The sequence below is a fragment of the Pristiophorus japonicus genome, chromosome 19 (genome assembly GCF_044704955.1).
Source record: "Pristiophorus japonicus isolate sPriJap1 chromosome 19, sPriJap1.hap1, whole genome shotgun sequence".
Taxonomy (NCBI): Eukaryota; Metazoa; Chordata; class Chondrichthyes; family Pristiophoridae; genus Pristiophorus; species Pristiophorus japonicus.
This window is the reverse complement of record NC_091995.1, coordinates 40,131,180-40,203,268: the sequence shown is the minus strand read 5'-3', so window position 1 is coordinate 40,203,268 and position 72,089 is coordinate 40,131,180. Positions and strand designations below refer to the sequence as shown.

Below are 72,089 nucleotides of genomic sequence, written 5' to 3'. Positions count from 1 at the left end.
TTCAGGGCCTGAGGGTCGGGCTATAAAAGAACTGGAGTGGTGGGCCTGGAACATCGTGGCCCCGCAACCTGTGAGAGAACACCTCCGCAGGTTGAGGGCATAAAAGAGCTTGCCACTGCAACTTCCAGCGCGAGCCATTCCAAGTGTGCGACAATTTCGAGGTGGGCGAATGGGCGATGTCATCAAAACCCAAATCGCCGTTTGGAGTGTGGGCAGGAACATCGTCGGGGCCAGGTACAGTGGAGGAGATGGAAGCGGATGAGCAGCGAGTGATCATGGTGGAGGTGCGGCGAGTGATTGAGGTGGAGGAACGATGAGAGATGGTGGCTGAGATTTGGCGAGTGATCATGGCAGAGGTTCGGCAAATGTTTGGTGCGGAGGAAGTGATGAGTGATCGTGGCGGATGTGCGGCAAATGTTTTGTGGCGGGAGAGCCGAGAGAGATAGTGGTGGCAGTGCGGCGAATGTTTGTGGCGGAGGAGCAGCAAGAGATCGTGGCGGAGGTGCGGCCAATGAGGGTATGGCACCCAGTAAAGCCAAGGGCCCGGGGCAGCATGGGCCTGCCCACACTGCAATATATGTGCGCACTAGGTCCGTGCAGCAGAACAGGGCTCCAGTCATCTTGATTAACCCTTGCCACTGGACCATGACCTAGCTCTGTCAAGCCCATGTGGTGGCTGATGTGCAACGGTCACCACACATTAAAAAATCCATGCACAGGCATCTTCCAGCCCTGAGTTCAAATTGGAATATCGGGTTCTTCAATGAAACACCTGTTGAACTCACCCCTTTTGGTGTGAAAGCAAGTCATCCTCGTTCGAGGGACTGCCTATGATGATGATGATGAGTGAGTAAGTGCCATTTGATAGCACTGTTGACCACTCCATCAAAATCACATTGCACAAGATTGAGAATCAGTTGATAGGATGGTAATTGGCCAGGCTGGAGTTGCCCTGTTTTCGAATGAAGGGATATGGGGACAGTTTGGGTAAGTGTGATTAGAACTATTAGCTGGTATGGAGGGTAAATGCCGGCACGCTTGGTTAGATTGAATCGACTGTTTACCAGTTGTAAATTGCAATTATTTCTACTTCACCCGGATACGGTGCGGAGTTTAGGAGCAGAGGTTAGCCGCATGGCTCCGCTGCCGTCAGAGGGCAGCAAAGCATTCTCAGTTCCACAGACACTATGGGTAAACGTGTTGACTGCCTATTCTGTAGGGGTCATTTTAACATAATCACCGGGCTAAAATCCAATGCTGAGGAAATAAAATAACAGTGTTCTTTTGCTTAATAACTTCAGAACTTTACACTCCCGGTTAAGTAGCAATGTGCTAAGGTCATCTGAAACTTCTTTCAGAGATGAATCACTTACATTTAGGTGACATGTTTTCCATTTTAACTTTTTCGCAACAATTTCGATGTATCATATACTCTATCATTAATTCCCATTATGTATTATTTAGAGTTTGCCTCACTTTGTTATCCTTTAGCGGGCATATTTCTGATATTGAGTCACATGGATTGAAAATAACGGGATCGATTTTCAACTTGCTGCCATTGTGTAAAACTGTGTTCAGATCTGCCGCCCGCTCAGTTCCATTGAAAGACAACAATAACATAGACCGAGGATGAAATTAATCTTAGGCTGTAGCCCAAAATGGGCGATAGCGATTCAACAGCCAGCTTTGCATTCGGCCAAATTTTCTTTTCCATTAAAGTTAGTTTCACCCCAACTGTGAGTTTATAAAATTAATGGACAAAAAATAGTTTAGGGCTTAAATTGCATCTAGAAAGCACGCACGTGCAGTCACACGCACGAACACAAATAAACACCCACATACAGACACACACACACACACAGGCACATACACACAGAAATCAAACTAACAAACACACGCAGGCAGAACTATACGCTAACAAACACACACACACAGGCATGGGCAGACACTCACACATAGACACGCATAGAAATCAACAAACAAAAACAGACACACAGACACACACCCAGCCACACTCAGACACATGCAGCGACACACACAGACACACGCACAGTTACACATAGATACACACAGACACACGCACAGACACACGAACAGACACAGACACACCCACACACAGAGACACACAGACAGACATAGACACACACACACACACACACACACAAAACATACTAACAAACACAGACACAGACACATACCCACTGCACACAGATACACACAGACACACGCACAGACACACACACAGACAAATATAGATAGACACACACACACACACAGAGAAAACAAACTAACAAACACAGACAGTGACACACACTCACCACACACAGATACGCACAGACACACCACAGACATAAACACACACATGCACACACTGCCACGCACACACAAACACAGACACACAGATACACACAGACACACGCACACACTGCCACACACACGCACACACTGCCACGCACACACAAACACAGACACAAAGACATACTTAGACAAAACGCACACACAAGACACAAACGCATATATATAGGCACACAGATAGATAAACATGTAGTCATGCATGCACACATACCACACACAGACACACAAACACAAAGACATACTTAAACAAAGCGCACACACTGACACACACAAGACATATATGCATATACATAGGCACACAGATAGATAAACATGTAGGCGTGCACGCACACATAGCGCACACAGACACACACACAACGACAGACAGACACATGCAGGAATAAGGGTGAAAAATGCCTGAACATGTTTTACTCTTCATAAAAAAATTTCTTCAGCATCGTGTTCCACAGAATCATCTATCCGCCATGTTTCTATGTTCTCTTTCATGCTGCTGCTTACATTGTGTTGTTCCTTCACTGTGATCGCTCCACACATACCCCAAGGTTCTCCCTCCCCCGCCTCAATACATTCAGTCTGTTCTATTATTCCTAAGATACATTCTTTGAGGACATCAACAACAATGCAGTCCAATACATTTTTTTAAATTCCTCTGTCCTAAACTTAAACCAATATCTTTAGAAACATAAAATCTCCCATTGTACAGCATTTACCAAGCCACGCTATTGTATCGACTCTGCTGTCTCTATCTGCTCAGTTTGTTGCTGCTGTTATTCATGAGATGTTGGGCTAGTTTCCCTGTCTGGTAATGTAGGGGCGCTTGCCCACCCTATATAGAATACGCAAAAATTTCATTCTTTTAATGCAAATTTCCATTAACCATCGTTTGATTAAAACGCACCGTTAGCCCCCAAAGCAACCTAGGATTCATCCGAACCGCACCAGATGTGCTGACGTGGATTGAGAACTGGTTGACAGACAGGAAGCAAAGAGTAGGAGTAAACGGGTACTTTTCAGAATGGCAGGCAGTGACTAGTGGAGTGCCGCAAGGTTCTGTGCTGGGGCCCCAGCTGTTTACATTGTACATTAATGATTTAGACGAGGGGATTAAATGCAGTATCTCCAAATTTGTGGATGATACTAAGTTGGGTGGCAGTGTGAGCTGCGAGGAGGATGCTATTAGGCTGCAGAGTGACTTGGATAGGTTAGGTGAGTGGGCAAATGCATGGCAGATGAAGTATAATGTGGATAAATGTGAGGTTATCCACTTTGGTGGTAAAAACAGAGAGACAGACTATTATCTGAATGGTGACAGATTAGGAAAAGGGAAGGTGCAACGAGACCTGGGTGTCATGGTACATCAGTCATTGAAGGTTAGCATGCAGGTACAGCAGGCGGTTAAGAAAGCAAATGGCATGTTGGCCTTCATAGCGAGGGGATTTGAATACAGGGGCAGGGAGGTGTTGCTACAGTTGTACAGGGCCTTGGTGAGGCCACACCTGGAGTATTGTGTACAGTTTTGGTCTCCTAACTTGAGGAAGGACATTCTTGCTATTGAGGGAGTGCAGCGAAGGTTCACCAGACTGATTCCCGGGATGGCGGGACTGACCTATCAAGAAAGATTGGATCAACTGGGCTTGTATTCACTGGAGTTCAGAAGAATGAGAGGGGACCTCATAGTAACGTTTAAAATTCTGACGGGTTTAGACAGGTTAGATGCAGAAAGAATGTTCCCAATGTTGGGGAAGTCCAGAACCAGGGGTCACAGTCTGAGGATAAGGGGTAAGCCATTTAGGACCGAGATGAGGAGAAACTTCTTCACCCAGAGAGTGGTGAACCTGTGGAATTCTCTACCACAGAAAGTAGTTGAGGCCAATTCACTAAATATATTCAAAAGGGAGTTAAATGAAGTCCTTACTACTCGGGGGATCAAGGGTTATGGCGAGAAAGCAGGAAGGGGGTACTGAAGTTTCATGTTCAGCCATGAACTCATTGAATGGCGGTGCAGGCTAGAAGGGCTGAATGGCCTGCTCCTGCACCTATTTTCTATATCTATGTTTCTATGTTTCTATGACTTTTCTACTTTGAGTGCTACGAAGCTTTGAAGTATCTTTTCTCACTTCGCCGCCAACCAACCAGCCCCCGCCCAGCCCCAGCCGCCGCCGCTCCCACAACCAGGCAACGCCGCCTCCAAAACCTACCCTGCCCACTCCACACCCTGCCCACTGCATACCCTGCCCACTGCACAACCAACACACTCCACACCCTGCCCACTGCACACCCTGCCCACTGCACAACCAACACACTCCACATCCTGCCCACTGCACACCCTGCCCACTGCACAACCAACACACTCCACACCCTGCCCACTGCACACCCTGCCCACTGCACAACCAACACACTCCACACCCTGCCCACTGCATACCCTGCCCACTGCACAACCAACACACTCCACACCCTGCCCACTGCACACCCTGCCCACTGCACAACCAACACACTCCACACCCTGCCCACTGCACACCCTGCCCACTGCACAACCAACACACTCCACACCCTGCCCACTGCATACCCTGCCCACTGCACAACCAACACACTCCACAACCTGTCCACTGCACAACCAACACACTCCACACCCTGCCCACTGCACACCCTGCCCACTGCACAAACAACACACTCCACACCCTGCCCACTGCACAACCAACACACTCCACACCCTGCCCACTCCACACCCTGCCCACTGCACAACCAACACACTCCACACCCTGCCCACTGCATACCCTGCCCACTGCACAACCAACACACTCCACACCCTGCCCACTGCACACCCTGCCCACTGAATACCCTGCCCACTGCACAACCAACACACTCCACACCCTGCCCACTGCATACCCTGCCCACTGCACAACCAATACACTCCACACACTGCCCACTGCATACCCTGCCCACTGCACAACCAACACACTACACACCTTGCCCACTGCACACCCTGCCCACTGCACAACCAGCACAATCCACACCCTGACCACTCCACACCCTGCCCACTCCACACCCTGCCCACTGCACAAACAACACACTCCACACCCTGCCCACTGCATAACCAACACACTCCACACCCTGCCCACTGCACAAACAACACACTCCACACCCTGCCCACTGCACAACCAACACAATCCACACCCTGCCCACTCCACACCCTGCCCACTGCACACCCTGCCCACTGCACAACCAACACACTCCACACCCTGCCCACTGCACAACCAACACACTCCACACCCTGCCCACTGCACGCCCTGCCCACTGCACAACCAACACACTCCACACCCTGCCCACTGCACACCCTGCCCACTGCACAACCAACACACTCCACACCCTGCCCACTGCACACCCTGCCCACTGCACAAACAACACACTCCATACCCTGCCCACTGCACAACCAACACACTCCACACCCTGCCCACTTCACACCCTGCCCACTGCACAGCCAACACACTCCACACCCTGCCCACTCCACACCCTGCCCACTTCACACCCTGCCCACTGCACAACCAACACACTCCACACCCTGCCCACTGCACACCCTGCCCACTGCACAACCAACACACTCCACACCCTGCCCACTGCACACCCTGCCCACTGCACAAACAACACACTCCACACCCTGCCCACTGCACACCCTGCCCACTGCACAAACAACACACTCCACACCCTGCCCACTGCACAACCATCACACTTCACACCCTGCCCACTGCACACCCTGCCCACTGCACAACCAACACACTCCACACCCTGCCCACTGCACAACCAACACACTCCACACCCTGCCCACTGCACGCCCTACTCACTGCACAACCAACACACTCCACACCCTGCCCACTGCACACCCTGCCCACTGCACAACTAACACACTTCACACCCTGCCCACTGCACACCCTGCCCACTGCACAACCAACACACTCCACACCCTGCCCACTGCACATCCTGCCCACTGCACAACCAACACACTCCACACTCTGCCCACTCCACACCCTGCCCACTGCACACCCTTCTCATTCTATACCCTGCCCATTCTATACCAAGCCCATTCTATACCCTGCTCATTCTATACCCTGCCCATTCTATACAGAGCCCATTCTATACCCTGCCCATTCTATGCTCTGACCATTCTATACCCTGCCCATTCTATACCCTGCCCATTCTATACCCTGACCATTCTATACCCTGCTTATTCTATAACCTGCCCTTTTATACCCTGCCCATTCTATACCCTGCCCATTCTATAACCTGCCATTTTATACCCTGCCCATTCTATAACCTGCCCTTTTGTACCCTGCCCAGTCTACAATCTGCCGATTCTATAACTTGTCCATTCTATACCCTGTCCAATCTATACCCTGCCCAATCTGTACCCTGCCAAATCTATACCCTGCCAAATCTATACTCTGTCCAATCTATAGCCAGCCCAATCTATAGCCTGTGCAATCTATATTCTGTCCATTCTATATCCTGCCAGCTTTATACTCTGCCAGTTTTATACCCTGCCCATTATATAATTTGTATGTTTTATACCCTGCCTATTCTATACCGTGCCCATTCTAAATCGTGCCTGTTTTGCACCCTGGCCATTCTATACCCTGCACATTCTATACCCTGCCCATTTAATACCCTTTCAGTTCTATACCCTGCCCATTCTATACCCTATCCGTTTCATAACCTGCCTCAAATTTATTTTTCATTAACTTCAATGAGATAAAATTGTGAGGGGTGTGAATTGGGCAGCAGATTGAATATCGCCAGTTTTATATTATTGCCAAAAGTTAAAATCGGACCTTTCGCCCCATGGGCCCAAAATATGTGGGCATTCCGCCCAAAAGGTTCCCATACAGAAGTCAAAAAAGAAAATCTGCCCAACTGTTTTTGACATCCTGCTTTTTAAACTAAAACCTAAGGGGTAGGATTTGATTTGTGCGATGGTGTAAATCAGGTGAAACGAATCCACTGTCCGTTTTACTCCGTATGTTCATCTCGATTGACCTGAGATGTAAAACAGACCACCGAGTTTTACACTGTTGCACCAAGGTCAAGCTCTAACCCGAGGAAGTCATTTCCACCCTTACTTCTCACAGCAATCTAGGATGCATCCCATCTGGACCGGGTGACTTTTCTACTTTGAGTGCTGCAAATCTGTTAAGTAACTCACCTTTATCCATTTTGTTCCTATTCAGTTTCTGTACTGCCTCTCCTTTGCTGAGGCATTGACAGCATTCTCTTCTTTAGTGAAGACAGATGCAAATTTTCCAATTAGTACCTCAGCCATGTCCTCTGCCACCACAAGAAGATTTCCATTTTGGCCCCTAATTGGCCCCAGTATTGCTTTGAGTAATCTTTTACTTTTTATGTGTTTATAAAAGACTTTGTGGTTCCCTTTTTTGTTACCCACTAATCTATTCTCATACATTCTCTTAAATCCTCTTGTTGTCTTTTTCAGTACTCCCATGTACTTTTTGCATTCAGCTTGGATCTCTGCTGAGTATGAAGTTGGCACTTATCATAATCCTCCTTTTTCTGTTTCATTTTTATCTCGATATCTTTAGTCACCCAGGGACTCTAACTTTGGATGCCCTTCCTTTTCCCTTTGTGGGAACGTGTCTAGGCTGTGCCCGAACAATCTCCACTTTGAAGGGATCCCATTGCTCATTTACTGTTTTACCTGCCAATCTTTGATTCCAATCAATCTGGGCCACATTGATTTTACATAAGAACATTAGAACATAAGAAATAAGAACAGGAGTAGGCCATACGGCCCTTCGAGCCTGCTCTGCCATTCAATAAGATCATGGCTGATCTGATCATGGACACAGCTCCACTTCCCTGCCCACTCCCCATAACCCCTTATCCCCTTATCATTTAAGAAACTGTTTATTTCTGTCTTAAATTTATTCAATGTCCCAGCTTCCACAGCTCTCTGAGGCAGCGAATTCCACAGATTTACAACCCTCTGAGAGAAGAAATTTCTCCTCATCTCAGTTTTAAATGGGCGGCCCCTTATTCTAAGATCATGCCCTCTAGTTCTAGTCTCCCCCGTCAATGGAAACATCCTCTCTGCATCCACCTTGTCAAGCACCCTCATAATCTTATACATTTCGATAAGATCGCCTTTCATTCTTCTCATTGAAATTAGCTCTCCTCCAGTTGAGTATTTTCACATTTGATTTTTCTGTGTCCTTTTGCAGAACTACTCTAAACCTAATGATATTTTAATCATTTTTTCCCCAAATGCTCCCCAACTGAAACATGCTCCACTTACCCGACTTCATGCCCCAGAGCTAGATCCAGAACTGTTTCCTTCTTCGATGGGCTGGAAACATATGATCAAGAAAGGTCTCTTGTAAACATTTCAGGAACTTCTTCCCCTCTTTGGCCTTTACACTGTTATTTTCCCAGTCTATATTTGTATAATTGAATACACTATACATTATCACTACTCTCTAGTTCTCGCATATTTCTGCAATTTACTTGCAAATTTCCTCCTCTATCTCCATTCTACTATTTGGTAGCCGATAGTATACACATAGCAGCGTAATAGTTCTTCCACTGTTCCTAAGATCTCACCAAATAGATACTGTCATTGAACCCTCAAGTACATCATCATTTTCTAGTACTGTAGCAGTACCTTAGATTCATACTGCCATCTGCCTACCTTTTCCTTGCCCAACTTCCCATCTGCCCACCTTTTCTGAATATATTGTTACACAAGTCATATATTCTGGCCACAGTTTGAATGCAGGGCCAGTTCACATAGACGAGCAGTGATATGCTTGAAGGGAAAATACATTTTTTTTGGCCCACAGTCTCATTGACACCCGCTCTGCTCATCATCATCATCATAGGTAGTCACTAGAAATGAGGATGACTTGCTTTCACGCCAAAAAGGGATGAGTTCACAGGTGTTTCAATGAAGGACCTAATATTCCAGATCTCGAACTACATCTTGAAGGATGGAAGATGCCTTTCCGTGGATTTTTTAAACATGTGGTTGACAGAGTTGGTCTTGGTCCAGTGGCAAGGATTAACCAAGACGACTGGAGACCAGCTCTGCTGCATGGACCTAGTGCGCACACATATCACAGTGTGGGCTGGCCTGTGCTGCCCCTGAGCCCTCGCTTCTTCAGGGAACCCGAACGCACACCTCTTCTGGGCCCCGATCACCTCCCTTTACGAACTCTCGCTGCTCCTTTGCCCCGACCTCACTGTTCCAGCTGTACCTGCCCGCATTCCAATCAGCAGGCTGGGGCCATTAGAGGGAGTAGCGTGTGGCAGCACGGCCCGGAAATCGGCCCGTCCCTCACTCAAAGTCTCACCTCTCTCAGTCTAATTGACAGCCCGCCCCTCAGACTGATTGACAGCCCCACCACTCACAGTCTGATTGACATCATGAACTCAGCTTCACTTCCCTACCCACGTCTCATAACCCTTTATTCCTTTATTGCTCAAAAATCTGTCTATCTCCACTTGATATATATTCAATGACCCAGCCTCCACCGCTCTCTGGCGCAGAGAATTCCAGAGATTAATAACCCTCTGAGAGAAGAAATTTTAAATGGGTGAATCCTTATTCTGAAACTATTCCTCATAGTTCTAGATTCCCCTATGAGTGGAAACATTCTCTCTGCATTTAAGTTGATGAGCCCCCTCATTATCTCATTTTTCTGAACTCCAATGAGTGCAGGCCCATCCTGCACAACTTTTCTTTATAAGTCAACTCCTTCATCTCAGGACTCAACCTATTGAACCTTCTCTGAACTGCCTTCAGTGCAGGTATATCCCATGGAGGGAGCAGCGTGAGGCGGCTCGGCCTGGAAATTGGCACGGTCCCGGCCTGCAAGACCATCAGCAGGCCGGGGCTTTGGAGGGAGCAGCATGCGGGTACCACCGCAGGGAGCAGTGCGTGCTGCTGCAGGAGGGCGACGGCTACGAAGCCAGGTCGCTGATTGCAGTGCGGGCAGGCACAGCAGAAGGGGCGAAGGAGCAGCAAGAATCTGTCGAGTAAAGTGACTGGGGCCTAGGAGAGGCGTGAATCTGGGGCCCAGGAGAGACGAGGGCTCAGTGGCAGCACGAGCCAGCCCACACTGCGATATGTGTGCGCGCTCGGTCTGTGCAGCAGAGCTGGTCTCCAGTTAGTCTTGGGTAATCCTTGCCACTGAACCAAGACCTAGCTCTGTCAAGCCCATGTGATGGCTGGTGTGCAACGGCCACTACAAAAAAAAATCCAAGCACAGGCATCTTTCACTCTTCAAGATGTAGTTCAGGATCTGGAATATTAGGTTCTTCATTGAAACACCTGTGAACTCATCACTTTTTGGCATGGAAGCAAGTCATCCTCGCTTCGAGGGACTGCCTATGATGATAATGGTGATCCCTCTTTAAATATATTTTTGTTGAGAGTTTTGAAATATCTCCTTAAAAATCCGCCATTGCTCATCAACCATCTTACACTTTCATCTATTTTCCCAGTCCACTTTAGCCAACTCTGCCTTCATACCTTTGTAGTCTCCTTTATTTAAGCTTGGAACACTGGTTTGAGATCCACCTTTCTCACCCTCCAACTGAATTTGAAATTCAACCATGCTATGATCACTCTTTCTTCGAGAATCCTATACTAGGAGATCATTTATTAATCCTGTCTCTTTACACAGTGCCAGCTCTAAGGTAGCCTTCTCCCTGGTTGGTTCCGCAACGTACTGGTCAAGGAAATTATCCCAGATACACTCTATGAACTCTTCCTCAAGGCTACCTTGGCCAATTTATTTTGTCCAATCAATATGAAGATTAAAATGGCTCATGATTATTGCTGTTCCTTTTTTACAAGCCTCCATTATTTCTTGCTTTCTACTCCATCTAACAGTATAGCTCCTGTTATGGGGCCTATAAACTACACCCACCATGACTTCTTCACCTTATTGTTCCTTATCTCCACCCAATCTGATTCTACATCTTGATCTTCTGAGCCAATATCATTTTTCACGAATGCACTAATCTCATCCTTTATTAACAGAGCTACCCCGCCCCCTTTTCCTTTCTGTCCATCCTTCCAAATTGTCAAATACTCCTGAATATTCAGTTCCCAACCTTGGTCACCTTGCAACCACGTCTCTGTAATGGCTATCAGATCATACCCATTTATATCTATTTGTGCCGTCAACTCAATTATTTTGTTATGAATGCTGCATGCATTCAGATCAAGAGCTTTAAAAACAAGTTACCATTTTTCCCTGCTTTGACTCCACTTTCTGATACACTCTTATGTTTATACATTCTGTCCCTTCCTGTCACGCTCTGGTGAGTGAGTCATTCATACCCTCGAGCCTGTTCCAAATTCAATGGTTGATCTGTTTCTTAACTCCATCCACGCGACCTGGCTACAAAATCATTTATAGCCTTGCTTGGCAAAAATCCATCAATTTCAGATTGAAAATTATTCATTAAGCTAGCATCCAGTGCTTTTTGTGGGAGAGAGTTCCACACTGCTACCACCCTTTGTGTGAAGAAATCTTTTCTACCTTCTCTCCTGCATGGCCTGGCCCTGATTTAAAGGTTATTTCCACTTGTTATTGACTCCCCCACCAGTGGAAAAGGTGTCTCAATATTTGACCTATCAATTCCTTTCAAATCCTAACACCTGAATAAAATCATCTCTTAACTTTCTATATTCCAAAGAATACATGCCTCGTTTATGTAATCTCTGCTCAAAGTCTAACCCTTGAAGCCCTGATAACATTCTGGTGTATCTGAGCTACAATCCTTCCAAGGACAATATATCCTATGTAAAGCGCGGTGCCGACACTCATATTGTATTGTTTAATCGCAATAAATAATGTTACAGAACTTAGACTGGAAGGTGTCACTCGCTGAGCTGATCTAAAGTCTTTACAGTTTTGTTTCGCTCTTTCCTTTTGAGAACAGAGTCTTTGCCATTCTTCCTACGCCGGACTGGGGCAAAATTGAACCCGCGGGGGCACAAAGCTGGTCAATGAAAGGCAATGGAATGGACAATCGGGCGGGGTGTGTAATACTAACGCTCAGTTTGTGCCGTCAACAAAGTAGAATTTTAACACATATATTATTCCTTAGGCTGAACACTGATGGCAAACTTGGCCTTCCCTGTCCTTTTCATGTTGCTAGCTAGTTTTTCTCTTTTGCTCAACTGTCTCACTAACTCACTGAGCAGGAGTGCTCCCTCAAGCATCACATAGACAATTTAGGCCTCTCCTGCCATGACATTCCCTCACAGTGCAAGACCCCTGAATCCCCCTTCTCAGGATAACCTAAGTTTTGGCGACTGCTTTCTGCCCTCAATATTCTGCTCCTGCTTGTAGGCCATCTGCTGCTTCCTGCTGGTTTCAGACAGGCAACCATCCAGAAACATATACAGTAGGCCCGGGTGTTAGAAACATAGAAACATAGAAAATAGGAGCAGTGGTAGGCCATTCGGTCCTTCAAGTCTGCACCGCCATTCAATATGATCATGTCTGATCCTCTATCTCAACACCATATTCCCGCTTTTTCCCCATACCCCTTGATGCCTTTTATTTCTAGAAATCTATCTAACTCCCTCTTAAACATATTCAGTTACTTGGCCTCCACAGCCTTCTGTGGTAGAGAATTCCACAGATTCACCACCCTCTGAGTGAAAACATTTCACCTCATCTCGGTCCTAAATTTCCTACCCCGTATCCTGAGACTGTGACCCCTTGTTCTAGACTTCCCAGCCAGGGGAAACATCCTCCCCGCATCCAGTCTATCCAACCCAATCAGAATTTTATATGTTTCAATGAGATCCCTTCTCATTCTTCTAAACGCGAGTGAATACAGGCCTAGTCGACCCAATCTCTCCTCATACGACAGTCCTGCCATCCCAGGAATCAGTCTGGTGAACCTTCGCTGCACTCCCTCTATGGCAAGTATATCCTTTTTTAGGTAAGGAGACCAAAACTGCACACAATACTCCAGGTGTGGTCTCACCAAAGGCCTGTATAACTGTAGTAAGACATCCTTGCTCCTGTACTCAAATCCTCTTGCAATGAAGGCCAACATACCATTTACATTCCTAACTGCTTGCTGCACCTGCATGTTTGCTTTCAATGACTGTTATACAAGGACACCCAGGTCCCTCTGTACATCGACACTTCCTAAGCCATCACCATTTCAATAATATTTTGTCCATATGTTTTTCCTACAAAAGTGGATAACTTCACATTTATCCACGCTATACTGCATCTGCCATGTGTCAATGTTGCCTAGATCTAATGCTACCGAGGTCAGGGGGCTTGTCACTCGCTTCAGCTCTCATGCACACAATTACAGCCAGGAGTTAAAATGCCTTTGTGTCTTCTTTTTCCACTGAACCAAATAATTCAGTAGGCTCGTACATTTATATCTCTTCATGTCAAAGATATCCATTGAAATATTGGCTCCTTTATATCTTGATACTTCTGCATAAAATAGGCGAGGCCATGTGCTTGTTGAGTACCCACTTTTTATTAATATCACTGATTAAACTTTCAAGAGTTTCACGAGCCAAACCTGAGTGCACCACAGGGCAGTACAACTAGTTTTGTTAGAAAGTTTCATTCAAGTGCCCCCTTGTTTTTTTGAGGGTATCAAAAACCACAAATTAACACTTGAACATAAAAGGGAACCTTTGTCAAATCAAATCAAATTAAAATTCTGCACTGCAGTCCCACCAGTGCCCACCTCTCGCAGAAGGCCATGAGCATACCGGTGGACACCGCGTGCTCCATCACCAGGGACATGCTGGCTCGAATGTAACCGTGGAAGAGAGGCAGGCAATCGGGCTGAACGACCCCCTCTGCCCGCTGCCTGGACCGGCTGATGGCTCCCTTGGTCGTACCCAGGAGCAGTCCGACCTGCCTGCTCCCCTCCGTACAGGATGCCCAAAGATCAGGAGCATGGGACTGAAGTGCAACCAGAATTTGAGGAACAGCGCCTTCAAATATTGAAAGAGGGACTGCAACCTCACACATTGAACATACGCATGGCACATGGACTCCTCCAGACCGATGAAATTCCAGGCGGCCTGGGAGTCCGTGAACCGACTTAAAAACCGATTGCACAGGTCTGCGCCAGGCCAACTCCCCAATAAATAAACGGAGGACTCCCGCTTAGAGAGCACTCCATTGGGGACCCCGCTTCCTCCGGATGGCAAGATAGTGCGCCATGGCTTATCCGGACGGCAGATGAGGATGGTAAAATGGAATGTATGCAAGAGCAGCCTGTACAGGAATCCCCTCCGCGCAGAACTGAAAGGCACGGAAGGGATTTTCTGAAGGAGGCTTGAGTTGTGAGGTGCCAGCTCCCGAGGGAGGTTTCAGGGCTTGGCACTGATGAGGAATTCCGTCCGGATGGGGGTCAGTTCGGACGGGATCATGGGGCGGTACATCAAGAGAACAGTCACATGTGAGTCAGGTGATGGCTACATCACACCAGCCCCGCACAGAACAATGAGCACAAGCCTCACATGATAAGCAGCACGTCACAATTGGAACTGACCAAGGCTTGCTGACGCTTTCCATGAGTCATTGTTGAGCGTCATGGCGCCAGAAGGTCTCAGCCTCAAGAAACACCTCCACATGGTCGGCCAGTCCCGCTGGGCACGTTAATTGTTGCAAAGGTTATCAAAGGCTGTCCTTTGATGAAGACCGTAACATTTTTTCATGGGAAGTGATTCCTGCTTAAGAATCACTTCTCACCTTGACCGAGGAGGCACGTCAATTATTTTTGTTTCCAGATGCCCTTCAGGCCACCAGTCGTCATAACGACAAGAAACACAAATCCGATAGGCTGTGTTCTTATCGTGGCTGCACTCGCTGAGGTTTCATGCAGAATCTCTGGCCACTTCCAGAAGTAAGAATTAAATAACATGGAGTTTCATACGAACAAGAAACGGCCAACTGGGTAAATGCTCATTTTTGCCGCCGGGCTCAAACGGATCTTTTATAGCCACCGAATGTAAGTGGCTGTCAATTGTGTGTTGCCTGTTTGTCGATACCAGCCGAGACTATTTCACCACCAATTAAGTCCTTGGAGATAATTTTAACATTGAGTGATCGTGTAAAATGGAGGATATTCGATTAGCTGTCTATTACACATTATGTACGATTTTCCTTTCCAGCGAATTTAATGAAAGGAAAATCAGATGGGCGCATATTGGGCAGCCAGTTCTGTGTAGCCCATTTTACACAAACACCCAATTTTAACTTACCTTTCATTTCAGCGTAAAGACTGTGTGTGAGCAACGGTTGCTTGTTATTCTCACATTTTCGAGTCACAGTGGACAATAGAAAATTATAGTAAGGCCCAATGGAGTGATTGTACCAGCTGAGCACCTGTTCCCAATAAAAATGGTTAAAAAAATACTTCAATAATTTTAATCCAACCTGCCTGAAGGGGAACTCAGCCATCTTTTTCACACCTGGCGGGTTAGTTTAAAATCTGTTGAATTATATTTTCCCCTGTGAATAACTAATTATTTAAAAAAAAATGAAATCACTTTGGAAAAACTTCTTTGAAGATAATTGCAATTTTTTTGTGGAATAAAGGTAATTCCTGAGCCCTGTGCACCCTGTTTTGCATATATTTGTATAATATATTTTTTACATGAAATTGGTCCATACCATTGCAGTTTCTAATGTATGTTGTATTAATCTTGCTTTGAAATGCATCCTGAGCCACGTCTGCAGCCCAATGTATACATTGTATACAATATACATACCATCAGTATAAGCTAAAACTAAAAGCCAACAAATCCCCTGGATCTGACGGCCTACATATAAGGGTTTGAAAAGAGGTGACTGCTGAGATAGTGGATACATTAGTTGTGATCTTCTGAAATTCCTTAGTCTCTGGAACAGTTCTAGTGGATTGGAAAGTAGCAAATGTAACCCCACTATTCAAGAAAAGAGGGAGAGAGAAAACGGAACAACAGGCCAGTTAGCCAGATATCAGTCATCTGCAAAATGCTCAAGTCCTTTATTAAGGAAGTGGCAACGGGACACTTAGAAAATAATAAAGGGGTTAGTAAGAGTCAACATGGTTTTATATAACGGAAATCGTGTTTGACAAATCTACTAGTGTTTTTCAGCATGTAATTAGTCGGGTAGATAAAGGGGCACCAGGGGATGTAGTATATTTGGATTTCCATAAGGCTTTTGATATAGTGCCACATGGAAGTTTGTTGAACAGGAAAAGGGCTTATGGGGTTGGGATAATATATTGAAAACACGAGTAAATAGTTCATTTTCAGGTTGGCAGGCTGTTACGAGTGGGTAAATGCTAGGGCCTCAGCTATTTACAATCTATATTAATGACTTAGATGAAGGGACTGAGTGTAATGTATCCAACTTTGCTGACGATGCAAAGCTAGGTGGGAAAGTAAGCTGTGAGGAGGACATAAAATGTCTGCAAAGGGATATGGACAGGTTAAGTGAGTGGGCAAGAAGGTGGCAGATGGAGTATAACGTGGAGAAATATGAGGTTCTTCACTTTGGTAGGAAGAAAAGAAAAACAGATTATTTTTTAAATAGTGAGAAACTATTAAATGTTTGTTTTCAGAAGGATTTGGATGTCCTTGTACACGAAACACAGAAAGTTAACATGCAGGTACAGCAAGGAACAGGATGGCAAATGGTATGTTGGCATGAATTGAATGGGGGTTGGAGTACAAGTGTAAGGAAGTGCAATTGTGCTTTGGTAAGACCACATCTGCAGTGCTATGTCATCATCATCATAGGCAGTCCCTCAGAATCGAGGAAGACTTGCTTCCACTCTTAAAATGAGTCCTTAGGTGAGTGAACAGTCCAATACGAGAGCCCAAAGTCCCTGTCACAGGTGGGACAGATAGTCGTTGAGGGTAAGGGAGGGTATGAAAGGTTTGCCGCACACTCTTTCTGCTGCCTGCGCTTGATTTCTGCATGCTCTCGGCGATGAGACTCGAGGTGCTCAGCGCCCTCTTGGATGCACTTCTGCTCTTCTTAGGATGGTCTTTGGCCAGGGACTCCCAGGGTGTCATTGGGGATGTTGCACTTTATCAGGGAGGCTTTGAGGGTGTCCTTTTAATGTTTCTTCTGCCTACCTTTGGCTTGTTTGCTGTGACAGAGTTCTGAGTAGGGCGCTTGCATTGGGAGACTCATGTCTGGCATGAGAACAATGTGGCCTGCCCAGTGGAGCTGATCGAGTGTGGTCAGTGCTTCAAATCTGGGGATGTTGGCCTGGTCGAGGACGCTGATGTTGATACGTTTGTCCTCCCAGGGGATTTGCAGGATCTTGCGGAGACATCTCTTTCATGCACCCGCTCTGTCATACGCCTTCTCACTTATTCGTACTCCCCCTCTTCCCCAAGCGCTCCCTCTCACTCATGCGCCTTCTCACACATGCACCCATTGTCACATACACCCTCGCCCTTGCGTGTCTCTTGTGCACCATTTCCTTCCCTCGCAAGCCATCTCCCTCACACATTTCCCCCACTCCCATGTGCTGACGGCCCATTTTCCAAGCAAAATCTCTCTTTTGAGCGCCTGCCTCCCTCCCTCCCTCAAGCACACGGCCCACGTTCTTTTGCTTGTGCCTCTCGCTTGGCTCATTCACTCTCATCCACACCGCTTTTCGCTCATTCGTGCGTCCCCTCACACTTGCGCATGTGCCCCGACCCTAGCCCTTGAGCGCGTGCCCTTTTTCTTCGTGAATGCCACCTCTCCCTCCCTCTCGCCGTCACCCTTCCTCACCCTCCCAATCCATTTCTCTCTGCTGCTCCATCACCTTTTCCCTCGCATACCCACCCTCCCTCACACGTGCTCTCCCTCCCTTGCCCTGTCCTTCTTGAACCACGTCCCTTGCATGCCTTCTCGATCACGCATTCTCCCTCTTTAATACACTCTTCCTTGCGTGCCATCTCTCTCATTCGAACTCTTCCTCACACTCCCTCTTCAACACTCCCCTTATCCTTTAGCGCACACTCTCTCTCATGCACCTTGTCCCTCGCCGCTCTCTCTCTCGTGTGCCTACACCCTCGCACGCTCTCTCCATTGCGTGCCTTCTCTCTTGCAAGCCCAATAATTTACATGTCCTCTCCCTCGCGTGTCCTGTCTTCCTCACACACCCTATCTCTCATGTACCCTCTCCCTTGTGGACCGCCTCTCTCATGCACCACCTCCCTCACATGCCTTCTCAATGCGCACTCTCCCTTGCTGACCATCTCCCTCATGCACTACTTCCCTCACATGCTTGTCACTCATGTACCCTCTCCCTCACGGACCGCCTCCCTCAAGCTCCACCTCCCTCACACACCTTCTCTATCGCGCACTCTCCCTTGCGGACCATTTCCTTCTGTGCACCCTCTTCATTATGAGTTTCTCCCCCCACTCGCCTATTTCCTTTGACACCCTCTCCCTCATATGCCCGCTCCCTTCCTCTGCCTCTCCCTCGTCTTTACCCAACCGATGCCTTGACCTCCCTCTCTCTCTCCTCACCTGCCACCCCCTTGCCCTCCCCTTTTCCTCGACCACTCCCTCACCCTCACCTTTGCTCTTTCCCTCATCCTCTTCCTTGTCCTCGCCCTCGACCTCCTTCACCCATGACATGCCTCATCCTCGACTCCCTCACCCTTCTTGTCTTTCGCCCTTCCGCCTCTGTGCCCGTAACTCTCTCGCCCTCACCCTCTCTTGCTCACAAGCTCATCCTCCCTCGGTTTCCAATGCCCTTGCCCTTCTTCAAACTCTTTCACCCTCCCTCGAGCTTGCCATCCCTCGCCATCACTCTCACCATCCACCACTCTCCCTGCCTTCTCCCTCTCCAGCTCTATGGTGCTCACTGACCTTCACCCTCATGCTCACTTTCCCTCGCTCTCAATTTCCCTCACTCTTGGTTTACCCTCCCTCAGCTTTGCCCTCCTTCTCCCTCACCTTTGCTCTCCCGCCCACTCCCCCTTCCTCCCCCTCACCTTCTCATTTCCTTACCCTCTCCCTCACCCACACCCTCACTCACTCTCACCTGCTTCCTCGCCCTCATGCAAAACTCTCTTGTGCACTATCTCTCGCTCTCTACATCGTGTGTTCTCTCTCCCTTGCTTGTACTTTCTCCCTCTCTCTCCATCTCTCTCACTCTTTCTCCTTCGCTCTCTAAATCTATCTCCCTCACAATCACTTCCTCCCTTTCTCTTTTTTTCACTCTATTTCTATCATAATCACTGTCTCACCATATCTCCCTCTCACTATTTATGGGGGCGGGGTCTGGGGAGGAGGCCAGTGTGGGGGTTGGATCTGATTGGCTTTGTTGGTTCTGTTTGTGGGTAAAGATGATTGATGGTCTCCAGTGCTGGTGTTTGTGAGAGAATGCTGGGTCAGATGGATTTTGGTGCAGGTGTTTGTGAGGATGTGCTGGGTCTGAACGGTGTTGCAACTGGTTTTTGTGAGGGTTTTACTGCTGATGTTTCTGAGGGTATGCTGGGTCTGATGGTTTTTGCTGCATATGTTTGTGAGGGTGTGCAGGATCTGCTAGTAAAGAGATTAATAAGTAGGACTTCAAAGTTAGTAATCATTGGATTATTCCTCGTGCTAGAAGCTCGTGAGTATAGAAATAGGAGGATAAGGCACGATGGTGCAGGAAGGAGGGAGTTAGATTCCTGAGGCTTTGGGACTGGTTCTGGGGAGATGGTACATGTACATGCTGGACAGTTTGCAACTCAACAGGTATGAAAAGAAACACAACAAATTAGTACCTGAGTTTTAAAAAGCAAAGGAAACAAATGTTAGAAAAATAGACAACAAAGGGGTCTGCAAGTGCTTAAAAGCACATACTTCAATGGAAAACGTCCAGTGAATAAGGCAGATGAGCTCAGATGAGCCGAGGGCACAGATAGTCACGTGGAACTCTGATATCATGGCTATTAATGAAATATGGTTGAAAAATAGGTAGAAATGGCAGCTGAACATTCCTGGTTACACTGTTTTCAGATGTGATAAAAAGAGGGATTTAAAAAAAGGACGGGGTCGCAAAATTGGTTAAAGAAACTATTACAGCTCTCAGGAGGGTTGATATGTTAGAAGGGTCATCAAATGAGGCCATTTGGGTTTCTCTAAAGAACACAACAGGGGCAATAACACTGCTGGAAATATACTATAGATCCCCAAATAGTCAGAGAGAGATAGAAGAACAAATTTCTGACAAGTGTAAAAACAATAGGGCATTAATAGTAGGGGATTTCAACTATCTTAATATTAACTGGTATAGAAGCAGTGTAAATGTATAGAGGATGCAAAATTCTTACAATGCATTCAGGAGAACCTTTTTAGCCAGTATGTAGCAAGCCCAACAAGAGAGGGCACGGTTCAGGACTTGGTTTTAAGGAAAGAAGTTGGGCTGGTAGAAGGCGTACCAGTGGGAGAGCATTTTGGTGGTAGTGATCATAATTCAGTTAGATTTACTGTAGTTATGGAAAAGGACAAAGATAGACCAGGATTAAAAGTTCTCAATTGCGAAAACGCCAATTTTACTAAGCTGAGATTTGATTTAGCAAAAGTTAATTAGAAACAGCCACTTGAAGGTAAATCAGTGACAGAGCAGTGGGAGGCATTCAAGGGGGAGATAGTGAGGATTCAGAGCAAATATGTTGCCTCAAACAAAATGGGTAGGACTCCAAAATCTAGAGCCCCTGGTTGTCAAATGTTATACAGGGAAGGAAAGAGCAAAAAAGGGAAGCTTCTGTCAGATACTGAGAGCTCAATGTGCAGAAAGAAGTATAGAAAATGCTGGGGTGAAATTAAAAAAGCAAATGAGGAAAGCAAAGAGAGGACATACAAATATTGGCGAGCAAAATCAAGAAAAATGCAAAGATGTGTTATAAATACATAAAGAGCAAGAAAATAACTAAAGGAAGAGTATGGTCGATAAAGAGACCAAAAAGGTAACCTGTGTGTTAAGGCGGAAGACGCAGGTGTGGTCTAAATGAATAGTTTGCATTCATGTTAGGATTACATCGTGTCTAACTGAATTGACTGAATATTTTGAGGAGGTAACACGGAGGGTGGATGAGGGTAATAAGTTTGATGTAGTCTACATAGATTTTAGTAAGGCTTTTGGCAACGCCCCACATGGAAGACTGGTCAGAAAAGTAAAAGTTGATGGGATCCAAGGGAAAGTGCAAAGTTCAATCAAAAATTGGCTCAGGAGTGTTTTTGTGATTAGAATGCTTTTTCCAGTGGACTTCCGCAGGGCTCATGACTAGATCTCCTGATTTTTGTGGTACATATCAATATATCAATGATTTAGATTTCAATATAGGGGGCATGATTAAGAAATCTGCAGATGATACAAATATTGGACGTGCGGTTGATAGTGAGGAAAAAGCTGTAGACAGTAGGAATATATCAGTGGACTGGTCAGGTGGGTAGAAAAGTGGAAAATGGAATTCAATCCAGAGAAGTGTGAGGTAATGCATTTGGGAGGGCTAACAAAGTAAGGGAATACAAAATAAATGATAGGATAGTGGGAAGTGTAGAAGAGTAGAGAAATCTTGGACCAGATCCCTGAAGGTAGTAGGAGAGGTAGATCAGGTGGTTAAGAAGACAATTGGGATACTTTCCTTTATTAGCCAAGACCTAGAATATATGATCAGGGAGATTATGTTTGAATTGTATAAAATACAATTATAGTCACAGCTAGAGTACTGCATGCAGTTCTGGTCACCACATTACAGGAAAGATGTGATTGCACGAGAGAGGGCACAGAGGAGATTTACGAGGATGTTGCCTGGACTGCAGAATTTTAGCTGAGAGAAAAGATTGGATAGTCTCTTTGGAACAGAGCAGGCTGTCGGGTGACTTAATTGAGCTGTGTATAATTACAAGAGGCCTTGATAGAGTGGATAGAAAAGACCTATTTCCCTTAGCAAAGAGGTCAATAACCAGGGGCATAAATTTAAAGTAATTGGTCGAAGTATTAGAGGAGAGTTGAGAGTGTTTTTCATCCAGAGGGTGGTGGGGGTCTGAAACTTATTGCCTCAAAGGGTGATAGAGGCAGAAATCCTCATTGCATTTTAAATTACTTCAATATACACTTTAAGTGCTCAATTCTGCAGGGTTACAAAACAAGAGTTGGAAAGTGGAATTAGGCTGGATAGCACCTTTGCAGCCAGCACAGACATGATGGGCAAAAGTGCCTCTTTCTATGCCATAAATTTCTATGATTCTGTGAACCATTCAGTGCGATAAAAAGATCTGATTGTAATATTCTACCGTGTTCTCTTCTGGACCCAGGTGAAAAATCCTACAATTTGTATTTCCCTTGCTTTTCCTCAGCAAATAATCAGCAAAGGAAGATTTATCAGTGATACATTGTTTCATGTGCACATTATAATGAGAAAAATTTCATTATGGATTGTGGCCGAGCTATCTTCAAAAGGGAGTTGGATAAGTATCTGAACGGAAAAAAAGCCGGGCTATGGGGAAGGGGCAGGGGAGTGGGAATGACTGAGACTGCAAACAGGACCAGGATTGGGGTGTGAGGGGGGCACGGACTGGGGTGTGGGGGGGGCACGGACTGGGGTGTGGGGGGGGCACGGGCTGGGGTGTGAGGGGGGAACATGGACTGGGGTGTGAGGGGACAAGGGCTGGGGTGTGAGGGGGACAAGGGCTGGGGTGTGAGGGGGACAAGGGCTGGGGTGTGAGGGGGGCACGGGCTGGGGTGTGAGGGGGGCACGGACTGGGGTGTGAGGGGGGCACGGGCTGGGGTGTGAGGGTGGAACACGGGCTGGGGTGTGAGGGGGGGGGAACATGGACTGGGGTGTGAGGGGGGCACGGACTGGGGTGTGAGGGGGGCACGGACTGGGGTGTGAGGGGGGCACGGACTGGGGTGTGAGGAGGGCATGGACTGGGGTGTGAGGGGGCATGGACTGGGGTGTGAGGGGACACGGACTGGGGTGTGAGGGGGGCACGGGCTGGGGTGTGAGGGGACACGGGCTGGGGTGTGAGGGGGGATTCAGGCTGGGGTGTGAGGGTGGAACACGGGCTGGGGTGTGAGGGGGGGGGAACATGGACTGGGGTGTGAGGGGACACGGACTGGGGTGTGGGGGAGAGACACGGGCCGGGGTGTGAGGGGGGGACACGGGCCGGGGTGTGAGGGGGGGACACGGGCCGGGGTGTGAGGGGGGAACACGGGCCGGGGTGTGAGGGGGGAACACGGGCTGGGGTGTGAGGGGGGCACAGGCTGGGGTGTGAGGGGGGATTCAGGCTGGGGTGTGAGGGTGGAACACGGGCTGGGGTGTGAGGGGGGGGGAACATGGACTGGGGTGTGAGGGGACACGGACTGGGGTGTGGGGGAGAGACACGGGCCGGGGTGTGGGGGGGGGGACACGGACTGGGGTGTGAGGGGCATGGACTTGGGTATGAGGGGACACGGGCTGGAGTGTGAGGGGGAGGACACGGGCTGAGATGTGGGGGGGGCACGGGCTGGGGTGTGAGAGGGGACGCGGGCTCGGGTGTGAGGAGGGCACGGGCTGGGGTGTGTGGGAGATGAATGCAGACCAGGATTGTCTTGGCTGGTAATGCGCGGACCATCCATTATCTGCCCGCTCCTTAGACCAGTTGTCCAGTTCCTTAGACCAATGGAATTCACTATTGAGTGGGGCTTAAGAGATCTTCCGAAGGATTTCTACCCCCAGATATCTGCTGCTGCGTAAGGAGGCCTCCTTAAATAATTTCTCAATATTTTGCCCAGCTGTATTTGAATCTGTTTGAATCGAAGTACAATTTGTCCCCCATACGATGACATAAAAGCGATTCTTTGGTGTCCATTCTGAGAAAAATAACATAAAAACCAATAGCTGTTGTCTCAGATTGAAATCTCTGTCAAGTGTGGAAATTTAAGCTTTGAGAACTGTTGCTTGTACAAACAGCAATGTTTCAGAATCAAGCAATTCAGTTTGCTCTATATGCTCCATTACCGAGCAGTTGCTAGCGATTAATGACCTTGCCTGGCACCAACACAGTGACCACTGGGACCATGTCTTTCCATAGCCAGTAAGAGTGACAACATGTATTGCTGCAGTTGCAACTCTGAAAATTAGTGACCATGCGCACACGTTTTTTCATAGCAAGTAACAGTGATAAAACTCATTGCTGCCGTCCCAGCTCAGAAAATTAGCGACCATGGACGTGAAATTGTTCTTGGGCAGTGGCGTAAATTGGGCGAAAGTGAATTAGCAGCCCATTTTACCCTGATTACATTTCCTGCGTGCCACCCTATGTTCCACCAAAGTGATTCAAAATGACCAAGTGGTAAAGCCCACAATCTACAGAAAGATCTACAGTCTGTAGAAAACTTCAACTTTTACCAAAAATGCAATGCAAGACTATTTCAGATGTAAGGGAGGGTCTTCACCAGAAACATGAAATCAGCCCACGGCACACAGGCAGTCTGCTTTGCAATGCGCCCGAGTTTCCTTTCTATTGACCTCAATGAAATCTAACTTCAGACCCGGTGTAAAACGAGCACCCATTCCCTCCGAGTCAGTCTCCTGCTGTTGAGGAAGACCACTTTCAGCACCTGATGATTGGCTTTCAGCCTTGTTTACACGCTGCTGGCCAGCTGCATCTGCCAGAAGGGTGCCCGGAGCAGCTCCCGGTTGGAATGGACAAGGATTCAGTCAGCTACGATGCTGATCTGGCAGCTGGTTCGGTCTGTGCGCGATATGCACTCCCGCAGTGGCAACATTGCACCAGGATGCTATTGTATGTGCAGAAGGATCTCTTCTGTTTCTCCTGGGTTCACACAAATATAACAGAACATTTCCTTTGCCTCTTCTTGAGCAGTCTCCAGAAATCCCTTTTAACCATTGCTTTTTTGGCGACTCGATCCGATACCAATACTTGGACGAGGCACAGAACTACAAGAACAAAAGCAGCAGACTGTAGATGCTGGAATCTGAAATAAAAACAGAAAATGCTGGAAATCTCAGTGGGGCAGGCAGCATCTGTGGAGGGAAGAAGAGTTAATGTTTCAGGTCGATGACCCTTCCTCAGAACTGGTGAATGTTCGAAATCAGCAAATTCTTAAGGAGCACTGACAGGGGGAGTGGAGGACTGAACAAAAGGGAAGGTCTGTGATAGGGTGGAAGACAGAAGAGAATAGAGAGACCAAAGGAATGATGGGCTGACTTGAGATGGAAATAGCAGTTAGAAAAAAATAGCTTAGATAGGGTGTGAATGGAAGGATAATTATCAGCTAACATGAGAAACAAAGAGAGAGAAAAATATATCACAGCAATGTATGGACAGAGGTTAAAATCTGAAATTGAACTCGATGTTGAGTCCAGAAGGCTGTAAAATGCCTAAACAAAAGATGAGGTGATATTCCTCGAACTTGCGTTCAGCTTCATTGGAACAGTGCAGGAGTCCAAGGATGGAGATATCAGAGTGGGAGTGGAGTGGAGAATTAAAGTGACAGACGACCGGAAGCTCAGGGTCATGCCTGCGGAGTGAACAGAGGTGTTCTGCAAAGCGGTCACACAATCTACACTTGGTCTCCGCAATGTAGAGGAGACCACATCGTGAGCAGCGAATACAGTATACTAAATTGAAAGAAGTACAAGTAAAACCAGGCTGCTGCGGAGGGAATGGTCCCTTCTGAATGATGGGGAAAGGGGGTAGCTGGTAGGAGAAGATGTACTTGGTGGTGGAATCATGTTGGAGGTGGCGGAAATAGCAGAGGAGGATCCATTGAATGTGGAGGCTGGTGGGGTGAAAGGTGAGGACAAGGAGAACCCTGCAGTGGTTCTGAGAGGGAGGGGAAGGGATGAGAGCAGAGGTGCGGGATACAGAATGGACATGGTTAAGGGCCATGTTAACCACGGTGGAGGGGAATCATCGGTTGAGAAAAAAGGAAGACATGTCAGAGACACGAGTGGGGAAGGTGGCATCATCAGAGCAGATGCGACGGAGACGAAGAAACTAGGAGAATGGAATGGAGTCCTTACAGGATGCATGATAGGAGGAAATATAATCCAGGTAGCTGTGGGAGGCAGTGGGCTGGCTTATAGTGAATGTTTGTCAATAGTCTATCCCCAGAACTGGAGACAGAGAAGTCAAGGAAGGGAAGGGAAGAGTTGGAGATGGACCATGTGAAGGTGATGGAAGGGTGGAAATTGGATGGAAAGTGCCTGAGATTTTCTACTTCATGGCAATAGCAGGAAACGGCACCGATACAGTCATCAATGTACCGGAAAAAGAGGTGAGGGAGAGAACCCGTGTAGGACTGGAGCAAAGAATTTTCCACATATTCTACAAAAAGGCAGTGATAGCTAGGGCCCATGTGGGTTCCCATAGCAACACCTTTAATTTGGAGGAAGTGAGTGGAGTTAAAGGAGAAGTTGTTCAATGTGAGAACAAGTTCAGCCAGGCGGAGGAGAGCAGTGGTGGTGGATGGGGACTGGTTGGGTCTCTGCTCGATCAAGAAGCGGAGCACTCTCAGGCTATTTGATTAGGGCAGGGAAAATAGAGTACGAGAGGAAGCTTGCAGGGAACATTAAGATGGACTGCAAAAGCTTCTATAGATATGTAAAGAGAAAAAGGTTAGTAAAGACAAACGTAGGTCCCCTGCAGTCAGAATCAGGGGAAGTCATAATGGGGAACAAAGAAATGGCAGACCAATTGAACAAGTACTTTGGTTCGGTATTCACTAAGGAGGACACAAACAGACCTCTGGATATAAAAGGGGTCCGAGGGTCTAGTAAGAAGGAGGAACTGAGGGAAATTCTTATTAGTCAGGAAATTGTGTTGGGGAAATTGATGGGATTGAAGGCCAATAAGTCCCCAGGGCCTGATGGACTGCATCCCAGAGTACTTAAAGAGGTGGCCTTGGAAATAGCGGATGCATTGACAGTCATTTTCCAACATTCCATAGACTCTGGTGGATCAGTTCCTATAGAGTGGAGGGTAGCCAATGTAACCCCACTTTTTAAAAAAGGAGAGAGAGAGAAAACAGGGAATTATAGACCGGTCACCTTGACATCGGTGGTGGGTAAAATGATGGAATCAATTATTAAGGATGTCAGAGCAGCGCATTTGGAAAGAGGTGACATGATAGGTCCAAGTCAGCATGGATTTGTGAAAGGGAAATCATGCTTGACAAATCTTTTGGAATTTTTGGAGGATGTTTCCAGTAAAGTGGACAAGGGAGAACCAGTTGATGTGGTGTATTTGGACTTTCAGACGGCTTTCGACAAGGTCCCACACAAGAGATTAATGTACAAAGTTAAAGCACATGGGATTGGGGGTAGTGTGCTGACATGGATTGAGAACTGGTTGGCAGACAGGAAGCAAAGAGTAGGAGTAAATGGGTACTTTTCAGAATGGCAGGCAGTGACTAGTGGGGTACCACAACGTTCTGTGCTGGGGCCCCAGCTGTTTACATTGTACATTAATGATTTAGACGAGGGAATTAAATGTAGTATCTCCAAATTTGCGGATGACACTAAGTTGGGTGGCAGTGTGAGCTGCGAGGAGGATGCTATGAGGCTGCAGAGTGACTTCGATAGGTTAGGTGAGTGGGCAAATGCATGGCAGATGAAGTATAATGTGGATAAATGTGAGGTTATCCACTTTGATGGTAAAAACAGAGAGACAGACTATTATCTGAATGGTGACAGATTAGGAAAAGGGGAGGTGCAACGAGACCTGGGTGTCATGGTACATCAGTCATTGAAGGTTGGCATGCAGGTACAGCAGACGGTTAAGAAAGCAAATGGCATGTTGGCCTTCATAGCGAGGGGATTTGAGTACAGGGGCAGGGAGGTGTTACTACAGTTGTACAGGGCCTTGGTGAGGCCACACCTGGAGTATTGTGTACAGTTTTGGTCTCCTAACTTGAGGAAGGACATTCTTGCTATTGAGGGAGTGCAGCGAAGGTTCACCAGACTGATTCCCGGGATGGCAGGACTGACATATCAAGAAAGACTGGATCAACTGGGCTTGGAGTTCAGAAGAATGAGAGGTGATCTCATAGAAACATTTAAAATTCTGACGGGTTTAGACAGGTTGGATGCAGGAAGAATGTTCCCAATGTTGGGGACATCCAGAACCAAGTGTCACAGTCTAAGGATAAGGGGTAAGCCATTTAGCACCGAGATGAGGAGAAACTTCTTCACCCAGAGAGTGGTGAACCTGTGGAATTCTCTACCACAGGAAGTTGTTGAGGCCAATTCACTAAATATATTCAAAAAGGAGTTAGATGTAGTCCTTACTACTTGGGGGCATCAAGGGCTATGGTGAGAAAGCAGGAATGGGGTACTGAAGTTGCATGTTCAGCCATGAACTCATTGAATGGCGGTGCAGGCTCAAAGGGCCGAATGGCTTACTCCTGCACCTATTTTCTATGTTTCTATGTTTCTATCCTTGGTGGGGAATGGAAATGTAGAGGGATTGGATGTCTACAGTGAAAAGGAGAGGAAACTGGAAACTGTTAAAGTGGCAGAGGACGTCGGAGGAGTTGCGGATGTAGTTGGGAAGAGGGTGGACAAGGGGAGAAAAAATAGAGTCGAGATAGGAAGAAATCAGTTCCATGGGACAAGAAGAGCCTGAAACAACGGGTCTATCGCGGCAGTCCTGTTTGTGGATTTTGGGACGGAGTTCGGAGCGGGCTGTACGGGTTTGGGGAACTATGAGGTTGGTGGCTGTGGAGGGAAGATCGCCAGTGGAGATGAGGACATAACGTCTAGGAAATGATGACTTGCTGTTTGGTAGTGGGGTCATGGTCCAGGGGAAGTTAGGAGAGATTGTCAGAGAGTTGGCGATCAGCCTCTGAAAGATTGAGGTTGGTTCGCCAAACAACAACAGCGCCACCTTTATCAGTAGGCTTAATGACAAGGTTGGAGTTGGAACTACAAGACTGTCTGTCAAGGTTACAGCATCTCCACTAAATTGCTGAATTAATTAGTCAAAGTAAACAATTAACAATTAAATTAACAATATGACAGAAACTTGGATCATTTTGCGTTATTTTTTTGATGCCAGTAAGTATTTTCTGGAAATAAAATACAGCAAAACAAACAGGTAATATCATTACACAGAGAGCAGGAACAGTAACACAGTGAAGCATATCAAAGAATTATAAGAGGCTTAGTAGGAACAACAACTATTGCAAGAATAGGATAATCAATCTTTTCTATCTGTATGATTACCGGCTGTCCCATATTCGGAGAGAACTGACGTCTTCTCTTATTTTTGTGGACAAACAGAACTTCTGCTTTCAAAATAAACTCTTATCTATACCTGAGAGAAACTTCAAGTGACACATGAGCATTGCACAATCATTCTCATTAGTTACAGTCATTTTAACAAACAGATTAAGGCAAGTCATATTCACTGCTACTGATCAGGGATATTTTGCCTGTTGATAGAATAAGGAGTATATAAATTGGCTAGAAAAAGCAACAAACCTGAGGACAGGGAGAAATTTAGAATTCAACAGAGGAGAACTAAGGGTTTAATTAAGAGGGGGAAAATAGAGTACGAGAGGAAGCTTGCAGGGGACACAAAAACTGACTGCAAAAGCTTCTATAAATATGTGAAGAGAAAAAGATTAGTGAAAACAAGCATAGGTCCCTTGCAGTCGGATTCAGGTGAACTTAGAATGGGGAACAAAGAAATGGCAGACCATTTGAACAAACACTTTGGTTCTGTCTTCACGAAGGAAGACACAAATAACCTTCCGAATGTACTAGGGGACAGTGGGTCTAGTGAGAAGGAGGAACTGAAGGATATTCTTATTAGGCGGGAAATTGTGTTCGGAAAATTGATGGGATTGAAGGCCGATACATCCCCGGGGCCTGATAGTCTGCATCCCAGAGTACTTAAGGAAGTGGCCCTAGAAATAGTGGATGCATTGGTGATCATTTTCCAACATTCTATCGACTCTAGATCAGTTCCTATGGACTGGAGGGTAGCTAATGTAATGCCACTTTTTAAAAAAGGAGGGAGAGAGAAAAGGGGTAATTATAGACCGGTTAGCCTGACATCAGTAGTGGGGAAAATGTTGGAATCAATCGTTAAGGATGAAATAGCGCATTTGGAAAGCAGTGACAGGATCGGTCCAAGTCAGCATGGATTTATGAAAGGGAAATCATGCTTGACGAATCTTCTGGAATTTTTTGAGGATGCAACTAGCAGAGTGGACAAGGGGGAACCAGTGGATGTGGTGTCTTTGGACTTTCAAAAGGCTTTTGACAAAGTCCCGCACAAGAGATTGGTGTGCAAAATCAAAGCGCATAGTATTGGGGGTAATGTACTGATGTGGATAGAGAACTGGTTGGCAGACAGGAAGCAGAGAGTTGGGATAAACGGGTCCTTTTCAGAATGGCAGGCAGTGACTAGTGGAGTGCCGCAGGGCTCAGTGCTATGACCCCAGCTCTATACAATATACATTAATGATTTGGATGAAGGAATTGAGTGTAATATCTCCAAGTTTGCAGATGACACTAAACTGGGTGGCGGTGTGAGCTGTGAGGAGGACACTAAGAGGCTGCAGGGTGACTTGGACAGGTTAGGTGAGTGGGCAAATGCATGGCAGATGCAGTATAATGTGGATAAATGTAAGGTTATCTATTTTGGTGGCAAAAACACGAAGGCAGAATATTATCTGAATGGCGGCAGATTAGGAAAAAGGGAGGTGCAACGAGACCTGGGTGTCATGGTTCATCAGTCATTGAAAGTTGGCATGCAGGTACAGCAGGCGGTGAAGAAGGCAAATGGTATGTTGGCCTTCATAGCTAGGGGATTTGAGTATAGGAGCAGGGAGGTCTTACTGCAGTTGTTTTGGGCCTTAGTGAGGCCTCACCTGGAATATTGTGTTCAGTTTTGGTCTCCTAATCCGAGGAAGGACGTTCCTGCTATTGAGGGAGTGCAGCGAAGGTTCACCAGACAGATTCCAGGGATGGCTGGACTGTCATATGAGGAGAGACTGGATTAACTGGGCCTTTATTCACTGGAGTTTAGAAGGATGAGAGAGGATCTCCTAGAAACATATAAGATTCTGACTGGACTGGACAGGTTAGATGTGGGAAGAATGTTCCCGATATTGAGGAAGTCCAGAACCAGGGGACATAGTCTTAGGATAAGGGGTAGACCATTTAGGACTGAGATGAGGAGAAACTTATTCACTCAGAGTTGTTAACCTGTGGAATTCCCTGCCGCAGAGAGTTGTTGATGCCAGTTCATTGGATATATTCAAGAGGGAGTTCGATATGGCCCTTATGGCTAAGGGGATCAAGGGGTATGGAATGAAAGCAGGAAAGGTGTACTGAGGGATTGATCAGCCATGATCTTATTGAATGGCGGTGCAGGCTCGAAGGGCCAATTGGCCTATTCCTGCACCTATTTTCTATGTTTCTATGAGTCAAAAATATTATTGACATCATACATTCAAAATGAAATATTTCGACATCTTCATTCCTACAGTAATGGTACAAGGCACCTGAAGCTGAAGATATTTCTTTATAAATTCTTGCAAGGCATTTGATGGAACAATTGCGCATAACTTTGATGGATTTGCTTTCTCTAGATTTTAGTAACATCAAGAATATCCTCTATATATTTTAACTTATGTTATAAATAATTTATATTAAGGGCCTCAAAGGATCATGTGAGATCGAAGAGCATTCAAATACACACAGGAGGTGATATAATCAGTTGTATACAGCTGTGCAGAAATGTTAGATTTCTGGAAGTATTAACAGACCTTGCGCCAAGGTAAAAGAGGGATTAACAGTTAATTGGACAGTTTGTCTACTCATATGTCATTTGAATAAACCATGTAAAACTTTTAGCCATACATGATCATGAAATATAATTACATTCCAGTGTTCTCATAGTAGTGATGACGTTAACTGTGCAGACCATCAGTCTGTGTAAAAATATACATCATATAATCTTTATGGGTTTTTCTTTGGCTTTGTTTATGCCCGTGTTTGAAAATTAATTTAGCCGAAATGTAACCAGTTGTGTGTTGAAGAGGACAGCCTGGTTGGAATGTTAATATACATGAATTGACAATCTGTGGATTTAATGTCTCTGATGGAATAATTCAAGCATTCTTTTACTAGAGGGGGCCAATATATATAGACATTAAAACAATACCTCACAAACTGAAGTTTGCTTACTTCCCACTTTGTTGAATTCAAGGGATTCACTGTGCCTTGTAGATATTCCACAACACACATCTCGTCTCAGATTTTTCATGACTTTTGTTCTGACTGAATTTCTGAAATGCTGGACACAAACAAAAGACCAAGTAATGGTTGGCCCAGAGCAGAAGTGGAAAATGTCAAATCCTGTGGGCTCTATTTTAACTGCAGGGCAGGAAAGCGAGTGGTGCGCGTGTCTGGAAGCAGCAGTGAGCAGTCTTTTTAGTGGCCGGGAATGATTATCCTGCTGCCTGCTGAGTTCCCGCCTGAAGCGGCATGGAATTTGGTGGAATGCTGCTGCTAGGCCATTAAAATCGGATGTCAGGAGGGTGCAGTCTGGGATTTTCAAGGAAAATGTTTCTGGCACAAGGTAAGCGGATGGATGGAGAACGTGGTCAGGGAATGGAGGCAGACCAAGTTCGGGGAAATGCAAGGATTCCTTTTGCGATTCAGAGGAGAATGCCTGCTCCTACTGAACCACAGGTAAGAGCAAGTGTCAGATTCCTGGATAGCCTGCGGGACCGGACGTCAATATCTCCTGCAGCAAAGATGTTAAGTCCTAGTTCGGGTGGTCAGCTGCATTCGATAATAATCGAGTCAGACACCTTCAATCTTTACGTCTTCATTGAAGCGGCTTCGGACCTGTTGCCAAACCGCCAGCACAGAGTCTACAGATTCCGGGGCAAGCAGACAAAAGGTCTGCCTATCCTCACAGACGCATCCTTTTATTCTTACAAACTGCAGGAAGTATGACCCGCTTCATCAATCACAGTGTGTTACTAGGGCTTCATGAATTGATAGCCTGTTTATCTTTAGAACATTTTATGCTTTTACGAGCGGAATTACAACAAGCAGAATTGCTCAGGGACACCAAAACCTCCTACGTGCTAGCATAGCTTAGCTTAATCACGCGAAGCAGATGTGCTCCTTATCAAGTCATGGCCATAAACCCTTGTTTATCAGTGATGGTCACACAAGCTACTTTGCCCACTACTTTCTCACGGGAAACTAAGTCTGTCTTTTCTTATTTTCTTATTGATTCCGAGAACCATTTTATTAACCCTTTCATGATTCTTCCACATACATTCACAAAGAGACCTGTTGCATGTTACACAAAGCTGCAATCATCCTAACGAGTCCACTGAGGACATGGATGATGCCCCAAAAAATCAGGGTCAGTAGGCTGATGTCACAGAGCCAGAGTAGAAGTAGGAGCTTGGGGACATGCCTGGGAGCCTGGTCATGTGCAGAGGCAACAACAGCTGATGTGGAACAACTTCAGCTGAATAATTTTCAAATGCTAAGCTTTAATAGACCTAATACTATACTATAGGGACCCCCATGACAAACTAAATCACAATAACGCTGGTGACTCTATAGCATCAGCACCAATTCGGAAGCCCATGTTAATTTTCCCTGACATTGGACCAATCTCACTAATCAGTCACAGCAAATCATTTCAGTGGTAAATGTTCGCATTCAACATCCGTTCTTCTATGGTTCACAACAACACGATTCACAGCCCACCATATTTGGCCTGACAGATGAAAATATGCAGGATGATGCTGTCTCTCAGGTCAGTGTAGCCAATCACCCTTTCTGCAATCGCCCCAAAGACAGCCACATGTGGGGATCATTAGTCATGGGTATGTGGACCTTGCATTGGTATGGTAGATGCAGCCACCCGCTGATCTCTCATGGTTCTGTTATTAGACAAAGGCCACTTCAGTTCCAGAGTGCTTTTACGCTTGGTGCAAGATGTCAGCTTTCGACTTCTGAACCTACTGCCACCAAGGAAATGATACAGAACAGTAAGATAATGGATTTTCAGCATTGATGAATTCGGGGCAGTAATGGCAGCGGGGCAGTAAAGTTTGCGCCCGGGAATAGTTTGTGCTTCATTCATCAAAATTGGGCAGCTGGGCCCTGAGTCAGGGGTCAAGGGGGTGCAGACCCTGAGTCAGGGGGCGCAGTGCTAAGGGATGCATTGTACACCTCTCTTGGGTCTTAGGATGGGAAAATGCCGAGCTGAAGAGCCGGGCCGGGAGCGCTCCGAGAGATGCCTGGGGGTTGGGGGGAGGGGCGGGGGACCTGAAAGGCCCCAATCAAAACATTTTCAAAACATTGCCCACACCACCACAACATCAATTTCAAGCAAACTTAAAAGAAATAACAATCACACTTGCCTTAGGACTGCATTTTGTACCTCACTGCAGTCGGTATAGTTGGACTACCCGATTTCCCAAGCGATCACTGCAGGGTGCGCTTCCGGGTGTCCGGGAGTCAAAAAGTGCCCCAGTGTCGCAACCAGGGGCATTGCACACTGTTTTGCACCACCACAAAACCATCTCCAAAATCCTCCATGGGGTGCTAGAGGCTGACGGCCCACCCAGAAGACCTCACGGAGCCATGGCTCCATGGTGAAAAACAGAGCACAAATGCCCAGAAAATTCGCCCCGATGGACATTAAATATTGAAGAATGTAGTCACCAAAGCTGAGCACGGTGAAAGTACGAAAAATATATTTGTTTTACAAAAGTGTTGAACATCCTGGAGAGGTTATATTGAGCATCTTGGGGAGTTAATGGTTAATACTACTTTGTATCTTGGAGCAACAGGGCTTCCACGATGAACAGGATGGCTTTGAACTATCATCTGAGGAATGCTTAGTTTGTCTTCTGATACAAAAAGTGTTTGGGTCGAAAATTGCAGCCTTACCGTCTGCGTACAAAGTGCGCATGCGCCCGGCGAGGCCTCATAAAATCCGATTCTTGGCACACCGAGAACTGTCTGTTCTGATCTGTCAAATTTTCTTCAGACAGATTCTACGCATCCCCATAGGAAGGATATCCACGAGGCAGAGTTTCTTGGCCAGCGAATGTCCTTCAAACTTTTACGCCTGTTAAAAGCAGTCGTATAGCTTCGTTTTCCCAGTGTAACTCTTTTAAGACATAGAAAAATTAAATTGAATCATTCATTTTTATATTAAAAACCTTGTCCATTATGCTAAGTATATTTTTAATCATATTAAACACGTTAAAAAAATCCCCAAAATATTATTTTTTCCAGAACATTTAATTACATTTAATTTCAATGAATTTTAAATATGTGAGGTGATTTTTTACTTATTGTGCTGTGTTTCTTGTTTTGAGGGTTTTCTCCTTGATAGTAATGGGAGCTCATAAAAACAGAGTTCAACTTATTATCAATGAGAATACTAGATGTGTACTGATGATCCCGGCCCACGTAATTACAATCGAGACATCAGTACGTGGAAGACATTTTCCTGTACGCTGCGCAGCGAATGAAGGCCTCAGATCAGAATGGTAGGTTTCTCCGGGATTACCAGGTATTTTCGTAGATTTTTTGGGGGTCAGAGGCGTTCGTCGGAAGAAAGCCTCCTCTGCAATTTTCGGCCCTTTGTGTGAGGAAGTAAGTGACAGTAATGACGTCAACCACGAGCGATTAAAATGTAGTTTAAGTGCTCATGTAACACACATATGTATAGTTTGGCTATAGTTTAGAAAGGTAACATTTAAAAAAAGTCTGTTGTGCAAAGTAATTAAGAACAGTTGCGTCAGGAAGACTTTTTTTGAGGGAAGTAGCATTGGAGTAAACAACTACAACTGTTTACCAGAATAGATTGTCTTTAAAGGATTTGGGAACAAATACATAATGCAGTCCTATCTATGACATATACCTTTGTTGTAGGCAAAGTATGGTGTATAAAGGAGCAGGTTTTCAATAGTTCGAAGAGCTTGAAAGGTACAGAAACCGAAAGCTGCTGTCACTCTATACAGTTAGGCCAATCACTGTGCTGTTTATCAATAAAGGCTGTTCCGCTTAATGTAGCATGAAATTTCTTTTATTCTTTCCTGGGATGTGGGTGTCGCGGACAATGCCTGCAGTTATTTCCCATCCCTAATTATCTTTGAGAAGGTGGTGGTCAGCTGCCTTCTTGAATCACTATAGTCCTTGTGGGGTAGGTACACCCATATTGCTGTTAATGGGTGGGGAGGGGGGGAGTTCCAGATTTTTGAGACAGCAATGATGAAGGAACGGCGATATATTACCAAGTGAGGATGGTGTGTAAGTTGGAGGGGAACTTGCAGGTGATGGTGTACCTATGCACCTGCTGCCTTTGTCCTTCCAGGTGGTAGAGGTCATGGGTTTGGGAGGTGCTTCCAAAGAAGCCTTGGCGTGTTGCTTCAGTGCAGCTTGTAGATGGTACACACTGCAGTCACGGTGCGCTGGTGGTGGAAGGAGTGAATGTTGAAGGTGGTGGATGCGGTGCCAATCAAGCGGGCTGCTTTGTCCTGGATGGTGTCGAGCTTCTTGAGTGTTGTTGGAGTTCCACTCGTCCAGGCAAGTGGAGAGTGTTCCATCATACTCCTGACTTGTGCCTTGTAGATGGTGGAAAGACTTTGGGCAGTCAGGAGGTGAGACACTCGCTGCAGAATACCCAGCCTCTGACCTGCTGTGCTGTGGGTCTGCTTCTGCCCCAAGAACAGTTAAAAATAGTAGTGTTTAGTCCTGAGAGTGCAACCACTCTGCTCTGATCCCTAAAGTGATTTAGACCGTTGTAGTTTCTGTTACAAAAGGCATTGAATACACTCTGACAGAGGGGTTCCATATGATACAGGGTTGAGTGTATTGTTTTGCAATATAGACCATGGTAACCCAAGTGCAGTTAGTGGCCTTAGCAAAAAGAGTTCCCATCTGCCGCCTTCATGCATTTGATGCTCAGTTGGAATCATTCTTAAAATCAGCAGGCCGACGATCCAAATCCATAGGCTTCTCAGATGAGATCACGTAGCTGCTGCCCTTCCAGGTGACAATGATCGGATACTCACATGCCATTGCGAGCTCCAAAATACCATTTGTAATTGGTACTTGACAACTTTCCTTCACTATCACTGACTACGCAATCCTGGATACTATTTCTGCACTGGTGTTTCTGCGAGGGTGAAGAAGATGACTGGAGATAGATGCCATAAGAATAAGGGACTGTCTTCAGCCTAATCAGACAAACATAAGAATGAGGAGCAGGAGCAAGCTGTGTGGCCCCTCGAAACTGCTCTGCCATTTAAGATGATCTTCGACCTCAACTCCACTTTCGCACCCAATCTTCATATCCATTGAGTCCCTTACAGCCCAAAAGAAATAGATCTCACCCTTGAATATAATCAATGATTCAGCATCCACACCCTCTGGGGTAGATATTTGCAAACATCAGTACTCGGTGAGTGAAGAAGTTCCTTCTCATCTTAGTCTTAAATGACCGACCCATTATCCTGAAGTGATATCCCCTAGATCTTGACTCTCCAGCCAGGGGAAAAAAAACTATCAGCATCTACCCTATCAATCCCCATCAAAATATTACAAATTTCAGTGAAGTCACCTCTCATTGTTCTAAACTCCCGAGAGGATAGGCCCAATCTGCTCAGTCTCTCACCAGGAATCAACCTAGGGAAGCTTCGTTGCACTGTCTCTAAGGTAAGTACATGCTTCTTCAGTTAAGCAGACCAAATCTTTGCACAGTATTCCAGGTTTGATCTCACCAAAGCTGTTAAGTATGCAATAAAGGGTCAAACTGAGTACTATTTAACGAAGCAAGGTACAACCTTGCTTCTGCTTTATTTGGCCCAAAGTGTCTGACTCACAAAATGGCTGGCCTTTTATACCAGAGCAGCACCATGTGCATGCTGCTCAGTGGCCTCCAACAATGACACCATCTGGTGGCCACAAATAGCATGTACATACATGACAATACCCTCCACTGAGATCTTATCACAGTCTTTCACAGGTTGAGATGGTCCGGTGCTTTACGCTCCCAGGTTAACCATCTCAGTTCGACCGGCCTTGGGTGAATGTACGGAGTCTATTGTGGCTGGTGGCTGGATGACTGACTTGTTGGGGGTGGCAGTGGCCATATCAGGAATTGCAAGTCCATTTTTATTGAATAAGTCCGTGATGGAAATTCCTAGTTCACTGATGACCCTTGAATCCACTGAAGGCTGCTGATAGGTTGGTTGGTCATCAACGGTTTCTTCATCCGACTGCTCTGGCGCATCTATATGCCTCAGCTTTGTTTGATCCATGTGTTTCCTGCAAGTTTGCCCATTCTTGAGCTTAATAACAAATACTGTGTTGCCCTCCTTGGCCATGACCGTGCCAGCGATGCATTTGGGACCCTGACCATAATTCAACACAGATACAGGATCATTAATAGAAATCTCTCATGACACAGTTGCGAAATCGTTGTACCCTTGTTGACTGTCTTCTGTATTCAACACGATTACTTAAATCCGGGTGTACAAGAGATAAATTGGTCATAAGACCTCTTTTTATCATGAGTTCAGCAGGTGAGACCCCTGTGAGCGTGTGGGGTCTTGTCCTGTAATTCAGCAGTATGCAAGACAAGCGGGTCTGCAGTGACTCTTGGGTTACTCTCCTCATGCTTTGCTTGATAATTTGTACTGCATGTTCTGCTTGCCCGTTGGATGCAGGCTTGAACGATACTGACATTACTTTTTTTATGCCGTTAAGTTTTACAAACTCCTGACTGGTGAAGCACGACCCATTGTCACTCACCACTATGTCAGGCAGACCATGTGTCGCGAACATTACATTAGATTCTCTATGGTTGTCGTGGACGTACTGAATGACATGATTATGCATTCTATCCACTTCGAATAAGCATCCACCACCACTAAAAACATCTTGCCCAGGAAGGAACCTGCAAAATCTACCTGGATCCTGGACCAAGGTTTGGATGGCCATGACCACAGACTCAGCGGCGATTCCGCTGGTGCTTTGCTGAGCTGCATGCAGGTGTTGCACTGATGCATGAAGCTTCCAGCTCAGAATTCCTGGCCACCATACATGGGACCTGGCGATGGCCTTCATCATCACTATACCAGGATGTGTTCTGTGTAGCTCATGCACAAACTTCTCTCTCCCTTTCTTAGGCATTACAACTCGATTGCCGCACAATATGCAATCTGCTTGAATAGACAGTTCGTCCTTGCGACGAATGTATGGATTGGCCTCCTCACACATTTGCTTAGGTATGGCAGACCAATCCCTTTTGAGGATGCAACCCTTTACCACCAATAATATCAGTCCTGGCTGGTCCAGGTTTTAACTTGTTGAGCCGTGACAGGGGGTACCTTCACTCTCAAAAGCATTCAAGATTAACATTACATCTTCTGGTTGTGGTGTTTCCACCTCCGGTGTGGGCAACGGCAACCAGCTCAAAGCATCGGCACAATTCTCTGTGCCAGGTTTGTGGCGAATGACATAATCATAGGCAGATGATGTCAGCAACCACCTTTGTATGCGGGATGAAACGTTGGTATTGATCCTTTGCTCTCGGAAAACAACGAAATGAGCGGCTTGTGATCGGCCTCTAATTCAAACCTCAGACCGAACAGGTATTGATGCATCTTTTTAACACCGTACACACACGCTAAAACTTCTTTTTCGACCATACTGTAGGCTCTTTCTGCTTTAGACAGACTTTTGGATGCATACGCGACAGGTTGAAGTTTCCCCGCCTCATTGGCTTGTTGTAACACGCAATTAATTCCATATGACGATGCATCACAGGTCAAAACTAAACGTTTACATTGGTCATAATGTACCATCAGCTTGTTTGAGCAAAGCAGATTGGTGGCTTTCTTGAAAGCCTGTCTTGCAATGCACCCCACACCCAGTTGTTGCCTTTTCTCAATTGCATGTGCAGTGGTTCAAGTGATGTGCTCAATTTAGGTACGACTTTACCAAAGTAGTTGAGGAGACCCAGGAATGAATGCAGCTTCGCCACGCTCCGCAGCTTGGGTGCATTCTTGATGGCTTTGGTTTTCAGGTCAGTAGGTCTGATGCCATCAGCGGCGATTTTCCTCCTGAGGAATTCAACCTCCGGTGCCATGAAGATGCACTTCGAGCGTTTAAGTCTGAGTCCCACTCTGTCCAAATGCAGTAGAACCTCTTCCAGGTTGTTCAGATGTTCCTTGGAGTCACGACCGGTGATCAGGAGGTTATCTTGGAACATGACGGTTCTGAGAATGGATTTCAGTAGACTTTCCATATTCCTCTGGAATATTGCTGCAGCTGAGCGAATTCCAAAGGGGAACCTGTGGTAAATAAACAGTCCTTTGTGCGTGTTAATGCACGTAAGTCTCTTCGACGTCTCGACCAACTCCTGCGTCATATAGCCCGATGTCAAGTCTAGTTTTGTGAACGACTTCCCTCTGGCTAGTGTCGCAAACAAGTCATCAGCCTTCGGTAACGGGTACTGATCTTGTTTCGAAACCCGGTTGATCGTAGCCTTGTAGTCTCCACAGATTCTGACTGTGCCATCACTTTTCAACACAGGAACAATGGGGCTGGCCCATTCATTAAATTCGACCAGTGATATGATCCCTTCACTCTGCAATCTGTCCAGTTCAATTTTGACCTTCTCCCTCATCATATACAGCCCGAGCTTTATGATGGACGAGTCTTGCATCTGAGTCCACGTGGGTCTGCACCTTGGCTGCCGTGAAGTTGTCGACACCCAGTTCGAATAGCCGAGGGGAACTTGCTTATTACTTGGGCACATGTATCTTCCTCCGACGACAATGCCTTAATGCCATTCCAGTTGCATCTGATTTTCTCCAACCAGCTCCTGCCGAGCAGCGTTGGGCCATTGCTTGGAACAATCCACAGCGGTAACTCGTGAACCGTACCGTTATACGACACATTAATTTGTGCACTGCCAATCACCTTTATCAGTTCTTTGGTGTACACGCGCAGCTTGGCGTGAACAGGGCTCAGCCTGGGCCTCAGTCTTAGTATCCCACAGCTTCTAAAATGCCCTCTCGTTCATGATTGATTGACACGTCCCCGTGTCCAGTTCCATCGATACCGGTATCCCGTTAAACTTTACAATAATCAAAATTGGTTTACTCTTGGTTATGAAAGAGTACAGTCCATACACTTCCTTCTCTGGCATCTCGGATTGCATATCCGCATCCGTGCTAGTCTGACTCTCATCCTCCACGTGGTGTGTCACAGCTCGCTTGCTCATCTGCGGACATTTGCATTGGAGATGCCCCACTCTCAGACAGCCTTTGTGACTATATTGCTTAAATTGGCACTGCTGGTGCCGATGATTTCCCCCACAACGCCAACATGGAGAAGTCGGATACATTCCCGCTGGCAGACTTTGGGCAGCCACAGGTTTTGTGAACGCAGCCGGATAGGCCCTGCCATGTGCCGCTCTTCCGAACGCCGAATCAATCGCATTTACAGTAGTTGCCGAGGTTCGGTTCTTCACCAATATTTGCTTTAAACTCCTCTCCTTCATCATACATGATTGAGCGATCTGGATAGCCTTTTTAAATCCAACTCCTCCACCGCCAGAAGTTTGCACAGGATCACCTCCTGGTTGATACTGATAACAAAGAAGTCCCGTAGCATGTCTGCCAACACCGTCCCGAACTTGCATGGTCCCGCTAGACGTCTCAGGTCGGCATCGAATTCTGCCGCGCTCTGGCCCTCCAATCGAACGTGTGTATCTCAAGATGATGATGCCGTCGTCTAGCTTGAGGTGCTCCCGTACCAATGTACACAACTCCTCGTATGTTTTCTCTGTTGGATCACTAGGCATGAGTAGATTCTTTATCAGACTGTAGATCTTTGAACCGCACACAGTGAGGAACATGGGCCGGGGCCGATCTGCATCATTGAACCCCTTCATTTTGTTGGCCACGAATTACTGGTTCAAATGGGTCACAAAGTCTGCCCAATCTTCTCCCTCCATGAATCGGTCTAAAAATCCAATCCTGCTCATTTTGCAAACAAAGGTTCTTGTATTCTCATCGCCAAATGTTAAGTATGCAATAAAGGTTCAAACTGAGTATTGTTTAACTAAGCAAGGTACAACTTTGCTTCTGCTTTATTTGGCCCAAAGTGTCTGACTCACAAAATAGCTGGCCTTTTATAGCAGAGGAGCACTATGTGCGTGCTGCTCAGTGGCCTCCAACAATGACACCATCTGGTGGCTACAAACAGCATGTGCATTCATGACAAAAGCCATGTAGAATTGTAGCAAGACTTTTGTACTCTTGTACTCCAACCTCTTAGCAATAAAGGCCAACATGCCATTTGACTTCCTAATTGCTTGCTGTCTCTGCATGTTGACTGTGTTTTCCGTATGAGGACAAATACATTGCTCTGAACAACAACATTTAATAGTTTCTCACCAGTTAAAAAGAGATTCTGTTTTTATAGTCTTCCTACCAAAGTTAATGACCTCACATTTCCCCACATTGACTCCATCCGTCACCTTATTGCCCACTCACTTAACCTTTCTATATCTATTTGCAGACTCTTTGTGTTCTCCTCACAGCTTATTTTAACACTGAGCTTTGTATCACCAGCAAACTTGGATACATTACAATCAGACCCTTCAGCTAAGTCAGTAATATCAATTTTAAATATCTGATGCCCAAACACTGATTCTTGTGGCATCCCACTAGTTACAGCCTGTTAACCTGAAAATGACTCGTTTATTCCTACTCTCTGTTTTCTGTCGGTTAGTCAATCCTTTATCAAAGCTAATATATTAGCACGAGCACCATTATCCTCTTTTGCTTGTCTCTAATGTTTTCCTCTGGTGATAGAAAAATGAGAAGTTAGCAGCAGTTGCAGAGATGGTCAATGGCCCGAATAGGTTCAGGGCGAGGTGGTAGCGTTAGCGTTCTGGGTGTTTTGAGATAGTATGTGTGCCGCTGCAAAAGAAGCAGAGTAATTTGTGCGCTGGCCAAACAGCAGCTGCAATTGCTCTCCTGGTTCCTGTGCAGAAACTTCAGGGCTTCCTGCACAGCGGTATAGACCAATGGCACCAAGCGGAGTTATGGGGCATTATTCACTGGTGCAGAATGGTCAATTAATATATTAATATCTTGGTGTATTTTTGTTCATTTATGGGGGTTTCCACTTACTCGGACTACTATTATTTCACTGGTGCCCACTGTTTTATAAATGTATTGATTTGTTGGTGAGCCCCTTTTCCTTGAATTTATTAATTATATGATAGCTACTGGCCCATTAATATAATAATTTATTACTATGCCCACTGCTTCACTTTTTGGGTAGAATTTTCATGGTAGTTCTGCTGAATTCCTGTGGTAGTTCTGGGGGTAACTCAAGAGAAATGCTGCAAATGGCCATTTTAACAATTTCTCTGACGTTTCCGTCAATCTTATGCCAAAGTTGCAGCGGGAGATTGCGAGAGTTCCTGTAGAAACTGCACCGCTCCATGTAACACATGAAACGAGCATAAGTACAATGGAATTTCTTATTTTAAAAAAGTTGCTGTAAATTGTTTTGAAAGAAATAAACTTCCACATGAGGCAAAAGCCAGCAGGTCACACTATTTTCAGCAAATAAGACCAAAAGTTTTTAAAGTTATTCACAGCTCATTATATGGGATATATTTGATGAAGAATATTAAATGTACATATCCTATTACTGTAACACTCATAAACTATCAGCTCATCCTATTAATTGTTGCCCCAAATTCATATACAACGAACTATTGGAGAAAGTAACATTTGATTAACTGTTTTTAAGAGTTTTTGGTCTTGCCCTTCAACTGATCTGTTTGGTTCAAACTAATGGCCACCAATCTGCTTCTGAATTCATGACAAGCTAATAAGCCTCTCCTTGTTTTGTCCTTAATTTTTCCCTACCCTTTACATGTGTACCGTTAAACTGTAGACTAATATGGACGATTGGGTAAGGTATGGGAGCGAGATCATCACCTGTGGAAGCATTCTGCGAGGAAACCAACACATTCAAGAAATGAGAGGGACAAATTCATCATTGTCGTTGATTACAGGAGTTAGTAGGGTAGATAGAGAGAAACTGTTTCCTCTGTCGGGGGAATCCAGAACAAATGGGCTAACCTTTAAATATAGAGTTAGGCCACTCCGGGATGATGTCAGGAAGCACTTCTTAACATAAAAGGTAGTGGGAATCTGGTACTCTCCAATAAAAGCTGTTTAAGTAGGGGGTGAAATGATAATTTGAAACTTGCGTTTGATACCTTTTTTTAGGCAAGGGTATTAAGTGTTACAGAGCCAAGGTGGGCAGATGGAGTTAAGATACAGATCAGCCATAATCTAATTCAATGTTGGAATGGATTCGAGGGGCTGACTGGCCTAATCCTGTTTCTATGTTCCAATTGTCCCTATGTTGAGAGGTAAATTTTGATAATCCGTTTGAATCTGATTATCAGTGCTGGCCAGAAATTGGCCATTCACTGTCACTCAACCATACAAAGCATTTTAACTTTTGTGTGCCTTTATGCTCCAATATTGAAAAATAATTTGTCAATGCATTTATCTGTAGTCTACCTTCAATGCTTCTTACTCCTTTCATTTTTAGTGATTTTATTGATGCACAATTATTTTGTCTACTTTTAACCAATTACTTCTCTGGTTATTTTTATAATAAAATCAATACCCAGCTGAAAGTGCTGTTACTGGAATCAATTTCCGCCTCTGAATGGCTTCAAACAGCTGCTTGTTTCACTCAAACTCCAGTAAACTGACGGTTTTGCTCCCAGTCTGATAAGTCACTTTTCTTACTCTTAACTTGTTTGTGATAGTGGTTCTGTCCCAAGGGAAGCCTCTGACTCAAAATGTTTCACTCATTAGATATCTCAGGACTTCGGATTATGCCACAACGATGTGTATGTGTGTGCATGTGGCGGGGAGGGGTGGCTTTGTTGTAAAAACTGCTGCCACTGAGATAAACTTAGCTCTCAGGGCATCAGATTCAGAGCGAAGACAGACCTGTGATCATTCACATACATTGTTGGTGCCCGGGATGACATGGACCACTTTCCTTGGGAGTGTATTATCAGCAAGGGCAGACTCGACGACGAAGTTCAACACTGCCTCCAGTCTGCCAGAGCAGCCTTCGGCTGCCTGAGGAAGAGTGTGTTCAGGATCAGACCCTCCAATCTGGCACCAAGCTCATGGTCTACAGGGCTGTAGTGATATACAGCAGACACCTCAAATCGCTGGAGAAATACCACCAACGATATCTCCGTAAGATCCTGCAAATCCCCTGGGAAGACAGACACACCAACCTTAGCGTCCTAGATCAGGCCAACATCCCCAGCATCGAAGCACAGACCACACTCGACCAGCTCCATTGGGCAGGTCACATTGTTCGCATGCCTGACACAAGACTTGCAAAGCAAGCGCTCTACTCAGAACTCCTACACGGCAAGCAAGCCTCGGGTGGGCAAAGGAAACATTTCAAGGACACCCTCAAAGCCTCCTTGATAAAATGCAACATCCCCACCGACACTTGGGAGTCCCTGGTCAAAGACCGCCCAAAGTGGAGGAAGTGCATCCGCGAGGGCGCTGAGCGCCTCGAGTCTCGTTGCCGAGAGCATGCAGAAAACAATCGCAGGCAGTGGAAGGAGCGTGCGGCAAACCAAACTCACCACGCGCCTTTTCCTTCAACCACTGTTTGTCCCACCTGTGGCAGAGACTGTAATTCCCGTATTGGACTGTTCAGTCACCCTAAGAACTGACTTTTAGAGTGGAAGCAAGTCTTCCTCGATTCAGAGGGACTGCCTATGATGATGATGATGTTGCTGTGACTGCTCGCTTCATTTTAACTCAGCAATGATTATTTCCACGTTAAGTTGGTGGTTTTACTCTTGGAGGGTGTAATCATTTTGATAAAGAAAACTAACACTGGTGTTTGATTTTTAAAACAGAGGGATCTGCTGAAGCTAAAGGGAGTTCGGCAGCAGAAACACAGTTAGAAATATGGAATATTGGAGGGAGGAGTTGGAAAGTAAAATGACCATGAAATGGGGTGGCATGGCCTGCTCATTTTTTTAATATTACAATTATACACATCATGTTGTGTTGATGGGAATATGTGAATCCAAGCACAATGTTTTGCTCTGTGTGTTCAGCAGATGGGAAATAAAACAGTTGAACATTCCAACGCAAGTCTCATCTCGCCTATTGCTTGCTCCGTTTGCCTTTGCAAAGATGGAAGAAATGCACATATAGTTGATGTGGAAATATGCTTCAGATCACAAAGGTCACTATTTCTACGCCCCAAGTTAATATTTTTGTACATCATTATTATAGGCAGTCCCTCGAAACGAGGATGACTTGCTTCCACGCCGAAAGAGGATGAGTTCACAGGTGTTTCAATGAAGCACCTGACATTCCAAGTCCCGAACTACACCTTGAAGACTGGAAGATGCCTGTGCGTGGATTTTTTTTACGTGTGGTGGTCGTGGCACACCAGCCACCACATGGGTTTGACAGAGATTAGTCTTGGCCAGTGGTATGCATTAACCAAGACAAATGGAGACCAGCTCTGCTGCACGGATCCACACTCATATTGCAGTGTGGGCTGGCCTTGCTGCCCACGCATCTTCTGGGCCCCGAACTCATGCCTCTCCTGGGCCCCAATCACATCCCTCGACGAACTCTTGCCGCTCCTTCGCCCCGAGCAGATATAGGGCATATATAGACATAGATATAGATATAGGGCTTGTACAAGTAGATATAGGGCAGTGCAACATGTTGCTGGTGAAAGAGGAAATTAATGCAATTGTAAGGAAAGACATTAGCTTGGATGATGTGGAATCGGTATGGGTGGAGCTACGGAATACCAAGGGGTAGTAAACGCTAGTGGGAGTTGTGTACAGACCTTCAAACAGTAGTAGTGATGTTGGGGAGGGCATCAAACAGGAAAATAGGGGTGCATGCAATAAAGGTGCAGCAATTATCATGGGTGACTTTAATATGCATATAGATTGGACTAACCAAACTGGAAGCAATACGGTAGAGGAGGATTTCCTGGAGTGCATTAGGGATGGTTTTCTAGACCAATATGTCGAGGAACCTACTAGGGGGGAGGCCATCTTAGACTGGGTGTTGTGTAATGAGAGAGGATTAATTAACAATCTCGTCGTGCGAGGCCCTTTGGGGAAGAGTGACCATAATGTGGTAGAATTCTACATTAGGATGGAGAATGAAACGGTTAATTCAGAGACCATGGTCCAGAACTTAAAGAAGGGTAACTTTGACGGTATGAGGCGTGAATTGGCAAGGGTAGATTGGGGAATGATACTTAAGAGGTTGACAGTGGATGGGCAAAGGCAGACATTTAGAGACCGCATGGATGAACTACAACAATTGTACATCCCTGTCTGGCGTAAAAATAAAAAAGGGAAGGTGGCTCAACCGTGGCTATCAAGGGAAATCAGGGATACTATTAAAGATAAGGAAGTGGCATACAAATTGGCCAGAAATAGCAGCGAACCTGGGGACTGGGAGAAATTTAGAACTCAGCAAAGGAGAATAAAGGGTTTGATTAGGGCAGGGAAAATACAGTACGAGAGGAAGTTTGCAGGGAACATTAAAATGGACTGCAAAAGCTTCGATAGAAATGTAAAGAGTAAAAAGTTAGTAAAGACAAATGTAGGTCCCCTGCAGTCAGAATCAGGGGAAGTTATAACTGGGAACAATGAAATGGCAGACTAATTGAACAAGTACTTTGGTTCGGTATTCACTAAGGTGGACACAAACAACCTTCCGGATATAAAAGGGGTCAGAGGGTCTAGTGAGAAGGAGGAACTGAGGGAAATCCTTATTGGTCGGGAAATTGTGTTGGGGAAATTGATGGGATTGAAGGCCGATAAATCCCCAGGGCCTGATGGTCTGCATCCCAGAGTACTTAAGGAGGTGGCCTTGGAAATAGCGGATGCATTAACAGTCATTTTCCAACATTCCATTGACTTTGGATCAGTTCCTATGGAGTGGAGGGTAGCCAATGTAACCCCACTTTTTAAAAAAAGGAGGGAGAGAGAAAACAGGGAATTAAAGACCGGCCAGCCTGACATTGGTAGTGGGTAAATTATTGGTAATGGTAATGGAATCAATTATTAAGGATGTCATAGCAGCGCATTTGGAAAGAGGTGACATGATAGGTCCAAGTCAGCATGGATTTGTGAAAGGGAAATCATGCTTGACAAGTCTTCTGGAATTTTTTGAGGATGTTTCCAGTAGAGTGGACAAGGGAGAACCAGTTGTTGTGGTGTACTTGGAATTTCAGAAGGCTTTCGACAAGGTCCCACACAAGAGATTAGTGTGCAAAGTTAAAGCACATGGGATTGGGGGTAGTGTGCTGACGTGGATTGAGAACTGGTTGGCAGACAGGAAGCAAAGAGTAGGAGTAAATGGGTACTTTTCAGAATGGCAGGCAGTGACTAGTGGGGTACCGCAAGGTTCTGTGCTGGGGCCCCAGCTGTTTACCTTGTACATTAATGATTTAGACGAGGGGATTAAATGTAGTATCTCCAAATTTGCGGATGACACTAAATTGGGTGGCAGTGTGAGCTGTGAGGAGGATGCTATGAGGCTGCAGAGTGACTTGGATAGGTTAGGTGAGTGGGAAAATGCATGGCAGATGAAGTATAATGTGGATAAATGTGAGGTTATCCACTTTGGTGGTAAAAACAGAGAGACAGACTATTATCTGAATGGTGACAGATTAGGAAAAGGGGAGGTGCAACGAGACCTGGGTGACATGGTGCATCAGTCATTGAAGGTTGGCATGCAGGTGTAGCAGGCGGTTAAGAAAGCAAATGGCATGTTGGCCTTCATAGCGAGGGGATTTGAGTACAGGGGCAGGGAACTGTTACAGGGCCTTGGTGAGGCCACACCTGGAGTATTGTGTACAGTTTTGGTCTCCTAACTTGAGGAAGGACATTCTTGCTATTGAGGGAGTGCAGCGAAGGTTCACCAGACAGATTCCCGGGATGGCGGGACTGACATATCAAGAAAGACTGGATCAACTTGGCTTGTATTCACTGGAGTTCAGAAGAATGAGAGGGGACCTCATAGAAACGTTTAAAATTCTGATGGGGTTAGACAGGTTAGATACAGGAAGAATGTTCCCAATGTTGGGGAAGTCCAGAACCAGGTGTCACAGTCTAAGGATAAGGGGTAAGTCATTTCGGACCGAGATGAGGACAAACTTCTTCACCCAGAGAGTGGTGAACCTGTGGAATTTTCTACCACAGAAAGTTGTTGAGGCCAATTCACTAAATATATTCAAAAAGGAGTTGGTGTAGTCCTTACTACTCGGGGGATCAAGGGGTATGGCGAGAAAGCAGGAATGGGGTACTGAAGTTTCATGTTCAGCCATGAACTCATTGAATGGCGGTGCAGGCTCGAAGGGCCGAATGGCCTACTCCTGCACCTATTTTCTATGTTTCTATGTTTCTATGTTACCATGTTACTGTAAGATGCTCAAACCATCAACAGCAGTGGCTGGTGTTGATCAATCCAATAAGGTGGGTATGTGAAACTTTGGATTTCTAACAGTGGCGATGCTCTGACGATGTCATATGTAGTAAGAATGCTTCTGATAATCAAACAAAAGATAGGAAATTCGCTCCAGTAGGCAGAAGGAAATTCTTTTAAAGCGATTGTTAAATTTCATGTCGTTAAAGACCACGCCGAGAGGGACAGATCACCGCAGAAACTTGAACATAGCATGAAGACCTAGATCTGGATCGATGGAAATCGGCTGAAAACCTGTTTACATAACTTGATTACATCAGAAACACTGAGAGAAACTAACGTCGCCACCCAGTAGTGTGGTTCGAAATTAAGGAGCTTTTGAAAGCAAAAGTTAGTATCAGCGAGTCTCTGTACCACTGTATCACCGCTTCACTGCTCCGTCTCACCTTTCATTTCCTGACGGTGCCACCTCACCTGGCTTCATGACTGAACTTTACCGCACAGCTTCAAGCCTTGATGGAGAGTTACAGGCTGCTTCGGAAATGGGAGAACCGACTGCAAGAAAAGGCCATTCTACACTACAATTGTGCCGATTAAGATAGTCACAGAATCTTCTCGAGAAGCCTGAAGCAACCAAAAGTAAAAACATTTGTTAAGGATAAGTGTGATCAATATATTTCATTTCCAAAGTTTATGAATTTGATGAATTCAGAAGGTGTTGTTGATTTTATGTTATTGTTAAAACAATTCTAAATCATACATGAACTGAAGATATTATTTAATTCTAATTTTGATTTTATAGTATATAATACATGACTATTTATGTTATGAAGCAGGTGGCTTGTACCTGAAGTTTCCTTAGGAAAATGAGCTCATTCATTTAAGTATTAAATCAATCCTTCTGGAGATAAAAAGGCATTTGCTCAAATAAAAGTATAAAATCACAATGCACCTTTTTGCTCCCACAAATTGACGTGTAAAATCGATACAGAAACAAATCAGTGGTGTATTAACTAGGTGTCATATCATTACACAATCATCCAGTTAGTACAATTAGAGGTATAAAATCAGTACAAAATATCATAGGGTGCGCATTCATTAATTGATCAGTATAAGATCACACACGGGCTGCTTTCTGTAGGTATGCAATCAGTATAACATTGCAGAACAACGATCTATCTTCTCATCTCCATACTTAGCAACCGATGCCTCTGCGTGTACTCTGACACCCAGAAAAGCAGATATAGGACAGTGAACAATGGACTCCCAAAGGGAGTCCTTGCACCCATGTTATTCAACGTTTCCACCAGTGATCTGCCCAATTTCATATGTGCTGATGACATTGCCTTGGCCACGCAAAACACGACTCTGTCCATCACCCAAGAGACCCTGACCAGTAACTTAGAGGATGGAGGCGTACTTCGGCTGATGGTGACTCCGGTCGAACCCGCAAAGGAGAGTCACCTCGACATTCCACCTCAACACCCATCGAGCAAAGCAAACTTTGAAAGTCTCTTTTTGCAGCACAGAGGTAAACCATGCCAAAAACCCTCCTATTTATGAGTCTCGCTTGATTGAACCCTGTTATATCGACAACCTCTCCAGAATCTTGGCAAGAAACTAAAGAGTAAGGTCAACTTGATTCAGAAACACGCCGGATCTACATGTGGAGCTGACGCTCAAACACTCCGTACTCTACGGCGGAGTACTGCTCTCCGGCTTGGCTATCAAGTCTGCATGTCAAATCTGTTGATATCCAGCTGAATTCTACTTTGAGAATTATCACCGGTAAGATTTTAAGGACACCAACACCTTAGCTCCCCGTGCTTGGAAACATTGCACCATCACACCTGCGCAGCGAATATGTAGTCTCCAAAGAATACAACCACTACACCAGCAAAGACATGCCGATCTAGGCCGACTTGAGCAACCTACCACCAACCTTCTCAAATCTAGAAGGCCATTTTGGACCATCGCCAAAGCCCTTCACCGATCTCCCCTCAGCCTTGATGATTGATGGCGAAATTCTTGGAAAAACTGTGACATGTGAAATGGATTCCTTATAGAGGACCCCACAGTACAACCTGAAGGATCAAACCTTCCTCGCAAACAGTGGCCAACCATCAACCGCCTCAGAACTGGTCATGGTCGACGCTGCCACCTTCTCCATAGGTGGAAGATTAAAGCATCTCCATCATTTGAATGTGGAGCTCCTAATCAGACACTGGAGCACATCATTGAGCATTGCCCTCAGAGGACATTTTCAGGCTGCCTATAATATATCCACGCTGTTACAATTTATTCTGGATATCCAACATGGATATTGATGTTTGATTTGCTTTACTACTACTATACGGAAGAAGAAGAAGTATAAGATCATACATGGGCTGATTTCTGTAGGTGTACAGTCAGTATGAGATCACAGAGAGGCTGTTTTCTGTAGGTGTACAATCAGTATGAGATCATACAGGGGCTGCTTTCTGTAGATGTACAGTCAGTATCAGATCACAGAGAGGCTGTTTTCTGTAGGTGTACAGTCAGTATAAGATCATACAGAGGCTGCTTTCTGCAGATGTACAGTCAGTATAAGATCATACAGAGGCTGCTTTCTGTAGGTGTACAATCTGCACAAAAGCGTGCAGGGGATGAATTAATTAATCATAAAGTATGAAGGACATAATTTTTGCAATGTATATCTCAGACATAGAATGAGCACAAATCATACAAGTAGCTTATTAATTAGGTGTAAAATCAATACAAAAATACACAGCATTTTTAATGAATTGAATATTGTTTGGAATCTATAAGGGTCAGCCATCCAGACTGACAGTTTTATACCTATGCAGTGATTTCCTGAGATGTCTTGATATACCAGATGTCCATAGTCTGCAACAAGTGAGAGAGAAGGATAATGGTGAAGTGTTGCAAACTCTAAGGATGTTACAGCAAACAGCCAACCGTCCATAGTAGGTGATTGGACAAAATGGATTTTCTCCTAATGTTTTCTTAACCCCCCAACCCCCAACAAAAGCGGAAACAAAAGGCAGGAAATTGCGGTCGGAGGCTTGCCGCCCATGTATGTCTCCGAACTACAAGAAAACTCCATACTGCCCTGCTGCCTCCAGCATTTTGGACTCTTGTCGTCCTGGGCCTGCAGGCATTCGTAAAGGTCCACACATCCCAAGGGCACAGGCAGTTTGTAAGCATCCCTGGGATCACATAGAGACATAGAAAATAAGTGCAGGAGTAGGCCATTCGGCTCTTCAAGCCTTACACCACCATTCAATAAGATCACGGCTGATCATTCACCTCAGTACCCCTTTCCTGCTTTCTCTCCTTGATCCCTTTAGCCGTAAGGGCCATATCTAACTCCCTCTTGACTATATCCAATGAACTGGCATCTGCGGTAGGGAATTCCACAGGTTAACAACTCTCTGAGTGAAGAAGTTTCTCCTCATTTCAGTCCTAAATGGCTTACCCCTTATCCTTAAACTGTGTCCCCTGGTTCTGGACTTCCCCAACATCAGGAACATTCTTCCTGCATCTAACCTGTCCAGTCCCGTCAGAATTTTATATGTTTCTATGAGATCCTCTCTCATCCTTCTAAATTCCAGTGAATAAAGGCCCAGTCGATCCAATCTCTCCTCATATGTCAGTCCAGCCATCCCGGGAATCAGTCTGGTGAACCTTTGCTGCACTCCCTCAATAGCAAGAATATCCTTCCTCAGATTAGAAGACCAAAACTGAACACAATATTCCAGGTGAGGCCTCACCAAGACCCTGTACAACTGCAGTAAGACCTCCCTGCTCCTATACTCAAATCCCCTAGCTATGAAGGCCAACATACCATTTGCCTTCTTCACGGCCTGCTGTACCTGCATGCCAACTTTCAATGACTAATGTACCATGACACCCAGGTCTCGTTGCACCTCCCCTTTTCCTAATCTACCTCCATTCAGATAATATTCTGCCTTCGTGTTTTTGCCCCCATGGATAACCTCACACTTATCTCCATTATACTGCATCTGCCATGCATTTGCCCACTCACCTAATCTGTCCAAGTCATCCTGCAGCCTCTTAGCATCCTCCTCATAGCTCACACCGCCACCCAGTTTAGTGTCATCTGCAAAGTTGGAGATAATGCACTCAATTCCTTCATCCAAATCATTAATGTATATGGTAAATAGCTGGGGTCCCAGCATTGAGATCTGCAGCACCCCACTAGTCACTGCCTGCCATTCTGAAAAGGACTCATTTATCCTGAATCTCTGCTTCCTGTCTGCCAACCAGTTCTCTATCCACATCAGTACATTACCCCCAATACCATATGCTTTAATTTTGCACACCAATCTCTTGTGTGGGATCTTTTCAAAAGCCTTTTGAAAGTCCAAATACACCACATCCACTGGTTCTCATTTGTCCACTCTACTAGTTACATCCTCAACAAATTCCAGAAGATTTGTCAAGCATGATTTCCTTTTCATAAATCCATGTTGACTTGGACCAATCCTGTCACTGCTTTCCAAATGCGCTGTTATTTCATCTTTAATAATTGATTCCAACATTTTCCCCACTGCTGATGTCAGGATAACCAGTCTATAATTACCCATTTCTCTCTCCCTCTTTTAAAAAGTGGTGTTACATTAGCTACCCTCCAATCCATAGGAACTGATCCAGAGTCGTTAGACTGTTGGAAAATGATCACCAATGCATCCACTGCTTCTAGGGTCACTTCCTTAAGCACTCTGGGATGCAGATTATTAGTCCCCGGGGATTTATCGGCATTCAATCTCATCAATTTCCCTAACACAGTTTCCTGACTAATCAGGATAACCATCAGTTCCTCCTTCTCACTAGACCCTCGGTCCCCTAATACTTCCAGAAGGTTATTTGTGTCTTTCTTCTTGATGACAGAACCAAAGTATTTGATCAACTGGTCTGCCATTTCTTTGTTCCCAATTATAAATTCACCTGAATCTCACTGCAATGGACTTACATTTGTCTTCACTAATCTTTTCCTCTTCACATAATTACAGAAGTGTTTCCAGTCAGTTTTTATGTTCCCGGCAAGCTTCCTCTCATATTCTATTTCCCCCCTCCTAATTAAACCCTTTGTCCTCCTCTGCTGAATTCTAAATTTCTCCCAGTCCTCAGGTTTGCTGCTTTTTCTGGCCAATTTATATGACTCTTCACTGGATTTAACACTATCCTTAATTTCCCTTGTTAGCCACGGTTGAGCCACCTTCCCCGTTTTATTTTTACTCCAGGCAGGGATGTACAATTGCTGAAGTTCATCCATGTGATCTTTAAATGTTTGCCATTGCCTATCCATCATCAACTCTTTAAGTATCATTTGCCAGTCTATTCTAGCCAATTCACGTCTCATACCATTGAAGTTACCTTTCCTGGAGTTCAAGACCCTAGTCTCTGAATTAACTGTGTCACTCTCCATCTTAATAAAGAATTCTACCACATTATGGTCACGTAGGCCAAGCCAACCAATGACAAAGGGGATTCCTATTATGCTTATGGCGATTCCATTTACTTAAGGAATCCCCATAAGCATAAGAGAAATCACCTAATACATACAATTTCACAACACTGAAATAAAAATAAATCATCATGCGTTCAAAATTAATTAAAATACCATTTAGTTTAACATTTGAAATAAAAAAATATTGTTTGAAAAATAAATGTGAATATTTTTGACCGGGAGAAAATTGACCTAAACTAATTTAAAGTGTAAGTGAATAGTTAAATCAGTTTAAAAGTTTAATTTTAACATTTATTTAAATCCTTACGCTGGCAAAAGAAGGCCTTACGCATGCTTTTACCAGGTATAAGGATGTTGTGGGTATTCGCTGGGCAGTAGTTGGGCAAATATCCCAACTCTGCGCTGGCGAAAGAGAATTTCCAGAGGATGTGTATGATCTGCCGAGGAGAAACCTGACAGATCGCAGGTTCCAGTTTTCCACGCATGCTCATCACATGCAGAAACCTGGAACTTGTGAGGCACGTACTTTGGCGTACCTGTGTGTACACAGTCATAGGCCCTGTAAAATCCAGGCTACATGAAAGCTGATCATGCTGCCGACTTGAATTTAGTTCCTTGGTTTAAAGATCGTATGTATTGTTTCATGCTGTCTTCATGCTTTTTAAGTTATTTTAATGTTGTGTACAATGTTAAATCATTAACGATAACTTTGATTTATTAACATGCAGTGTAGGGTGACTCTCTTTGGCTGGTTACTGTCCACTTTCGCGAATCTGTGTCCCTGCATAATAATTAATGGCCGAACGATAGGAACCTGGCATAATCTGGCAGATTTGGGATAACAATACTGTGTTCATAACTTGGAAAGAGGGGTTTTCTCTGCAGAGGTGTGGAGGTATCACGGGTGGGAGATGGAACTAGCAATCCAAGAACACATAGTGATGAAGTTCCCAAGGGGAGAGGAATGGTTCCAGGTGAGGCCAATCAGTCAAACCCCACTGAAGCTAATACCGAAAAGTGGATTTTTACGTTAGTAGAACACCCACAGATAGTGATGAGAAGGAAAAGCAAGGGTTAGAAACAGAGATTAATATCAGTCCTGTCACTCCAGGCAAAGGCTGTATGTTTTGGTTTCAGTCTGTAGGGAAGTGAGTGTGAATGTGTAAAAGTACTGAAGGCTCAACATTAGGAATGCTATGAATGTTTATACAGCACTTGGACAAGTGCAGATTAATTAAGGCAAGCCAGCACGGATTTATTAAAGGCAAATCGTGCTTAACCAAATTGATTGAGTTTTTTGATGAGGTAACAGAGCGGGTTGATGAGGGTAATGCGATTGATGTAGTGTACCTGGATTCCAAAAAGCTTTCGACAGAGTGCCACATAATAGGCTTGTCAGCAAAATTGAAGCCCATGGAATAAAAGGGACAGTGGCAGCATGGATATGAAATTGGCAAAGTGACAGGAAACAGAGAGTAGTGGTGAACAGTTGTTTTTTGGACTGGAGGAAGGTGTTCCCCAGGGGTCGGTTCTTGGACCACTGCTTTTCTTGATATATATTAATGACTTGAACATAGGTATACAGGGTACAACTTCAAAATTTGCAGATGACACAAAACTTCAAAACTTGGAAGTATATTGAACAGTGAGGTGCAGCGTGATAGATTTCAGGAAGACATAGACAGGCTGTTGAAATGGGCGGACACGTGGCGGCTGAAATTTAATGCAGAAAAATGTGAAGTGATGCATTTTATTAGAAAGAATGAGGAGAGGACATATAAACTAAATGTTACAATCCTAAAGGGGTTGTACGAACAGAGAGACCTGGGGGAATGTGTGCATAAATCATTAAAGATGGCAGGGCAGGTGGCTAAAGCAGTTAAAAGGCTTACAGGATCATGGTCTTCATAAATAGAGGTATAGAGTACAAAATTATGGCAATTATGAACTTGTATAAAACACCGGTTCGGTCCCAACTGGAGTACTGTATCCAATTCTGGGCACCACACTTTAGGAAGTATGTGAACGCCTTAAAGAAGGTGCAGAAAAGATTTATGGGAATGATTCCAGGACTGAGCGACTTCAGTTACGTTGAAAGACTGGAGATGCAGGGCTTTTTCTCCTTGGAGAAGGGAAGATTGAGAGGAGATTTGATAGAGGTGTTCAAAATCATGAGGGGTCTGGACAGGGGAGATAGAGAGACACTGTTCCCATTGGCAAAAGGGCTGAGATATGGAGGACACAGATTTAAAAGAACCAAAGGCGACGTAAGAAAAAACCTTTTGCAGCGAGTGGTTAGGATCTGGAATGCACTGTCTGAAAGGGTGGTGGAGGCAGTCTCAATTTTACCTTTCAAATGGGAGTTGGATAAGTATCTGAAGGAAAATAAAATTGCAGGGCTACGGGGAAAAGGCGGTGCAGTGGGACTAGCTGAGAGTCGGCATGGGCTCGACGGGCCGAATGGCCGCCTTCCGTGCTGCAACCATTCTATGATTTTATGGTTCCTTACGTTTGAAAGTCTCTCTTAAACATGTGTCTGTGTGATGATTCTTTTCATTTTACAGAACTAAAAGCAGTTTATCCCTCTATAGTCTTGTCTTTGATGTTCGAAGTATTTTATGCATTTTAATCAATGCATTTTCTGTAAGCATATGCTGTTTTAAGCTTGTTAATTGTTTCTTTATGCATATATGCACATGTATATTGTTTTTGAGATCATTTGCGTCCTTCTGTTTTTGGTTTTGAACTGATTTATACTTTGTGAATGTTCCTTCAGCTCGCGACCTGTGAATTTCATGTTAAATTTAGTGCTTTTTTTAGTTCATAACCTACTATAAAATTCCAATTTCTATTAAGTGAGGCCAATCTTCAACAGCAGCCTTACTCCCAGGTGGCAAGTTGAAAATCTATAACAAGGCATCCTCTGACACACTGAGACATTTCGTGGGAGATCTGCTAGTGTCATGTTGAAAGTCCTGTTTATTTCCGTAATGGATTTGCTAATAGGAAGTGTCATGTCACATGTTCGAATGCACCGTTTAACATGGCTGGATTTCTGAGTGTCAGCTTTAAGCTGTCAGGATTCAATTCCAAACACCCTCACTCTCTGCTCACCCTTCTGTCCTCATGGTTCCTGTTTGACACTACAGGGTAGGAGGCGTTGATTTATTTAATTTTGTGATATGCTGGTTTGAAATTGTTTTATTTTACCCCAGACACATCCCAACCCACTCCCTGATGTTAGCTTGCGATCTCCTGCTGCCTGCCTGTGCCCCTCACTGCATAACACTACCAATCTACAGCAGCATCAGACATGGACGAAAATCCACCCTATAACCCAGGCCACGTCGTCTCCCCAAGGGGTAACCTAGTACCTGTAGGTGTAAAGGTGTTCCGCAGCCCTGGTTGCATCACTAATGCACTGTTAAAGGAACAATGCTGATTACTTGAAGATATAGGAATCCTATCAATAAATGGGAGGCAAAGGTTCAGTAAACAATAGACTGTGAGAAGAAATTGAACTTAGAAATTGCTCAAATAATCTTGAAAAGCTTTCAACCACCATCGTGCTTTTTAATTAAGCGATAGATATATTGAGTCTTCACTTAATGAACACATCAGAATTAAGCCATTCGTCAAAAAACTTAAACAAGATGTAAGAATATAAATGAGTTTGGCTAAATTTGCAGCATGCTATCTCTGAGTCAATCCCCACTCCAGACTGACACGCCAGTGCAGTACAGCTGTGTGAGAGACACGGTTATCTGGACGGCATGTAAATCAGAGCCACTGTCTGATTGTTTGCAAATATGTTACAGACCCATGGCAATAATCAAAAAGGACTGAGAGTCTCCCAGTGACCTGGCAATAATTCATCAATCAATGAACACCAAGATATTCCACAGCTCGAATCAATGCAGAGCATACAGAAGGCTGACAACATCCTCGATCATAGGTTCCATGTGGAGGCTATCCAGCAGGATAGGAATTTGCAGGCAGTGCAGGAATCCTCCAGGTGTGTGGAGCTCACTAACTGATTCTTAGTACTGTATGGGGAGGGTGATGACACCTCGAAGGAGTGCAGGTGTGGCACCATGGGGCAAAGGATTGGGGACGGGCGAGGGGGGCACAGTGAAATGTAGGAATGCAGTGGTTATAGGGGATTGAATGGGGCAGATAATCGATTCAGTAACCGCCGATGTGAGTCCCACCACAATGTGTTGCCTCTCTGTTGACAGTATAAAGGGCATCACTGAGAGGGTGAAGAGCATTTTGAGGGGGGGATAGGGAACAGTCAGACGCTGTGGTCGATGTGGGAACTGATGACATATGAAAGAAAAGGATTGATGTCCTGCAATCTGAGCTTCGGGAGCTGGGAAGGAAACTAAAAAGCAGGACCTCACGGGTAGTAATCTCTGGATTACTCCCAGTGCCATGCACTGATGAGTATAGCAATAGTAGGTTAAAGAAGGTTAACACATGCCTGTAGACATGATACAGGAGACAGGACTTCAGATTCCAGGAACATTGGGACCAGTTCTGGGGAAGGATTGTCCTGTTGAATGTGAATGGTTTGCATCTCAACCGAGCTGGGACCAATCTCCTCATGAGGCGTTTAACCAGTGTTGTGGGGCAGGGTGGAATCTAATTTGGCAGGAGTATGGGCTTCAGGATGAAACATTTGAAAGGGAAAACAAGGCCCACAGAGGTATGGAGACACGAATAGCACGGAGTATAGAATAGTTCAGAAATGCGAAGGACCGGACAGCGAGAACATTTGAGGCAGTTTAAGATGGTTTTGGAGTGCAAGTGCGTAAATACATGCAACATGGTAAATAAGGTTGGCCAGCTGCCTGCATAAGTCACCAGATGGGACTATGCTATAGTGGCAACAACAGAGAACTGGCTCAAAGGAGGGGAGGAGTGGGGGAACACAGTATTCCTGGCTATGAGGTACTCGGGTAAGATAGTGAATGATACAAAGGAAAGGTTTGGCAGTATTGAACAAATAAACTCTTGTAGCATTAGAAAGGGATGATGTAGTTAATGGCAGAACCTATTTGGTTTGAAGCTGAGTTTGTTCCGTTCGGTCAAAGGAGGTTAAGAGGAGATTTGATAGAGGTGTTCAAAATCATGAAGGATTTTGATAGAGTAAATAAGGAAGAATTGTTTCCAGTTGCAGAAGGGTCGATAACCAGAGGACACAGATTTAAGGTGAAAGACAAAAGAACTAGAGGCGACATGAGGAAATGTTTTTTTATGCAGCGAGTTGTTGTGATCTGGAATACACTGCCTGAAATGGTGCTGGAATTAGATTCAATAGTAACTTTCAAATAAATACTACAAATTAAAAATAATACAGGATGCAGGGCTATGGGGACAGGGCAGGGGTATGGGAGTAACTGGATCACATTTTCAAAGAGCAGGCCAAGGATCGAGGGGCTAAGTGGCCCTCTACTGTGCTGTATCATTCAATGATTATATGATTCTATAAATAGATGAATTGATCATTCACCTCATTGCTATCTGCAGGTTGTGACTCTGCATGAATTGGTTGCCATGTTACTCTGCAAAGCAGCACTGCACATCAAACGTAATTTCATCAACGTGCTTTAAAGCGTGACTCAGGTACACAATAATGTGTCCTATAAATGTAAGTCTGTTTATTTCTAATGTTTAGTGATACAATAATAAAAATACGTTCAACATCTCTATCACAGATTTTTGCTGCAGTCCTGTAGCCGGATATTACATCAGGGGTAGCCGACACAACCACGGAAATGTCTTTGGATGTTTGCTCCTGTACATAATATGAAACGTGTTCTACATTGATCTGTCGAATTCCTTTCCTGTTTGATGTCTATCATTCTGAAAAGCTCTCTCGCAGATGATCTAACTTCCAATGATCACTTCAAATTTTGATAGCATGGAATATTTTTTCACCTCCTAATATCAGCAAGATTAATTTAGGAACAGGAGGAGGCCATTCAGCCTGTCGAGCCTTTTTTCTGCCATACAATTAGATCATGGCTGATCTGTATTTAACTCCATCCAATCAAAGAATTATATAGCACATATGGAGGCCATTCGGCCCATTGTGCCTATATCGGCTCTTTGGTAGAGTGAGCCATTTAGTCCCACTCACTTGCTCTTTCCCCATAGCCTTGTAGTTTTCTTTTTGGGAGCTCTCCCGTTATTTATTGGGGGCTTAGCCTGGAGGGTATTGCATGGGGCAGTCCCATGCAATAGGTTTTTAAGTAGGTTCATGGACTCCCAGGCCGCTTATAATTTCTGTAGTTTGGTAGAGTCCATTTTCCATGTTTATGTTGAATGTATGATGTTGCAGCCCCTATTCCATTATTTGAAGGGGTTGCTTCTCACATTTTGGTTGCTCTTCAGTCCCATCCATGCTCCTGATCTTTGGGGCATCCAGTGTGGAGGGGAGCGGGCAGGTTGGAAGGCCTACTCATAGGACTGCCCCAGGGCTTGTCCAAGGAGGCCATTAACCAGTCCAAGCAGCGGGCGTTCGAGGGGGTCATTCAGCCCGACTGCCTGCCTCTCTTCTGCGATTACGTTCGCGCCAGGGAGCACGCGGTGTCCACCGGTACACTTGCATTCTTCTGCGAGAGGTGGGCGCCGGAGGGACTGGAGTGCATCATCACCCGCAGCAACCAAATTTTAATTTGATTTGTTTTATGTTCAAAAATTTAATTTGTTAATTTGTCAGTTCTAGTGCCACTTTAATAAGAGGGCACTTGATTTTATGTTTTTCACAAAATAGTTGTATTTTTGTTTTCCCTTTAACATTTGTCTAATTCCATTTTCAAAGGTCCTGTTAAATCTGCTTCCACCACTCTTTCATTCAGTGAATTCTAGATAACAACAACTCGCGGCATAACAATTGTTTCCTCATGTAACCTTTGGTTCTTTTACCAAGCATCTTAAATCTGTGACCTCTGATTACCAACAATTCTGCCACTGGAAACAGTTTCTCCTGATATACTCTATCTAAACCATTCATGATATTGAACACCTCTATGAAATCTCCTGTTAACCTTCTCTGTTCTAAGGAGAACAACCTCAGCTTCTCCAGTCTCTACATATAACTGAAGTCCCTCATCCCTGGTAGCTTTCTTGTAAATCTCATCTGCACCCTCTCCAAGGCCCTGACATACCTCCTAAAGTTTGGTGCCCAGAATTCAACATAATATTCCAGCTGAGAATTAATCAATGATTTATAAAGGTTTAGCATAACTTCCTTGCAACTGTACTCTATTCCTGTATTGATAAATCTAAGGATCCTATCTTGTTTATCAGCTTCTCAACATGTCCTGCCACCTTCACAAATTATGTATATACATTCCAGGTGTCCCTCTCTTCCTGCATCCGCTTTAAATTGTACCATTTATTTAATACTGCCTCTCCTCATTCTTCCCACCAAAATGTATCACTTCTGTGCATCACATTTCATCTGCCATGTGTCTGCCTATTACACCAGTCTGTGTTTGTTCCAGAAGTCTGATACTATCCTTCTCATTGTTCACTACATTTCCCAGTTTTGTATCATCTGCAGACTTTGAAATTATGCCCTGTATACCCACGTCTATATCAGTAATATAGATCAGAAAAAGCAGTGGGCCTAATACCCTCCCCTGGGGGACACCACTGAATACTTCCCTCCAGTCTGAAAAGCAACCTTTCAGCACAACTCTCTGATTTCTATCCTTTAGACTATTTTGTATGCATGCTGCCATTGTCGCTATAATCCTACAGACTTTAATTTCGCTAACAAGTCTATTACAGGGTAATTTGTCAAACACCTTTTGAAAGTCCATATATACAACATCAACTGCACACACCTAGTCAACCCTCTTCAATAATTTCTCAAAGATCAAGTTAGTCAAATACGATTTGCCTTTAATAAATCCGTGCTGCCTTTCATTTATTAGCCCATACATTTGCAAATACAATTTAATGTTGTCGTGGAGTATTGCCTCTAAAAGTTTCCCCACCACTGACCTTAGGCTGACTGGCCTGTAGTTGCCAAGTTTATCCTTCTTCCTTTGATAAACAGGAGTGTAACATTTGCAATCCTCTACTACTCTGGCACCAATTTCCACCCTTACTTCCCTCAGTAACATAGGGTCATCCCATCTGGACTGGGTGAGTTTTCAACTTTGAGCACAGTCAATATTTTAATTATCTCGTCTTTATCTATTATTATCCTTTCCAATAGCACTACTGCCGCCTCCTTTACTGCTACATTGGAAGCATCCTATACCTGCCTCCAAAATAATATCTCCTTTTTGGTCCCTTCCTGTTTTCCCTTTTATGTTAGTTGTTAATCTATCCTCATACTCTCCCATTGCCCTTCTTATTCCTTATTTACATCACCTCTGTTCTCTCTATTTTCAGCTTCAGTCCCTACTGTATTATGAACCTGGCATTTGTCATAAGCTCCTGATCCTGTCTCACTTTAACCTCTCTATATTTATTCACCCAGGAAGCTCTAGCTTTGGATGCAGCTTTCTTTCCCCCTCGACGAATGTGTCTAATCTGTACCCGAACCAATCTCTCTTTGAAGGCCTCCCAATGTTCAATTAGTGTTTTACCTGCAAATGTTTGATTCCAATCCACCTGGGCGAGATTCCGTTTCAACTCACTGAGGCTAGCCCTCCTCCAGTTAAGTATTTTTATGCTTGATTGTTCCTTGTCCTTTTCCATAACTATTATAAACCATGATATTATGATCACTGTTTCCCAAGTACTCCCCCACTGAACCATGCTCCACCTGCCCCACTTCACTCCCCAGAACTAGATCCAGCACTGCTTTCTTCCTCATTGGGCTGGAAACACACTGATCAAGAAAGTTTTTTTTTACAAATTTCATGAATTCCCACCATTATCTTGCCGTTTTCTCTGTTGCTATCCCAGTCTTTAATAGGAAAATTGAAGTCCCCTATTAGCCACTCTGTAGTTCTTTCACTTTTCTGTAAGTTGCCTTCAAATGTTCTCTTCAATCTCTTTAGCACTATTTGGTGCTCTATAGTATAAACCCAATAGCATAATAGTTCATGTATTGTTCTTAACGCTAACACAATAGATTCGGTCTTTGACCCCTTAACTAACTCACCCACCTAGTGCTACAACAATTACTTTGATAATGTAAGGGGGTATAGTATTGTGAGGGGATAAAATACTGTCAACAAAATGGAAGTAGACATTCACTTATATGCATGTAAAGCTCGCTTATAAAACTCACTTACAAATGGGTTTAAAATGGAGAACAGCTAAAAAGCAAAGCTTGCTGGTAAATGCATTGAACTCTAGCACAGACTGATAGTATTGACTGGTAGTCTTGGGAGAGGGATAAGAATGCACCACCCTGGGAAACAAGGTTAATCAACATGTCATGAGAAACTGAGGCAAAGTTGACAGCACTGAACCACACATTCCATAAGACTGACAGGTAGTGGGAGATGGAAAGATTGGGGGAACCACTCTGAGCCAGTCTGATAAGGGTCAATAAATCAATGTAACGTCGCTGATAGCAGTAGGCCAATCAGTGGTTTTGTAGGAGGGTCACACACCTCAGAAAATATATAACTGTAAGTGTAAAACCTCTGTTCTTGGATGGGTCCATCGGAACACTTCCCTTGCATGCTTGAATAAAAACCGGTTGAACCAAGGTTTAGTCTGAGTGATTCCATGGTCGCTATATGGGCGGGCGGGTATCGATTCCTTATATCAGGTAGTCCACCTTGAAGAGAAGTCTTCTTTCGACCCCAACAATAAGGACTGCTACCCCTCCTTTTTTCCTTCTCTAACTTTCCTGAATCCCATGTGGTGACTTGTGCCTGCAGTTCACCAACCTTGTGTAAGAACTATGTCCATTTATGCACATGCACTCCAAATCCATCTTGACTGCCTCGCATTTGTCCCTGTCTGATAACTACTATTTCTGAACTACTCTTTACTCTCGTGCTATTAGCCTCTCCCAGTCCTTTGTGCATCTTGTTTCATCTCTCTAATGTATGCCCATCCTCCAACCAACTTAATTTAAACCCTCTGCCACAGAACTAGTTATCCTTCCCATGACGACATTGGCCCCAGCATTGTTGAGATGCAATCCGAGCATTGTTGAGGTGCAATCCATCCACCTTTACCATGTCCCTCCTGCCCCAGAACTGGTTCCATTGCCCCCAGAATCTGAAGTCCTCCCTCCAGCACCATTTCTCAAGCCATGCGTTAACCTGTCTTATCTTAATATCCCTATCCTCATTAGCACTGTGGTGCTGGAGGAAACTCTTTTGAGTTTACCTGCAAAAACATAAACATTAAAACCATGCCACCCGACCTGGGTGACACAGCAGACATTTTCAAGGCCCCTTTTTTTTTTTAATTTATTTTTTTTTTGGTTTTTTTTGGGGCGCTAAAATCAAATTTTTCCAGTGCCCCCTATAAAAGGGGAGGGGGACACTAAAAGCACCGGCAATGAAAACAAATTAAACTTTAAAACGTAAAATCAAATTAAAATTTGGTTGCCGGGCGTGATGATGCACTCCAGTCCCTCCGGTGCCCACCTCTCGCGGAAGGCCGCGAGCGTACCGGTGGACACCGCGTGCTCCATCTCCAAGGACACCCTGGACCGGATGTAAGAGCAGAAGAGAGGCAGGCAGTCAGGTTGAACGACCCCCTCGACCGCCCGCTGCCTGGACCGGCTGATGGCACCCTTGGCCGTGCCCAGGAGCAGTTGGTGCTGGAGGAATCCAGAGATCACTACCTTTCAGGTGCTGCTCGTTAATTTCCTCCTAAGCTTCTGAAATTATGACTGCAGCACCTCAACTCATCATCTTCCTGTGTCATTGATTCCGTCATTGGACCACTAAATCTGGCTGTTCCCCTACCCCCCACAAAATATTCTGCACTCTCTGTGATGTACATGCCTTGGTTCCACAACCATTAATAACCTTGCCTGACAAAAATCTATCAATCTCAGTTTTGTCAGTTTCAATTGCCCCCCAACCTCAACAGTTTTTTGGGGAAGAGATTTCCAGATTTCCACGAACCTTCATCTGAAGAAATGCTTTCTGATTATCGCCCCTGAATGGCCTGGCTCTAATTTTAAATTTATGCCACTTTGTTCTGGACTCCCCACCAGGTGCAATTGTTTATGTCTATCTACCCTGTCAAATGTTTTAATCATCTTCAACTCCTCAGTTAGATCATCCCTTAATCTTTTATAGTCAAGGGAACACAAACCTAATCTATGCAACCTGTCCTCATAATGTAATCCATTTCTTTTCGGTACCATTCTGGAGAATCTGCATTGCACCCCCACCAAGGCCAAGATATCCTTCCTGAGGTGCTGTGCCCAGAGGTGAAAGCAATACACGAGATGATGTCTAACCAGAGCTCTGTACAGCTGTAACATAATTTCCACCCCTTTTTGTTCCATCCCTGTTGACATAAAGGAATAGGAAGCACAGTTCCAGTTCCATCTGCTTTTATTCTGAAACCTGCTCGGGTCATGCAGTTTTGCAGAATTGGTGTTTAACAAGGCCTTAACAAGGCGAACACAACTTACTCACAAATTGGGAATCCTGCAGTCAACAGCAAAGATACTGTCATCCCATTAACTTGCACTGGATATCAACTGGGCACCTTGGGATAGAATAAACAATTGTAACACTTACAATTCCTGCATACATAGATTTGTATTTCATAACTGAAACTTGTGGCCATTTTCTGCATAAGATTCTACAGAGACAGATCTGAAATACTACAAAACAACCCAATAAAACCTACTTGGACATAGTACTTTGAACAGTCACGACTGAGCTAAACTTTTTTATGATACAGTGCTATCAGTCAATGTATTGGTTTTGTTTATCAGGATCCACCTCATGGCACTGATTAACCAATTGGGCTGTTAGATGTTGTACCTTTAAACCTTTACCCCATTGTGATATCTGCTTGACAGAAACATTACATTGTTTGGATTTTCTTACCCAACTAACTTCTAAAATTAAATTTATATGCTAATTCTTACAAGTTTTGAATTTGAATAAAACACAGTTCTATTTGAATCCAGCACCAACTTTTTCACACAAAGTATTGTGAGAACGTGCCCAGAATTGCTTAGAAGAAAATAAATAACTACTTCATCTAACCCTATCAGCATAGCCTTCTGTTGCTTCCTCCCGCATGGACTTATTTTGCTTCTACTTTAAGGTTTCAATGCTATTCGCCGCATCTACTTCATGTGGAAGCAAGTTCCACATTCTAGCCAGTCTTTGGGTAAAAAGGTTTTTCCTGAATGCTTTACTGGATTTACTAATGACTATCTTACATTTATGAGCCCTAGTTTTGGAATCCTCCACAACTGGAAACATCTTCTCTACATCTACCCTATTAAACCCTTTCATAATTTTAAAGACCTTTATTAGGTTACCCCTCAGCCATCTCTTTTCTAGAGAAAAGAGCCCCAGCCTGATCAGTCTTTCCTGATAGTAATAACCTCTCAGATCTGGTATCATCATTGTAAATCTTTTTTGCAGTTTCTCCAGTGCCTCTATATCCTATTTGTAATATGAAGACCAGACGTGTACGCAGTACTCTGTGTGTGGTCTAACCAGCGTTCTGTACAAGTTTAACTTAAATACCCTGTTTTTTTATTCTGTTCCTTTGGAAATGAACCCCAGTGCTTTGTTTTCATTTTATGGCCTTATAAACTTGTGTTGCTGCTTCTAATGATTCAGTCAACACCTTCGCAGAAGCGTAGGAAAGTATGGGCCTTTCATAGAAACATAGAAACATAGAAATTAGGTGCAGGAGTAGGCCATTCGGCCCTTTGAGCCTGCACCACCATTCAATAAGATCATGGCTGATCATTCACCTCAGTACCGCTTCCCTGCTTTCTCTCCATACCCCTTGATCCCTTTAGCCGTAAGGGCTATATCTAACTCCCTCTTGAATATATCCAATGAACTGACATCAACTAAACATTCATAAGACAAAGGTTCATTACCAACCTGTCCGCACAACACAGTACTGCCTCCTGATTATCAAGATCCATGATGAGGCCCTGGACAACGTGGACCATTTTCCATACTTGGGGAGCCTACTGTCACCAAGGGCAGACGTCGATGACGAAGTCCAATACTGCCTTCAGTGTGCCAGTGCACCTGAGGAAGACTGTGTTTGAAGACCAGGGCCTCAAACCCGGCACCAAGCTCATGGTCTACAGAGCAGTAGTGATACCCGCCCTCCTATATGCTTCAGGGACATGGACTAAGAACAGCAGGTGCCGCAAAGCTCTGTAGAAGTACCACCAATGCTGCCTCCGTAAGATCCTGCAAATCCATTGGCAGGATAGGCGCACCAATGTCAGTGTTCTTGCTCAGGCCAACATGCTGAGCATCGAAGCATTGACCACGCTCGATCAGTTCCGGTGGACGGGCCACATCATCTGCATGCCCGATACTACACTCCCAAAAGAAGCGCTCCACTCAGAGCTCCGAAAAGGCAAGTGAGCCCCAGGCGGGCAGAGGAAACGCTTCAAACATACGCTCAAAGCCTTCTTGAAAAAGTGCAACATCCCCACTGACACCTGGGAATCCCTGGCCTAAGACCCCTCAAACTGGAGGAGAAGCATCCGGGAAGGCACCAAACACCTCGACTCTCTTCGCCGGGAGCATGCGGAAGCCAAGCACAAACAATGGAAGGAACACACGACAACTCGGGCACCTCACCCACCCGTCCCTCCAACCAACATAGGACCCACCTGTGACAGAGACTGTAGGTCCTGCATTGGACTCATCAATCACCTGAGGGTAAGAATTAGTGGGTGAAGAGAATGATAGGAAAAGATGCCAAGTAAGCTAAATGTAAGACACAAGGCAGATTAAAAGAATGCCTCAGCTAAATAAGTCTGGTGAAAGCAGATTGGTCAGCAGGGACGGATCCACAGGTGCACAGAGATATGCTTGTGGAGTGATCTTCACTGATTGTGCAGAGATCATCATCATCATCATAGGCAGTCCCTCGGAATCGAGGAAGACTTGCTTCCACTCTTAAAATGAGTCCTTAAGGTGGCTGAACAGTCCAATACAAGAACCACAGTCCCTGTCACAGGTGGGACAGATAGTTGTTGAGGGAAAGAGTGGGTGGGACTGGTTTGCCCCACGCTCTTTACACTACCTGCGCTTGGTTTCTGCATGCTCTCGGCAATGAGACTCGAGGTGCTCAGCACCCTCCCGGACGCACTTCCTCCACTTAGGGCGGTCTTTGGCCAGGGACTCCCAGGTGTCAGTGTGGATGTTGCACTTTTTCAGGGAGGCTTTGAGGGTGTAGAGAAACCAGCTGCTTAACGCATTAAAATTAAATAAACGAGGCAGTTAGGATAAGCTTGGGAACGGAGACATGCGCAGACAGGGAGATCAGATAACACAACTTGTGATAAGAATGGGAGAGAGATTTTCATTGTGCAGGGAAACCAGCTAATAAATCACTGATTACGGGGCCCACGAACCATCGAAACCATTGTGCGATTAACTTAAAGATCTGTAGGCACACGAAATCTCCTGGAACAAACACAATGTGATCCCTACATAACTGGTAGCAGAATTGTATTTGATTGTGAAGATGGGTGGGAGACATCTTGACTGCTCCTGGGCATGTGCTCGAGAAATAAAGACCTGATATTGAATTTAGACCGATCCGACTAGACTCATTCGAAGAACCAGAAGTGGTCTTGGTTGAAAAGCAACTGAGATAGCGCGGACTCATTTCACCCAGGAGAGGTCCGGTCTCTGAAGTGTTACCTCAACATCATATTAGTGTGGAAGCATGTCTTCCTCGAATCCGAGGGACTGCCTGTAAGAGAAATTTGGCATTCGGGGTACCAGCGGGACAAGGGTTAAAGTGCTGGTTCCTGCAATGGCCCATAAGGAGGTAAAAGGCCTCTCTTCGGCCTTGTACCAAAGCTCCAGAAGTTATCAATTCAATAATATTCCGACAGGATACGATGTGAGAACCTAAACAGACATTGATAAGACCTTGCGAAGAGGCTCGAGGCAACTCACAGGCTCCAAGGAAATGTATAACAAATTCCGACCTAATGAAGTCATTCTAGTCACAGCCTAAAGCGGTCACGAGGGTCTTGGCCTGTCAATCCAAAGTAGCACTAATAAGGTAGTCCAATTAGAGAAGTAGCACTGATAAGGCAGTTCAGTTAGAAATCTAGGGAGGTCTTGTCCGGGAACAGAGGGGTTTTGAAATGTATAAAAGTTGTATGATTGTGCTGTTCGGGGAGCATCTCCACTCACAGGCGACTGTGATAAGAGGTGTTCCTGGACGTTCGTAATAAAGATCGTTATACTTTGCCATCTGTCTCTGTCTGCTAACTTCGAGAATTGCTACGTGGGCTGGTGCGAGCGTTGACCCTCTATATCAGTGGGCCTGCTCGTGGGAGAGGAAGCCTTCCCATCTCCCCCTTACACTGCCTAAGAAGAAAAAGTACAATGTTTACTCCTACGACCATTTAGACTCTTAGTTTCCAAGGAATTTGTGGCCTCCTTATATCTCCGACCAAAATGCACCATCTCATACTTATCTGTATAGAAATTCAGATGCCATTTTACACTCACATTCCACAACTTAATTAACATCCTCTTGAATTGCAGTCTTCCTCAGTAATAACCATACTCCCCAATTTGGTGTCAGCCGCTAATTTAAAATTATACAAATCCTTTGTGTAAATTGTGAACAGCAGTGGTCGCGGCATCGATCCCAGTGAAACAACATTTCCCACCTTCTGCCACTGATTAACTGGAGGCATCAGAGTGGAGAGAAGAGAGTGGAGGAGTGGGAGAGTGTGGAGATTGGAGGGGAAATTTCAGAGGGGAGGTGGGGAGTGGAGGGGAGGGAAGGGAAGAGCGAAGGGGAGGGAGAGAGAGGAGAGGGGATGGGGAGACGGTAGGGGAGAGTAGAGAGGGAGAGTGAGAATGGAGTGGATGAGAGAGTGGTGTGGAGGAGAGAGTGGCGAGCTGGAGTGAGCGAGTGGCGGGTATAGGTAGAGTGAAAGAGAAGGAGATTGACGGGGAGGGAGAGAGGGGAGAGGCAAAGTGGTGAGTGGAGGGGATAGGTCGAGTGGAGGGGAGGGAGAGAGTAGAGAGGGAATGGGTGATTGGAGGTGAGGGAGCAAGTGGATGGGGAGGAGATAGTCTGGAGGGATGGGAGGGGAGGGCAGGGCAGCAAGATGAGGAGACGGAGGGGAGGAGAAGGAGAGGAAGGAGAGAGTATGGAGGAGAGACATTGAGAAGAGGGGAGGGAAGAAGGAGGGAGAGCGGAGAATGGAAGGGATGGGAGAGAGAGAATCGAGGGTAATAGTGGAGGTGAGGGAGAGAATGGAGTGAAGGGAACAAGGCGCGAGTTGAAGGGGAGAGGACAGAGTGGAAGGGAGGGAAGTGAGGGGAGGGGCAGCATGTAGAGGAGGGAGGGGAGGGGACAGGGAGAGAATGGGGAGGGAGGGACAGATTAGAGGGGAGGGGAGGGGCAGCATGTAGAGGAGGGAGGGGAGGGGAGGGAGGGGACAGGGAGAGAATGGGGAGGGAGGGGACAGATTGGAGGGGAGGGAGGGGAGGTCAGCAAGTGG

The 72,089-nt window shown here is 45.1% G+C and overlaps 1 long non-coding RNA gene across 1 annotated transcript; it reads left to right on the top strand.

Annotated features, from left to right (window-relative positions):
• Positions 1-15,226: 15,226 nt before the first annotated feature.
• LOC139230436 (uncharacterized) lies at positions 15,227-61,043 on the top strand. Its single transcript, XR_011587924.1, has 3 exons — positions 15,227-15,324; positions 59,251-59,447; positions 60,965-61,043. It is a non-coding gene; the product is annotated as an uncharacterized lncRNA (long non-coding RNA).
• The last annotated feature ends 11,046 nt before the right edge of the window (positions 61,044-72,089 follow it).